This window comes from Thermobia domestica, chromosome 2, assembly GCF_964235325.1.
Source record: "Thermobia domestica chromosome 2, izTheDome1.hap1.1, whole genome shotgun sequence".
Taxonomy (NCBI): domain Eukaryota; kingdom Metazoa; phylum Arthropoda; class Insecta; order Zygentoma; family Lepismatidae; genus Thermobia; species Thermobia domestica.
The window spans coordinates 124,346,797-124,418,885 of NC_137455.1; the positions used below are offsets into that span (position 1 = coordinate 124,346,797).

Sequence of the window (72,089 nt, forward strand, 5' to 3'; positions counted from 1 at the left end):
CAAAAGATATAAAAATTAATTGGTACAACTTGTTCCAACTAATGGGGCGTTTACACTTGGTCGATTTAGTCGCACGGCTAAATCGACTCGCTGCATTTGCGACTAAATCGAAGCAACTAGACCGAATGAGATCGATGGATGTGTTCAATTGTTTTAACCGAAATTGAATGCTGCTTGTCGACTCGCTCTCCTCTGGTCGATTCGAAATCGACTGGCAATTTTAAAGATGTCCAAGCAAAAAGTAATTGGTACAATTTGCGGTGTTATAGCAGAAAAAAATAGAATCGACCACAGAAAATAGAACGTCTTTCAATTCATTTGCTAGTCGATTAGTCGCTTTCGATCAACAAGCGATTAAGTTGAAGTCCTGTTTACACGGTCGATTAAGTTGAAAGTGACGTCAATTCAACTGAATCGAACGCAAATCGACTAAGTGTAAACGCCCTATAAGATCATCTGTACTGCTAGAAACGCATTTCTAAGGGAAACGCAAGCAGCTGAAAACGCTATCATCAATACGAATTCAAATTTCTCCACCGACTGTGTTATTTTATAAACTGACTTTCTTCGTCACAATATACTTTCATACCACTTCAAAACATCAAACGTATTATTGTAAGTTTGTATTATCAACACAATTATGAGTAATGTCATAGGTATTAGAATTCATTTTCGAGTGGCTAGGATTTGTTGCTGATCAAATTTTGAGATCACTTAAAAAAGGAACATTTTAAAAAGAGCAATATTTTTGTCTCTGTACTTTCTTTTTGTCTCAGAGGGAATAAGACAGTTAGTTTTCCTTTCATATCTACTTAACACCTAGGTCTGTCGGAATGAGTCCATCAAACTACATAGCATTCAAATTGTCTTATATTTAATGATGGGGACTGCTTTAATTAATCTTCGTGCCTCCTTTCCTCAAAATCCTCAGTTGGTTCTTCCTCCTTAATGTTAAGTCGGCTTTAAGACGATTGAACTTTGTGGTATTCAATTAGTCACCAAAAATTAGACCAATCTTTCAATATTTCATTCTATGAAGGGGTGGTACACCAGAATGAGAAATATTTGATGTTTCTTTTCTTCATATCTTCCGGACAGCTAAGTGTAGATGGAACATTTATTGTTTTGTAGTACTCAAAGTCTTGGAGATGATAACCTTAGATTTCTACTACCCACTTTTATAGTAAATTCTCAAATTTGAACACACATACATTAGGAATATGAAATGTGAAAACTGAAAACTTGAAATTTAATGATTAGCTTTCACGCTCTAAGTCGAGCCGTTGATCCTGTACCGCGGAAATTGTACACTTCACTATTGAGTCACTCGATCTTGGCTTTGGTGCATCCACTCAGGTAAATTTCTTAACGTAATGAATTGGAATATTTAACTTAGCGTTCAATGTTAATGCCATATAAGCCAAAGAAACGAAGGATTCCAGATAAAAGATAATGGAAGAACTAGAAGAAATGTTAGCTAATGGCAAGAACTCGTGTGGTTTTAATATTATTACAAGAAACAGTTATGGATTACTGTAAATTTTTTAGCAGTATAAGATTACGATATATCGAAAGACTAATATTCTAACTGCTGCTCTTGTCAGCAACATAAATAATTTCACGATGTATTTCTGTATCATACACAAAGGAGTGATTAATTTGAACATCTAGTTACAAAAGCATTAAAATCTTGAGGTCGGAGACTTTAAATCTATTTCAGATACACAAGGACAAGGAGTTGTTAATCTTTCCTTGTATTGTGCTTGCATTTTTCAACATCCGAAAGCAAATTGTTGCCATAACTTACATACAATTAAAACAAAGAAGCATTATGTGAGGAAAAAATACTTATACTATGTGACTAGAACCACGAATCTTAAAATTGATTTAAAATACATTGTTTTATGTTCAAAACATGATTTCTCCATTGTTTAAAAACATGCTTAAAACATTAAAAAGACGTTTTGTTGTGTTTTGAATATTTAAAACCAACTTTTATCCATTTTGAAGCACATTTTTCTACTCAGGTGAGTACGTGGTCATTTCTTTATTATATGAAAAATACTTTTTTCTTTTGCTTTTAGAAAATCAGCCTACAAGTGCTTGTCACTTCAAATAATGTGTCTATAGGCTATTTGTGAATAATCATAAGATACTTGGAAATAATTCTAATAGACACTGATAAAACATCTTTAAAAAATAGAAGCAAATTGGTTTAGATGTAATATTTAGTACATTGTTTATAAAGTGAAGTCGTTGGTATGAGGTAAATGAGGTTCACGTTTTAGTTATATTAATTTACTTAAGTAGGTAAGGGGAACATATCTCAGTTTTTTGGTAATTGAAGTAATGAGTATTTTCAATGAGAGTCTAATTACGCTAATAGCGCAATGAGTATTTTGCAATTGAACTCATGAACGAGTACGATGTATGTAATTGAACTTATAAAAGAGTATGGGATATTAATGATAATATGAATTAATTTTTTATATGACTTACATATGTAATTGTTACTTACGTATGCTATAATGTTTCGCGCAATGAGATGAACCCCTAATTACGATTTTTTTATGATTTACATATACATAATGTTCCGCACAATGAAACTAATTTGTAATTATTAATTTAAGTTGTTGTACCAATTAAAAATTATTGAATAAATAAATAAAATATTTACTTACCGCTGACGTTGTTTGGCGACGCACGCCGATGACACACGAACCGGACAGACCGCCCACAAACGCGTTGAGACCGGAACTGACCATGTGATGCCGGAGTTTTTTTTTTTTCGGAGGAAATGCACGTGTTCGCAATAGCTCACACTATACGTGTCGGAAATTTATTTCTGATGACGAATTGTTTACTTGTGACCACTTTACTTTTTTAATTTTTGTTTGAGCATAATTGACGTGTTATTTAACCACCGAATTTTCCTATGGATTTTAATATTATATAATAAACTAAAAAAATAAAGTATAACGCAAATATATTTTAGCTGACTAAAATATTTTATATAAAAGGAAGAAAAGAACAGTGCTACCATCTATTTGAGAATTGCGAAAGATTTGTTTGGTGAACTAGACGGTTTTATTGTATGTTACGTAAAAGCTTACAGAAAGCAAATATATTTTGCCGACGCGAAGAGGAAGTGAACGATTGAGGGTGACATGCCCTGTTTTGGGATTTTTTTGAATTACAAGGGAACACTTTTTTTGTTTGTGGATGAAAGGGGTGAGGTTAGAGCTGATTTGACATTTCTTGAACCATATTATTGAAAATTTATGAGATTTGTAAGAGTTTGGATTTAGTGCTGGGTGGTTGAAACATGCACACGTGTATTAGCGGAAGACAATATTTTATACCTAGAAGATTATTGTTTGACAGACATTGTATTTTGGCCATGACAGAGAGAGAAAACATGTAGTTAAAATTCCAAGTATTGGAACATCTGTGACATACACCTGGTGAAGGATATATTGTTATTTTTTTGACTTGGAAGCGAGAAATTTTGGACATTGTTAGCGTTTGACATGAAGATGTGATATATGTTTAGGGACTTTTTTTTTTAGATTGCCTAGAGGTTGGTTGTAACAAGACGAGAACGGAAATGAGCGCTATTGTTTGAGAAAACATTTGGAAATTTTAAGAACGCCTGTTTCTTTGAGAAATAATTGAGACTGTTGTTTGACGTGAGTTTGAATGGAAACACACGACGTTGCAAAGCATTGTATTGATTTTCTAGGAGTTTAAGTCATTTTGTTCACCTGAAGAAGAATCTTAGTTAATGTCAGTAGACCAAATTTATGTGATTTTTAAAGAAAAGACCACACGGATTTGAAAAGGCAAGGAGATACAGTTTTTGTGTATCTTTGTTCTTAAGGGAGACATATAGAATGACTTGGGTTTGTAACACCTGCATGTGAGATGGCTGAAATAGTTCAGTTTGAGAGAATGAAACATTTTGTGAAATGAAAGATACTCGTGTTTGAATAGAAGAAGCTATTTGTATTGTAACTTTTAGGTTGTTAAGAATTGAACATAGTAAAGAAAAATATATATCATGTCCGTGTCCTTTTGACTTGAACTGGAGAAAGTTTTTTCCAAAGTACAAAAAAAATTGTTTGTGGTTCATTCGCGTAACCTTTACTATTTAAAAAGAAAGAAAAGAGAAAAGAAACATAATAAGATTTATTTTCCAACTTTTTGTGTATCCTAACAAGCTCCAACTGAGAGTGCAGGTATATCTATTGATACTCGGAAGAGAATGTTTTTAAAAGTATTGAAAAAAAAGTGATTATTTACCGTATTGTACTGTTGAGTTGACTTTTGTTAACAAAAGAATGTTAAAAATGCTTTTGGGTGAAGCGTTTTTGTATTACTGTGGGAACAGAACTTGACCGTGGGTTATTGCAGTAGGGTTTCTTTCTAAGGTAGATTGAATGAACAAAAGACGGCCACACGTGTATTTTTTTTTCTTTTACGTTTCCCTATATAAGATTTGAGCAAAAGGAAGTTAAACTCATACTTGATTTTTCGTGTGTTTGTGGTAGATGCTGTTTCACAACTGAAGTTTGAAGAAGAAAAGGTAAGTTATTATTTTTTTATTAATTTAGTTAAGTTGCGTTGTTAGCGCAATACAGAACGCATTACACTTGAATATACTAGAATTAAGATAACGTATTTACCTTTATATGGAATGACGTTTTGTTCATTATATTATTTGAGGGAGTGGGAAAACAATATGAAACGTAGGTACCATTAGGCATTTGCGTAGTGTAAATATAAGGAGAACTGAAATATTTTGTTTTAGTTTTGGTTAACTTTGGAACTTGTGATTAAAACTGAAATACAGATAATGTTGGAAGACCATTGATGACTAGTAAGAATTAATGTACTACAGTAGTTAACTATTGCTCAATACTGAGGGTATACGAGACGTGGACCTAAAGTGAAACGTAAGCTTTTGCTTAGAACTGGCCCGAAATTTGTTATGCCAAAAACACGTATGTTAACCGCTTAGTAAGAAAGAAGTTCTGTTATTATTATTATTATTATTATTATTATTATTATTATTATTATTATTATTATTATTATTATTATTATTATTATAGCTGTTTTGATTTTCCATATTTTAACAATGAGGAGATGGAATGCGTACTGTATTATATATGAGGGACCAAAAAACGGTAGTTTTACGGAGCACCTATTGTTTGTTTTTTAATTAAATAAAGACAGGATTTTAAAAATGGGGCCTTAAGAGCCGCCACTGTTGGAAAGACTTACTGGTTATTGTACATACACCTAAATTTTTTAGTGCTTACTCTGGAAATTAATTGAAGACAGGAGTAATGCCAGTTTTTTAAGCAACAATATACGATTTATGAGAAGAAGTAGAAGTGAAATTTTTGGATTTATATTTGAATTTGAAACTGTGTGAGAAGATCATCTATTATTGTGGCCTTCTTTCCTTAACTACATTGTGGAAAGTGAGATCATAGTATAGAATGTAGTTAGAGTATGACATTGTTTGGAACTGATTTCGTACTATGCCAGATACTATTTTGGAGAATTACTCTGTAAGAGCATCTTTAAAGCAGATATACGTATTATATTTTACCCGTAACAAGTGTATTAAATGCCGGGAATATAAAATAATTAAGTAATACTGAATTGTCGCTTGGTTTGCATGATAAGAACGCATGGAAAGAACTTATAGTAGATGTAACATTTGAAAAAATGATTCAATGTTTATAATTGTTTAAATGTGATCCTACAATGATGTACAGAGCCAGGCTCTGGACCCCCAGGCTTCAGGCTCCCCCCCCAAAATTTGTGTCTGTATATCATAGACTAATGCTTTTTCCCGCTTGAGGTATTATTATAGTTAAGTATTTTTTCACTACCGATACTTTTTTGTGAGGCGGGGGTGTATTTGACACTTGTGTGTTACACTATAGTATATATATGCATTTAACTGTTCGTTAATAATGAATATGGAACACATTAAAATATTATGGTCGATAAGCCTATGAAATAACAAAGAAAATTTACGCGATATATTGACTACTTAGCTTCAGAACCTCAAAAATATTAATTGAGGCCTACTCTGTAAAAAATAGATAGAATTGCAGAAAGACGTGGAAAAGAGACAGAGAAACTTATTGCTAATATTTAGTACTGTTTTCACTTTAATGTGATTTGGTAGGGCGTGAAAGAATTTCTTTAAGTAATATGGCGTGAAAATATGTTTTAGGCTACGTGTTGTATTAGTTGGATGTACTGCAGACACAAAAGGTAGTTTTAATGTCATAATTTGGGTTCTTTTAAAAATAATATTGCTCTTGACTAAGATGTGGAGCATTTTATATACTTTGGCTATATGAGATAGTGACGGTGGGATGGAAATTTTAAATAATAGTAGCTGGAATTTCTGTTGGGAGCAGGACTTGTTTTTTTGTTTATTGTATGGAGCAGGAAAATGTAGGATTGCCTTACTTGTTTGGTAGGAAGAATATTGTGTTATTTACGCATTACCCTGCCCATCTTGAAAAAAATATATGTGTTTCTTTGAAACAATATTAGATTATAATCTTTGACAACTAATGCAGCTAACTAAAACTGAATTTCTGTACATTTTTTTTTCTTTGGAAGATCAGGAGGAGACCGAATGGAATTTAGATAATAATGTTCATTCTGCTAAGCCGCACTAATTATAATAACTATTATAGTTACGTTGGTATATTGCAAAGAAACTTAGGAAGTCTAACTTGGAAAGTATTTACACCTTTTAAGTATATCAAAAGACAGGAACGGAGGGAAAAAGATGTATGCAAGTTTTTATTGGAAAGTAATATTTGCATATACTACTTTTAGGCGCTAATAAGAAAGGAGGGAATTGAAAATTTGCGAGGGGGGTTGTTAACATTGCATTTGGGAACCATTATTTGTTGCACCCTATGTAAGAAGTTTGGTAATTTTTGATAGATTCGTGATAGTTTGCACTGAACCAATAAGGAATTGTTAGAGCAGGGAATGAACAGAGTTTTACTTATGAGATGCATTGAAACGATGTTAAGGACATTTTGATGGGGACGGAGAAAGATTGTTCATGTTTGGAAACTAATTCATTTATTGTGACTAATAGAACTTGGTTTTTAAAAAATGAAGGAATTGAGAAATTAGGATAAGATGTAATCTAATGATTATTAGATTTATGCGTTGTTTTAGTGGACAATGCATGGCAAACCTTTGAAATGTGGGTGTGGAGAATACCGATAATTAGTGTGGAAATGAAAACGAAGGGACTATAGTTTGAGTGTGTGTACTTTTCAATTTTAGCTGATTATTTGGCGTTGCAAGGGGGAAAATGTGAAGCATACATATTGCAAAATGCGAGCATGGAGAAAAATGTCACCTAAGATTTACTCTTTGTTGACTGCGTCTAGATATTGAATCTTTTGTTTTCCTCTTACTGGGTTACCTTCAACGTTATTTTGTATTAGTGCCGTGGTACATAGTATTTTTTTTGGGGGGGGGGCATGAAACTTTTATTGGCTTATGGCCGACAGGATTATAATTAGCAGCAGTTATACACTTGCCGTGGTTTTCTGAACGTTGTTTGCGCCTGATTTTTTATTAAAGAATTTTTTCATTATATAGAGGGTAAAAAATCCACATATATTTATTTTGATTGCACTTGTTTTGCTAAATTTAGACTATTTTACACTTTTGGTAACTAAACTAAACTCCGGTAATATTATATTATTCTAAGTATCCTTAGTATAAAGTAACAATAGGACAATAAAATTATGGAAGCGGGTAATTATGTATCTATAGAACGCAAATCGATGTAAACAGATGTGTCATTGACACAGTTTGTGTTGCAATGACTTGTACGAAATGTGAGTATGAAGAAAATAGGATTATAAGGAAACGTTACGAAATGTTGGATTAGTATACCAAGTGAACGAGAATTTGCTTACAAGGAAATGTTACTGCACACTAAAGTTAATTGTACTATTATTGCGTGAAACGAAGAAGCAAAATAACGGAAATATTTTTTGTAATACCGATAAAACCATAAAGAGGTGACGGTGACTTACACTAATTTGAATAAGCTTATTGATACTACAAATTTTACGGAACAAATTTCCCTTGACATGATATTTAAGTGTTGTTCTTTAGGAATTTGATTTTTTCTTATCTATTGGCATTACCAACGTGTTTGTCTAGCTTTGGCATTACTATATTTTGACTTTTAACTAAACTTTCCCTAACTTGTGTCCTTCCAACTATGTTTTTTATCTTTTCTTTTAATTAGTACTGTAGGTTTAAATGATTTCTTAATTTAACATAACCTATTACTGCTGATAAAGTAATATAGCTATCACTTATTGTGTCCTTGCTATGAACTGAAATTTTCCTTACGTGATTTCTTACCTACAAGTTTCCACTTTCTGTTAGCCACTACTGTTCCTGATTTTATTTCCTAATGCAAACTAAATTTATTTTATTTACGATTTGCTTTGGTTTCCCAACTGAAACATCACTTCCTAGTCTGAACTAAAACTTAATTTGTTGTATGTCCGTTTTGCTCGACATCCAAAACTGGTTGACAGCAATAATTATGAATTATTTTCAATTTTTTTAAAGATCCTAATGTAAATGACTTAACATACGGCCTACTTTCTTTCTTGTAATGTATATCTTTGCCTATATAGCTTTTTTTTTCTAACCAAAAATTCTTTATTTCTTCAATTATTTAGCTAGTTCTGTATACTTTCTTTTATGTCTCTCTTCAGCTCCTTAGTTAGATGTATGTAGTTACCTATCTTTCATTTCTCTTCAGCTAGTTAGCTAGTTCTGTATACTTATCTTTCTTTTATGTCTTTCTTCAGCTACTTAGTAGATGCATGTAGTTACCTATCTTTCATCTCTCTCTTCAGCTAGTTAGTTAGTTCTACGTAGTTACCTACCTTTTATCTCTCTTCAGCTACTTAGCTAGTTCTATGTAGTTACCTATCTTTCATTTCTCTCTTCAGCTAGTTAGCTAGTTGTATATAGTTACCTATCTTTCATTTTTCAGCTAGTTAGCTAGTTCTATGTAGTTACCTATCTTTCATTTTTTCTCTTTAGCTACTTAGCTATATCTTTGTAGTTATCTATCTTGATTTTTCTGTTTGTCCTTTTTCTTTGCTGTTTGTGTTACGGTATTAAAATTCTATTTCACCTTTTGCTATTTTAAAATATTTGTTTTCAGTTTTCTGCATGCATTTCTTTCTATAGACCACTTACAAAATAATATCCTCTCCTGCTTGAGTTTGGCGATCCTATGGAACCTAATGCTACTACAACTTAATTTACCTTAACTTTGACAGCATGCCTTCTAAGTAAACTTTATATTTTCAGTTAACTTATTCCTGCTTCTCTTTTTTATTACTAGTATGTGTTTTTAAATTGGTTTCAAGATGCTCTAATTTATTTCTATGGTTACTTCATTCGTAGCGCTTGGTAGATCTTTTTTTGCTTGGTTTCTTTAGTGATCTCATGTTGCAACTCATATCTGATGGCTTTTAGTACGATCTAACCTAGATGATCTGAGTATTTTATTTTGAATTAAGTTTTCACTTCTTTGATATTTCTGTCTTTGTACGCTTAATTTTTCTTAATGTAACTTATTATTTTTAGTTCTGCGTATTACCTAATTTTTTCTTGTAAATAATACTAAGTAAAAGTTTCTAGGTTTTGTTAATTAGTCAATATGAAGATATTAATAAGTTCATACATGATTTTCTTTCTTGGAATGCTCCTATTCTGAACTAATCTTAAGCTATTTGAAAAGTTTATGTCCCTTGTTTGCTAATCTGTGTCTGTTTAGTATACTTTTTTGCTTGGGTTCTTCTCCTTAGTATTCTCCTTGCTTGGGTTCTTCTCCTAGTTGGTATTATTAGCAGTACTACCGGAATTTCTCAAGATGATGATCTGATATTTTATTCTGTTTAGTATACTTCTTGCTTGGTTTCTTCTGCTATTTGATATTATTAGCACTACTACTGATATTTCTCAAGATGTTTGGCTGCTATTCTATTGTGTTTAGTATACTTGTTGCTTGGCTTTTGCTGCTATTTGGTATTATTAGCACTACTAGGGATATTTCTCAAGATGTTTGGGTGCTATTCCATTGTGTTTAGTATACTTGTTGCTTGGCTTTTGCTGCTATTTGGTATTATTAGCACTACTAGGGATATTTCTCAAGATGTTTGGGTGCTATTCCATTGTGTTTAGTATACTTGTTGCTTGGCTTTTGCTGCTATTTGGTATTATTAGCACTACTAGTGATATTTCTCAAGATGATTGTCTGCTATTTTATTCTGGTTAGTATTTTCCTTGCTTGGGTTGTTTTCCTATTTGGTATTATTAGCACTACTAGTGGAATTTCTTAACATGCTTGAGTACTATTCTATTGTGTTTAGTATTTTCCTTGCTTGGCTTCTGCTGCTATTTGCTATTATTAGCACTACTACTGGTATTTTTCAAGATGTTTGTCTGCTATTCTATATCTTCTTTAACCTAACCCAAGCTATTTGACATTAGCTATCTTGTCTTTTATCTTTCTGTATATAACAGAGGCTTTTTGTTTGTGTATAATCCAAATTTGTTGTTTTGTCATCTGTCTTTATGCATGTTTTTGTGATGTTTTCTTCTTATGCATGCCTTTGTTTTTTCTTTGTACTGTTTTTTTGTACTCTGTTTTCGTAGACATTTTTTATAAATGTTTCCTTTAGGTCTCTCATTATAATACTCATAACTTATCAAAACTCCATTGACATCTCCTGTATACCTTTCTTGAACAAAATCCACCTCTTCCTAGTATCTTATAGTACTGATATTTGAAAATTTAATTTAATTCTAACAGAACCAAATGATTTATACATATTTCAGAAAATAGATATCTTTAGATACACTCAATATCATGTTCTTATATCTTATATTAGGCATACCATATAGTATACTAGCATATAAGATAAATGTAGATAGATATAGATATAGTTATAGATATAGATAGATATAGATATATCTGTAATGTAAATATAGATATACAGTTATAGATATTGATAGATATAGATATAGTTATAGATATAGATATAGATATAGTTATAGATATACAGATATAGTTATAGATAGATATAGATATAGTTATAGATATAGATATATCTCTAATGTAAATATAGATATATAGTTAGATATAAGGTTTTATATTATATACTACAACATATGCTCTAACACATGTTATGTTATATTTTAGGTAATTCTTTTGTGGCAATACCATTATTACTGGTGTAGTACTAAAAGTATCAGAAGTGACCAGCAAAAGTACCAGAGGAGCAAGATATTTTCTGCTACCAAAGGTATTATTTTTTATTCCTTTGTAATAAATTACTCAAATAGACCAATTATGTTGCTGCAAGAGTATTATTGAAAATAATACGAAATAGTGAAATAAGAAGCGAATTATTTACAAGTTCTCAAATAAAATTTGATCTTTAAAATTAAAAAAAAACGAGTTTGTGTAACAGACGAGAGAATAAATGATTAGTATTTTTGGAACATATCTGGTATGCTCACACGAAGTGTTCGAGTAATTTATTACGAGAGGTTAAATAAATAAGGAGTTTGCACAGCAAACGAACCAATAAATAAACAGTTTCGTAGAAAACGAATCTGTTAATAATACGAGAGGTTAAATAAATAAAAAAGAACATTGAAAGACCAAGTAGAAATAGTCAATCATATAAAAAAAGGAACATTGAAAGATCAATAGAAAGTCAAACATAAAAAAGGAACATTTAAAGAACAAGTAGAAATAGTCAAACATAAAAAAGGAACATTTAAAGAACAAGTAGAAATAGTCAAATATATAAGTAAAAAAAGAACATTTAAAACAAAGTAAAAATAAAAAGAAAGGTTAGCTTAAGTTAGGTTAAGTTAGTTTGATTAAACATTCTAATATTGATAGCATTTTAACAATGAGTGTTATTTAAAATAACACGACTTACTTGTACGTTCGCAGCGTAGCTGCTCTTACGAGTATGCTCTGTCATACGAACCAATAAAAATAAGAAGCAAAACGTAAAAAAGAAATAAGAAACGAATCAAAAATATTAGGAAAATAAATTACAAGTGATATTTCTTTTATTTCAGGACAACAGATTGGAGATTGTAGAAAACTAGTAACGAGAAGTTAGAACGAAATTCCAAAGTATCGAAGTTCACAGAAGTTAAAGTAAGTATCATAAAGTCTGCTCGAGGAATTTTTACATAGTAAACATTAGTTAATAATATCTAAAGAAGTTTATTTTTTCACATGCATTAGTTTCCGTAACACAAAGTTGTAGCAGTTTACACTACTTTTAAAAAAATTAAAGCATGCATTTTGTTATTGCGTAACGTTTTTTTTGTTAACAACAGTTAAATTTCTTCTTGCATTCCACTTTTCTTTTGAATTTATTTTGTTTACATGTAAGTTTTTTTTTCTATGGCATGCAATTAGTCTCGGAATAGTAGCACACATAGTTTTAAGTTACATGCCAGTAGTTATAACCTACATTTAATTCTTAAATGATGAATATTATTGTAAATAATACGAGAGAATAAGAAAATAAGATGGGAAAACAGAATACTTTTATCACTACTTAAAACTTTCTTGCACACATCACTTATTTTTAAAAACATGTATATTTTTTATTTCAAGTTTGTCGTGTTTGTTTTTAGAATACAGTTTTGTTAACATCAGTTAAAATTTTTCTTGCATGCAATTTTTATAAGATCAATTTTTTTGTACTAATTTGTAGTTATGCTTAAATATTTTCAATATGTAGTTTTTGTCAACAAGTTAAATTTTTTCTTGCATGCATTTTTAAGAATTTTCTTGTTTCTAATTTGAAGTTTGTCGTGTTCGTTTTTAGAATGCAGTTTTGTTAGCCACTTAAAAACATTTTCTTGCATGTAGCAGCAGTTTTTTTAAAGCCGTACATTTGTTTTGTGTTGAAGATTGTATTTTCAACATGCATTTTTTAAAGAACACAACATGCAATTTTTTAAGAACAAGGCAGTTTTCTCAACATGCAATGTTTTTTAAGAACACAAGATGCAGTTTTTGTTTTTAATTTTTAGATTTGTCATGTTTAAATATTTTTAGCATACTGTTTTTTTTTGTTGACAGTTAATTTTTTTCGTGCATGCAACAGTTCAATGTTTACAATATATACTTTCATTATGTGTAAATAAATTTTAAATATACAATTACTACTAACAACATATATTTTCATTACATGTTACGTTTGTTAAACGCATACGAAAAGTTTTGACAGCATGCAATTAATGTTTATATGCAAATTAATTTTAAATATACAATTATTAGTAACTACATATATTTTCATTACATGTTACGTTTCTTAAACGCATACCAAAAAGTTTTGACAGCATGCATTTAATGTTTACATGCAAATTATTTTTAAATATACAATTATTAGTAACTACATATATTTTCATTACATGTTACGTTTCTTAAACATATACGAAAATTTTTGATAGCATGAATTTAATATTTTCAACATGTAGTTTAGTAATACACATTTTTCAAACATAATGTTTCATGTAAAGTAATATTGTTTCTTATTATTACAGCATTCAAGTGTTTCATCTCAACTGTGAATTTACCACACTCATATTTTATTCGTCATCTAAGAACATTTAGATAAGGATTTCCTGTCTTCCAGCGGCGGTAAGTGTTCATACACATTTTTTGTTAGTTTTTTAAATTCGTTAGTAAACAGAAATATTTTTACCTACATAAATGAATTAGCAAAGTAACAAACAAAAGATTTTAATCTAGTGAAAAAAAACAAATATAAAGAATAACTAAAATTAATTACACAAAAATAACTTAATTATGAACAATTGAATTTTACAATTAACACAGTTACAAAACGTGTGAAGAATTGTATAGATACAATTTAAATAAAATTTGTTTGCAACCGTTCATATTAAGAATTGCAATGAAAAAAGTTTCATGTAATGAAACGAAAGTGTGAAGAATTGCAAGCTTACAATTTCAAAAATAATGTAGATTGACATTACACAGTTAAAAGCATACGAAGAATTACAATGAAAAAAATTGTTACGAATCGTAAGAATTAAGAACTGAAATTTAGAACTAACGAGTTTCATGTAATGAATTATACGTTCACAGCATAGCTGTTCTATAATTTTGTTTGAAACATTCAAAGTATTGATAATTACAATTTTACATTATAAGTAAATTCCAAATATAAATCTTAATTTTCACGAAATATAAAGTAGTGATAGAAAAAAATATCACTAATTATTACTTAATGAATAAAACTATCGTTAGTACTCACCAACAACATTTTAGAAATAAATTAAGTTACGCTTACATTAAAATATCAAACTGATTTGTTTCTTTGATAATTTTGTTCACTGATAAATTTCTTTTGTTAATGATTGTTTTTAATTCTTTCGTTTTCAATTATGAAAACTTTGCTTTTGTATTGTATCTTTACTTTGGAAACTATAACTTTGTTGGGATCATGTTAATTATTTATTCTTTTCTGTTACTTATAACATTCGTTGTAAAAATGTTTGGAAACTTGTTGTTAAAAGTTGTAAACTTAAATAATTTGCTTCTATGATTTGTGGTTTTGGTTTTAAACTAACGCAGCCTTTTTCCTAACCTATTTCTTTTTTGTATTTCTTTCTTTCATTATTTCGTTTAAACTTCTTTTTTATATATTTCCTTACTATGCTATTTTCTTTTTTTGTTCTATTATTTGTGGTTGCTACTAAATCTTTTCCTTCCTTAAAATGTTTTTTTCTTATTGTGTTCAATTTCTCTATTCTAAGCTAAGCTAAGGTAACCTAACCATTTTATTTATTATTTTGTTTTTAATTTCATATTTTCTTGCTATGATATTTTCTTTCTTTTTTTGTTCTATTATTTGTGTTTGGTACTAAATCTCTTTCGTTTGTCTTATTTCTGTGTTGAATTTTTATTTTAAAGTAACGATACTAACCTAACCTTTATTTATTTATTATGTTGAATTTTTCTAATCTAAAACTAACGAGACTAAACTAACCCTTTTTTGTATTTTGCTTGCTATGCGATTTTAATTAGTACGCTTTATGTAGAAGTTTTACAGACAACAGGGTTGGGAAAACATTAGGAAACTTGTTCTTAAAAGTTGTGAACTGTTACATAATTTGTTCTAAACTTTCTTATATATTTTAGTATATTATTTTTCTTTGATAAATTTTTTCTGTGTTGTATTTGAATCATGTATATTTTTCTTGTTATTTTATTTTGTTGGTTCATGTTGTTATACTTTTGTTGTTATGTGTTGGAAAATTTATTTCGGGAAATTAGTGTGTGATTATCGTTTTTTCTACAAGATTACAAACTAAATCATCTGAGTACACGATTACAAACTAAATGCATTTGGGTACGAGATTACAAAACTAAATGCATTTGGGTACGAGATTACATATTGAAATTTATAAATCGAACGCAGCAAGCTGCGACGCGCACTATACAAGTAATAGTGCTAAACTGAAGACGTTCTTCGTTGTACACTACGTGTTGATATTGCAAACTTACATTACTTAATTAAAAGTTATGTGGCATTCACATTTATAGTTATCGGGAAGTATTGTAGCATTTACCGATAAACTTTAATTCCATTGTCGGTGTCTTGAAAAATGTAGGAAGTTTTGTTATTTTCAATAAGTTTATTTTCGGGAAACTTTGGTAATTTTCGGAAAACTTCGGGAAACTTCGACAAACTTCGGGAATCTTTGTCAATTTTTGAGAACACTCGTTTGGAATTTACAATATTTTCTTGTATATAAGATAGGTAAAATTGCACGGTCAGTCAGTATTGAAGAATTATTGAAAAAGTGAAGACGTTCCTGGTTTACACTGCTTGGTGCAATTAGCCTGAAGAAAATTTTATTACGGCAAATTGTAAATTGTTGTTAACGGAAACTAGTGAAGGATTTACCGATAAACTTAAAAGTATATCTTCGGTAAACTGAAAAAAGTTACGGGAAGTTTTATTATTATAGTTAACGGCAACTAGTGGCACAATTACCGATAAGCTTTTAAATGTATTGTCGGTAAAGTTACGGGAAGTATTATTAAAGTTAACGTCAAGTACTGGTAAAATTGTTAATAAAGTTAGAACTTAATTTTCGGTAAATCTTGTGGATTAAACAAAGTTGTATTACAGTGAAATAGTAAAGTATTAAGCGCATGTTTGGTAAACTGACACGTAACACTGTGATTTATAGTTATCGTCAGCTGTGAAAGGATCCTTAAAACTGAATCTTTGCTGAATTTGTGGTTTACAATTATCGTTGTGCGGTCAGTGAAAAAATACTGTGAATTTAACTTGAACATATATTAATAAAATATACACCAATATAATATTTGATTACAGATGGCTTGTACAAGTGCAAACGACCTAAGTGAACTATTAATCATGGCAGAACGCTTCGGATATGAGGCAGCCGAAGTTGTTTATTACACGTGGAAGATGATAGTACAAAAATTTCATAGCAACGGGGTGCGTGTACGTAGTCCTGAATATGAGCGTTTTTTGCAAGCGCTATTTAGGCATTATGGGGCTGTTCAGGAAATTATTTTGGCAACCTGTGAATCCGCTGCTGATATTTCTGATTTATATCAGTGCGGATTTTTTCGTGAGGATAGTATAAAAAATCAAGCTTGTGAAAAGTTCAAGCAGCTGCTATTAGCAGGTAAAACTGATGGTTTACTTAATGATGCAGCTGCTGAGCTATTAGGTAATCCTGTAAACTTACCAGGGCCAAGCACTGCAAGATCTGGGGAACCTATGAACTTAACTGGATTTGGTTCTGTGAAATTTGAGGAAGTACCTAAGACAATGGATGGTATGGGTGCACAACAATTTGAAGTAGTAAAGAGTACATCCCGCACATATGCTTACTTTGGGCTAAAGGGGACAGAACTAACCATTAAGTGTATGAGTTCAAATGGAATCGAAAATCCAGAAAAATATATACGTGATCTGTTTGATTTTGTAATGACCCATACATTAAAGGATGTTGACAACAACACCTTTGTAGGTATAACTATCGAGAGCAGTGCCTCGAAGTTAAACAAACCAATTTATCTGTCATGGCGCAGAAAATCGGAATTGAACCCTGAGGTCCTCTTTTTCGTAGTGGAAAATACCCTCAACAGTAATGAGGAGTTCCTAATCGGTGGTGACGTCACATTTAAGGTGCATACTGTGCATCTCCGAAAGGGAAGAGGTAGAAAACGTGAACGAACCATTAAGAAATATCTTCCATTGGGTAACTTCTTGGAAGATAAATTACTTCCTATGGAAAAGGATGTATACTGCCTCCCAAATAGTGTAATTCTTGGGATGGCAAGGGCCGAACAACGATATGCTCAAGTGTATGATTTGAAGAACAATCCGAAACGATTGTTGAAACAGGCAAGGAAACTAGCTATAAAACTAGGAATAAACGCTGCAGATCAAAATGGATGTACTTTGAACGACGTGAAAAAAATACAAAACCACCTCGCACCCAAGTACCAGATCGTTGTATACGAAAGAAATCAAATGACACGGGAATTTTATGTAATATATCCGGGGATTAAGGGTGGTAAGCAAATTTACATTTTATATGAAGATAATCACTACCAACTGATAACTAGTGTACGTAAACTTTTTGGAACCGACGGATTTTGTGATCATTGCTTGCAGGGGTACAATAAATCTGGTATTTATCATAAGTGTGAATTTAAGTGCACATATTGTGAAAAGTACCATGAGTTATCGGCCTCTGATATGCAACGAAAATGCGATGATTGCCATAGATTGTTTCCGACAAATGAGTGCTTTGACAATCACAAAAATGCGACCGAACAAGGCAAGAGTGTATGTGATACGGTTAGGGTGTGTGATGAATGTGGTGTTATGTTTGATTTGAGACGTCGGCGTAATTATGTGCATAAATGCGGGGAACGTTTATGTAAATCATGCTATAAGCATGTTGAACGTGACCACGTATGTTATGTGCAAAAACATCAACTTACCCGGGTAGAAAAGTATTTGTACATAGTCTTTGATGTAGAGACTATGCTTCTAGATACGAATACTGAGGACGAACAGGAGCATATAGTAAATCTTGTTTGCGCGCAAATGATTTGCTATAAATGTAAGGGTAGCAGTTTAGACATACCATGCTTTGAATGTGGAAATGAAAATGGAAAACGCGAGATTTCTTTTAAAAACATCGACGAGTTTATTAACTTTGTGTTAATATCTCGTCCGAAGTTTGAACGTACAATTGTACTGAGCCATAATGGATCACGCTATGATATCCATTTCTGTCTTAAAAATCTCATTGAAACCCAACATTTTACACCATCAATGACAATGACGGGGCACAAAATTACCGAGTTGCGCGTCGGTAATCATTTAATCTTTCGCGATACATTTCTTTATATGGGAGTGAAATTATCAAAACTCCCAAAATCATTAGGTCTTTCTGGAAATTTAAAGAAGGGAGATTTCCCATACTTGTTCAATACACCAAGTAATCAAAATTATGTAGGCAAAATTCCGGACATTAAGTATTTTGATCCTGAAAATCGTGCTCCGGAAGAACAACAACAGTTAATCGCCTGGCACCAAGAACGTGCTGCAAGTGGCGAGCAGTATGACCTGCAAAAAGAGATGTTGGAGTATTGCCGCAATGATGTGAGAATTTTAGCAGAAGCGGTTATCAAGTTTTCGGATATGGTAGAGGAGAAAACTGGCGGAATCCAGTGTTTCATTTCATCCGGAACCATAGCCAGTCTTGCTATGCTTACATACTGCACTTTGTATTTACCCAAAGAGTCAATTGCAATTATTCCACCTCTTGGATTTGATTACCGTGACCGGCAAAGTGTAAAAGCTTTGCAATGGTTGCGGTATATGAGCAAAACAAGAGGTACTGAAATTCAACATTCAGGAAATGGTGGCGAAAGACGATTTGGAAAATACAAGGTGGATGGGTATGAGCCATCTAGTAATACTGTTTATGAATTTCATGGGTGTTTTTTCCATGGGTGTTTGACCTGTTACCCTGATATGCGTCACGAACAGCTTGACGCATCCTCACCCCATCGTACAACCATGCAGCAAAGGTACGAAGCGACCGTTATTAAATCCCAATATTTAAAAGAACATAATCTTAATGTTGTTGAGAAATGGGAGTGTGAATGGGATGACCAGGTGAAGTCCGACAAGTCCATTCAAGAGTTTATTAAAACTCGGTGTAATGATCTTGTTGATCATTTGGTTCCCAAGCACGGATTTAATGGTGGGCGAACTGAATGCTTTAATGCCTTGTATGAGTGTACTGATGAGGAGTATATTCAGTATCTAGATGTCACTAGCCTCTACCCCTGGGTAATGGCTCGTAAACCGTTGCCAGTGGGTGCGCCAAAAATTCATAGGGGGCCGGTTTTCCCAGATGTGGGAAAAATTCATGGTATGGTTAAATGTACCGTTTTGCCTCCAAGTGAATTATTCTTTCCGATCCTGCCATATGTTGCACATGGCCGATTACTTTTTGGCTTATGTCGCACATGTATGGAGGAAGAAAGTGTTACCGAATGTTTGCATAGTGAAAATGATCGTGCTATTACTGGCACATTCTGCACCCCAGAATTGCATAGAGCACTTCAAAACGGATATAAGATACTCAAAATAAAGGAAGTTTGGGAATTTAACCTGGTTGGTGGCGAGGAAGAAAATTCGGATAGTCTGTTTAAAGACTATGTGAATTCTTTCCTTCAAATGAAGCAGGAGGCTTCAGGTTTTCCTGCATCATGTCAAAGCGAAGGAGACAAACAAAAATACATTGAAGAGTATCATGCCCACGAAGGCATACAATTAAATTACAATAATATTAGAACGAACCCGGGTCTGAGGTATATTGCAAAAATATTCCTCAATTCACTTTATGGAAAATGGGGACAGAGAACCGATCTTCCACAATCAAAAGTCGTTGACACTCCGGAAAGACTTTTGACGTACCTGCTGTCACCGCAATACGAAGTACAAACAGTAACACCCATTGGTCAACGCCATCTCCTAATCACTTACAAAGACATTGAAAGCGAAAATAAACCATGGAAGTTTTCAAATGTCGTGCTTGCTTCGTTCATCACATCGTGGGCAAGACTTCGTCTTCATGACCTATTGACTGCTGTAGGGCCTGAAGCCATATTATATTGTGACACAGACAGCATTATGTTTATACAACAACGAAATAGAGAATCCAATCTTACAATCGGATCCTACCTGGGAGAACTAACTAATGAAGTACCAGAAGGGTGGGAAATCGATATGTTTATTGGATTAGGGGCTAAAAATTATGCGTATAGAATGAAAGAAATTGGGACGGGAAAATTTGATTATATATATAAAATTAGGGGAATCACTTTAGACAGTAGAACGCGGCAGGAAATTAATTTTGATCATTTTTACAAATTAGTTCAAAACAAAATTGAGAAAAAAGAGTTAACGTTTCCAGGGAGAATTGTACGTAAGGCTGGGTTTTCTATTGTCTCTAAAACACAAGTAAAACACATCGTAAAGTAAATAATAAACGACAAAGACTAAACCCTGACAGTGAAACAGATTACCGTAGTATTCCATATGGTTATCGAAGGCAAAGTCTTGTTCTGTGAGGAGTGTGTGAATGCAAAACAAGAGTAAGTGTGTTGTAAATATGTAAATAGTATTGTAAATATTGTATATATATTAATTGTATGAATGAAAGGAGATGACTATGGCAATTTCGCAAAACATTGCTATACTGCCTCGGATATAGCATATAATTATTCACATCATTGGGTTTCTTTCTTGCATTCACAAGTACTGGATATTATATTATCCTCATACCCCATACTGCATTGCTTTAAATACCATCGTACACGCATCATCATGCAATGTAAATATGTATATATTGTATAAATGTAAATATTTTTTTAAATATTGTAAATATGTAAATATTCCAAGTGTAGTAAATATGTAAATATTGTATATATGAAAATACTCTTTTTTTAATATTGTAAATATGTAAATATTCTTTTTTAATATTTTAAATATGCAAATATATGAATAAAAAACAACAATTATTAAAATATACAATTGAAAATATATAACTATGTGAATAAAAACAACAATTATTCATTTTTTCTATTTAAATAGTGTATTTAAACCAAAAACAAACCAATAAAAAAATAAAAAATTTCGATATTATGTTTTATTCCTATACCTATATACATTTAATATCAAAAAGTATGTATATTCTGTAATATAAAGGAAAAATACATGTACTGCGTCATATCAAGTATCATACAATTAAATTTATTTACATGGTTTAATAATGCTTTATGTGACGCTCTTACTTTTTTAAAAATGTGTGTTATGCATATATATATTCATTAAACATAAAATAAGTATGTGTATTCAATATAAGATAAAGAAAGAATGCATATATTTATTTATGGACAATAATAATTCTTAATACGGTATGCTTATATATTTTTCTACAATAACTATTCCGAAATCGTAAATCCACTTTGTGGGCGGTCTGTCCGGTTCGTGTGTCATCGGCGTGCGTCGCCAAACAACGTCAGCGGTAAGTAAATATTTTATTTATTTATTCAATAATTTTTAATTGGTACAACAACTTAAATTAATAATTACAAATTAGTTTCATTGTGCGGAACATTATGTATATGTAAATCATAAAAAAATCGTAATTAGGGGTTCATCTCATTGCGCGAAACATTATAGCATACGTAAGTAACAATTACATATGTAAGTCATATAAAAAATTAATTCATATTATCATTAATATCCCATACTCTTTTATAAGTTCAATTACATACATCGTACTCGTTCATGAGTTCAATTGCAAAATACTCATTGCGCTATTAGCGTAATTAGACTCTCATTGAAAATACTCATTACTTCAATTACCAAAAAACTGACAAGTAAACCTTACGTTTTGGTGAATCGAGTTGCTGACTGAGACACATATGAGAAAGTAGTACTAAATGTGGTTAGTATTTCAGTGAAGTTATAGGTGCGAAGCTCCAGGGGTTTAGGAGATACAGCTACCAGAACATCACCTGGAAGTACAGAATAGTCTTCATACAGTTGGAGGTAAAAGCCCTTTAAGACCTCTTTTAACGACAAAAGGTGAATAACAAATATATGGGTACATATTAGGACTAGGGGGAAGTCATATAGTAAGGGTATACCTGACGGCGGCCATCTTGAAATCCGCCATTTTGAATTAAGGTTAAGTTTTTAAAATAGGAATAGGGTCATGTGATACATGATTTAAGGCGCAAATTTACTCAGAAGAACAATGGTGACGTTAATTTTGATTTACGCGCAATTGGTAAAAAGTTACAAGGAAATTAAATATTGTTGCAGCATATGTATTAGTCCTTTACCCAACCTTGTAAATTTTGTGTTATTGATAATTATTAAATAAAAAGCAGGTGGATTAATATTGATGTTGTCGTGTGTGCGTGGCACAGACAAGGTGAGCAATAGTACAGTGAGGACAAGAGCGAGCGAGAAATAGATGTGAACAGCATACAAGAAAAACAACGAAATGGCGTGCAAGTATAGCATCAAACAACTAACATTGTAACGCCACCATTGTATTTCTCATTAACTTCTAGCCAGAAGTCATCTATCCTGCATTACTCTATTCCCATTTACCTTTGTGCTCGTTAATGATAAAGCAAAAATGGTTATACCCTTGGATTTATGGTAAAATTTGCTATTAATAAGGTGTCACTGTTATGCGTTTTGTTTAAAACTTTTGTCTGATTCAAAATGGCGGATTTGAACATGGCCGCCATCAAGGCAACTCTTACCATAGACCTAATATTTATCCACCTGCTTTTTATTTAATTATTATCATTAACACAAAATTTACAAAGTGGAGTAAAGGACTAATACATATGCTGCAACAATATTTAATATCCCTGTAACTTTTTACCAAATGCGCGTAAATCAAAATTAACGTTTCCATTGTTCTTCTGAGTAAATTTGCGCCTTAAATCATGTATCACATGACCCTATTCCTATTTTAAAAACTTAACCTTAATTCAAAATGGCGGATTTCAAGATGGCCGCCGTCAGGTATACCCTTACTATATGACTTCCCCCTAGTCCTAATATGTTCCCATATATTTGTTATTCACCTTTTGTCGTTACAAGAGGTCTTAAAGGGCTTTTACCTCCAACTGTATGAAGACTATTCTGTACTTCCATGTGATGTTCTGGTAGCTGTATCTCCTAAACCCCTGGAGCTTCGCACCTATAACTTCACTGAAATACTGACCACATTTAGTACTACTTTCTCATATGTGTCTCAGTCAGCAACTCGATTCACCCAAACGTAAGGTTTACTTGTGAGATATGTTCCCCTTACCTACTACTTACTTATTCTTTGTTTTTCCTTGAAAAAATACAAGACATGTTAAAAAGTATACATACAGAAAATAAAACTATGCCCAGCAAAATTAGTAACATGGAAGTAAGTACCTAATGATGAATTCACCATTGTTATTAAGCAACATAATACATAGCCTGTATTATAGCAATTTTTCCATTATCATTCTCTTGCATTGATCATCAGTATTCTTTGGCCTTAGTGTGTAACCACATGACTTTCTGGGGCCTATTTCTCAGTACTACTGATCTTGTAATACTAGTGCAAAACTTTTCAAAATCAAATACAGTAAAACCTGTCAACTTGGCCACCTCTCTAAGTTGGCCACCTCCTCATCTTGGCCTGGTTCGTTTTGAACCTGCATTTTCTCGTAAGACATTTGTTACTCATTACTCTGTAAGTTGGCCACCTGTCTATCTTGGAAATTGGCCGCATTGATCAATGTTTATCCTATAATGATAATGATAAATTTACCAGCGTATCTTGGCCACGCAAAATACCGTTTTGTTATTTATCTTAATTATTTTGTATTCCCATATGAGAGGCAGATGTTCTGCATTTGTGACTGGAGAGAAAGAAGCATGGATTCTCACGATTTGTTCTTGGAGGTCAATGGCCAGAACACTACCCTGATAAAGGAGTGGTGAAGGAAGATGTGAATAAGAAAAAGCACGTAGGAAATAGATGTACGTATTTGTTTACGCTGTTTTGGTAAAACCATTTGCTATATCGGATTTCTTTCATCAGTTGGGAGCTTTAGTAATTTCGGAAAATTCTCAAGGTTAAAGTTAAGCTTCTCAATTGTCAACTATTGGCACCTGGCGGCTTGTCGAAAGGTAGTGAAGGTTTTAAGATATGAATTTCCTTAAGATTTTCTGAAAACACCTTTTGCTCCTAGGGCAACACTTGTAGCTCATTAACAAGAGATAGTTAACTGCAAAATTAGAATGTGCATATGTGTCAAAAAATAAAAGAATAAATATTCTATATGCAATTTTTAAAGTACCTGTCGTACCATTGCTTATTAAAATTTTATAGTCAAGTAATACTAGAAATCATCTTGTAAAAATACACCAATCACACTTGTTTTATGTAAGTTGGCCATCTGTGTAAGTTGGCAACTTTTCAATGAAATCGGTGGTGGCCAACATTGACAGGTTTCACTGTTGTATACATAATAAAGGCACGATAAATTAGATTTATTAGCATTAGTGTTTAGAAATAACCAGGGCCGTGCTGGGATACTAATGAGGGCGGTGGACAAGTCTACTAAAAGGGCGCCCATACAAACGGGAATATATATATATATATATATATATATATATATATATATATATATATATATATATATATATAGAGAGAGAGAGAGAGAGAGAGAGAGAGAGAGAGAGAGGGAGACTTTGAAAGAGTATGGGTGCCATTTTATATCAAAATCACCACCAATTTGTTTTAATATTAAGGTAAATAGCTAACCTTGAATCGAAATCCTCTTTACTACAGAAAAACTTTTAGTTCCTGTAATAACATTTCTGTCAAATAAAAAGAAGCTAAATGTATCAACAACTTAATATAGCACGCCTATGGACGCAGGAGGTTCATTGCCGCGTTTATAAAAGCTCTCCATTGATTTCTGACCTTAGAAAACTGAAACCAGTTTCTACTTTATATTTCAATCTCTGCGAGAACCATTTTATATTGTCCTCCCATATGCACCTTGGTCTTCCTTACGGTCATTTTCCTATTTGGATTTCCAGTCAAAACTTCGAAAGCGTTTCTAATTTCTTCCATTCTGGCTACATAACCTGACCATTTGAGCCTCCTAGACTTGATGACCCTAACAATGTTTGGTAAACGGTATAAAATTATGCAGTTCCTCCTTATGAAGTTTCCGCCTTTCCCCATTCCCGTTTCTTTTGGAGTTCGAATATTGGTTTAAGAATCTTGTTTTCAAATACTTTTAGTCTGCGATTTTCCCTCAGAGTCAGTGATCATGTTTCGCAACCATACAGCACAACAGGCATGATTATCGTTTTATATTTTGAGCTACAAATTCCTCAACAGAATTAGCGACAACAGAAGATTTTTAACTGAATAATAGCACGAAATCCCTGCTTTCAGTTGACATCAATTTTTTTAGTGATTATGGTTTTGGTCTGTTAATAATGATCCTAGATATTTGAAAGTATCCACTTTGTCGAAAGAAAATATTATTTGGTATTTTAACGCATCCATAAAATGCAGTATTACGATCCCGACAAACTTCCATTTATTTAGTTTCCTCTGCATTTACTTTTAAGCCTATATCCCTGCAAGCGTTAATTAAGTTTTCTGCATTCCTTTCTATTATTCTATCATTACCTATTAAATTTACATCATCAGCATACGCTATAACCTGGCAAATACAATTTAGCTCAAGGACCTGATTGCTGTCTGTGATTTTCCTTATCGTGTTCTCCAGAACAAAGTTAAATAATAATGACGACAACGCATCTTCTTGTTTCAGGTCATTCTCAACGTGAAAGCTCGTGAACAAGAAATTCTCTACTCGAACCTTACTTTGGGATTCATTTAAACATATCTTAATTAATCTACCTTTTTCGGTATTGCAAATTCTGTAAGCATATTGTACAATGTTTCCCTCCTACCAGAGTCTAAAGCCAATAATTGATGTGCCAGGATGTTGTATTATATTATTTCTTTTCAAGTATTAGTCGAATGGTAAATATCTGGTCGATGGTTGATCGATTTTACCCAGGGTGCGAATTACCGGGGGGAATAATGTTGTCTGGAAAACATTTAACGTAGCACATAGTGAATCAACTCATCTGTAACCTAACTGTAAAGTAATTGTAAGTGTTGACTTCTGGAGCTGTCACGGAATCGATATTAAAAAAAAAAAAAAAAAATGAAAAGTGCACCTTTAGCGGGGAGTAGAAGCGCAAACTCGAACTTTGAATTGAGATTTTTCAAATATTTGGCCTTCCATTTGACTTTGATGCCAGAAATCGGGACCAACAACAACCCTTTTCTCGTATGATAGGCTAATACCTAGATTTTTTTAAAAAATAAAGTAAGTCCGGTTTAACTGATAATTTTAGTGGTTTTCATAATACTGAAGTAGTTTTTTTTTTTTTTTCAAGCTGTGTGTAATAACGCGAAATGAATGATTTCAATATGAGTAGAAAAATTAACATAGACTCTATGCTTGTGATCATGGCTATCGCTCGGGCCGAATTATTAAGTAAATGAACCTTAGAGAACTACGGGCACAAGAGTGAGTACATTTAAACACGTTCAGAAAGATTAGGTGTGGTGTGTGGATGTCAGACAATATATACATACATAGTTATTGTAAATAGATTATTGAATAAATAAATCTCTTACTTATTAAAGATGTCATATTTATGTGTGTGTGGGGGAGTAAGACATTATTGTCTCATTTTGAAGTATTGTGTCCTGTTGGCCTAATTTTATCCCCCCCAATATAGATTATCTAATTCGCACATTGATTTTACCTAAATCCGTTCTGATAATCTCCAATAATTTCATCTGCGTATGGAGTCAATCTTGCTAATACAATGTTTAAGAGGATTTATTGAATGTTGACAGAAGAGAAATGCCTCGATAATTATTAAATATGTTTTGTTGCTTTTCTTCTGAACTGGAACAATGATTGATTCTCTTCACTCTTATGGTAATTCCTCCTTGTTCCAGAATGAGAATGAGTTTGTGTATCTTCCTCTACATTTTTTCCCTCCAGCTAAAATTAAGTCAACCAGAATTTCGTCTACACCCGGATACGTACGTTTATTTATTTATTTTTTTTTTTTTTAATAGTGATATCTATTTCTGTCTGGTTAGGTTCTGGAATATACGGTTATGCTACATGCATTTCACTTCCTCCACGCGCATTAGTTTTTGGCTATGTGTTAAGCAAATCGTCAAAGAAATCTTTCCATCTATTTAAGATGCTATCTGTATCAGTGAGAACTGTTCTTTTAGGTTTCTTTAATATATAAGCACGAAGTTGATAGCCTTTCTTAAGTTTGTTGATGCATTTATACATGTCCCGAATGTTTTTGTTTTCACTATTATCTTCAAGTTAATTAATTTTAACTTTCAAAAATCTTTGTTCTAAAAGTTTTAGAAGTTTTCTGCCAGATGACAATGAAATTTTATGTAGTTATTTCGTTCGGATTTTGAAGCCAACGCAGTTTCTTCTGTGCTACTTTAGTACATTCCTGGTTGAACCATGGTTTTCTACGTATTTCTGCGTGCTCCACTATTTCTTTTGCTGAAATTTTAATGTTATCTCTAATTTCAACCAAGTATCTTGAACACTAGTGCACTCCGAACCTTCTAAAACCGAGAATCTATTCGACACTTCAATCTGGCTCCCCTCTCCCCTGACTCTCCTTTATTAAAATAATAATAATAATAATAATAATAATAATAATAATAATAATAAACCGCTCCGTTTTCAGATATTGAATATTTCCTTTATTCCACGATAGCCTCTCTCTTACTATCACAATCAACTCCTCTGAACGACCGAACATCAATTGTGCCAGACTGTGTGTTCTTTTCTGTCTATTAAAACATGATCAGTTTGAATATGTGTTTTTCCATCTGATGAAGTCCAAGTATATTTATGAATGTCGCGATGTTGGAATTTTGTAATCTTCAAGATAAGGTTTCTGGATATTGCACAGTTCACGAGTCTAACGCCGTTGTCACAATCTTCCTTATGCAAACATTTATTCCCTATAACCGGCTTGGTCCTACCTTCGCATTGAAACAGCCTAACAGAATTTTCATATGGTATTGCAGGAGAAGATCAAATACCCATTCTGTTCTTTCGTAAAAACTGTATTCTGTTACTGTCCTTATTTTATTTTCTGTTGGGGCATGTGCATTTAAAACAATAATATTACACCACCGACCCTTAAGAGAAGTAAAAGAAAATCTATCATTAACAAATTCAACCTATGTAATTGCTGATATTACGTATTCGTTTGTGAACGGAAAGCCCTGTTTTTAGTTGGTAATTTTTTAATTTGTTCCCCGTAAAAGAACGTAAAATTTCCCGACTTGACTTCTCCATTTCCTTCTCATCTAACTTCCTGATATCCCACTAGGTCCAACCTCTATTTCTAAACTCATTTTTTACAAATTTTAACGCGCCTGCCCTATAGAGTCTTCTTATATTTCATGTTCCAAATCTCATGTCTATTTTACTTTGCGGAGTTCGTGCCAAGTTATCAGTTCTGATCCGAGGATTCTGCGAACTTATCTGAACATTTTTTTTAAAGGATGGGGTTATTAGCCTCACACCAAATTCTCAAGCTGGATTATCACCCCTTGTCTATCCGCGACTATTTACTCAGTATATTCGCAGCTAACCTCTATATCCCAGAGGCCTTCTCCTCGATCCACAACCTGAGGACGCGCCGTGTCGTGGTGACAGGAAGACCACATTTTACGGAAATTAATACAGCTATATTTCAGAAATACAACAGGTACTGATTATCCTAACACTGCTTTAAAACACACGGGAACAATCAATATGCTCGGATATATGGATGCATATTAAGACTGTGAAAGCTTCGGTGCCGTAAAAATCGTAAATTAGAGACTAGTGTCAGTGTAGTATTACATAAATACATCGTACGTTTGACTATCCGAACTATTCTTGATGGATGACATTGTTTCGTTTTATAGCTATATAACTTTATAATATTTTTGTAAGTGATTCTACTCTTTATCTGTTCTCTGCCAATAGCAACTGTATGAATTTATAATACAAAACTGAAATACAGAAGAATAATTTAAAAAAAAAAAAATAATGTGATATTTCGCAGGGCATCTTATGTAAAGGGCGCCTTGTATTCTTCACAGGTTCTGTACTACCAGTCAGTAACTGAATTTATTAAAGAAAGCTGGTATACAGGATAACTAAAACAACTTATCTACAATGTGATATTTCGTAGGGCGCCTTATGTAAAGGGCGCACTGTACCTTTCACGGGTTTTTCGCCAACAGTAACTGTGTGTATTTATTGTACAGAACTGTGCTATACAGAAGAGTAAATAAAATCTTCGTTCATCTTTGATGTGGTCTCGGAAGGGCGCCTAATGTAAAGGGCGCACTGCACCTTTTACGGGTTCTTTACCAATAAAACTGTAAGAACTTATTACTAAAAACTTGTGTATTTATTTATACTGTGATATTTCGGAGGGCGCACCGGGACACGTCCCGGTGTCCCGGTGGGCCAGCACGGGCCTGGAAATAACTCCTACTATTATTCTAATATTTTACTTCACGATATTTTACATGTAAAAGACACATTACAAGACAAGTAGTTTTGAGAAATAGGCCTCTGAAGATTTCATTTCATTCCTCATGAACGAATTAAGCTTTTCGTTATGACATTAGCAAAACGGCAATATACAGGATGGTTAATAAGAAATAGCTTAAAATTATGATTAAATCTAAGTTTTTGTTTAATATTATTCAAAGATATCAAAATGACACGCTTTGAAGGTAAACGCGCATTTGTAGTTTTCGACAAAATCAAGAAAAACGATATGATCTTGAAGCTTTACTGGCGTCTACTATTAATCTAATGTTCTCGGGATTGCTGCCAGAGTGAGTGTTGCTGTGCTGAGCTTTCGTTACCATACAGCGGCAACATCTTCAGAGCTATGTGTTGGAGTGTCAAGTCAAGTCAAGTCAAGTCAGGTCAGTTTTTCCCCCGAAGCGGGGGGAGGAAGGAACGTCTAGCCAACGGCTACTTTGTCCAAAGTGTTACCACTTTTTTTTCGTGAGTTCTGTCGCGACGTCAGAGTGGGTAGTGGTTTTGGTTTGGTTTGATTTGATTGGGTGGAGTGTGTGTTTGCATGCATCCATGAGAAACTAGCCCCGTGAAAAGAGGCTCTGCCATTTAGTTCAAAAGAGTGTTGCCACAGTCCAATCTCTGGAGTGGGCTGAAAAATAGTACCAAATTGAAACAAAAAGGGCTGAATTCATTATTATATACCAGTGTAATACCAGTGGCTCTATAATAACACGAAACTAAAAGAGGTGAAGTTCTAAAACACTCCAACCCCCCTCTCCCAAGAGTGGAAGTCGAGAAAGTACTCTTTTTTAAATACTTTTTAAAAAACATCAAAATAGGAGGAACCCGAACAACCTTGCAAGTAGAAGAAACTTTTGTTGCGCATAGGAAGTATAACAGAGGCCGCAAATTAAAAGGGAAAACAGTTATCATCTTAGGTATGTATTGTAAGGAAACCAAACGCGCCTCTATTTCAAAGTGACTAATAAACCAAAACGGTATTATGGCCATATATGAAAAAATATAAAACTGGGAACAAGTCAATCATCTTCGAGTTCGAGTGTAAACATTACGTTATAAATAAAATATTAAAATATAAATCATTGCATTTTATTCTCGCCTATTTTACGACCGAAGGAGGGTAATAGACTGTAAGAAGAATATAAGGTAAGTAAAGTGACATTTGTAAAAAGATGTACGGTACAACCGGTCCAGGATCCTAGAAGCTTCCCTGAAAGACATCAAAAGAAAGAGATGTAGAGAATGTCTTACTAACACTTTTGAATATGTGACAAGTATTTGTTAAATAGTGCTGAATTTGGTAGAATTGTACCAATTTTTCACAAAAGGGGCTGAAAATGCCAGCGTGGTACCAACGGGCCGACGAATGACAAAAAGGGCTGAATTTGGTACAATTGTACCAAGTGGCAACAGTGGTTCAAAAACTGTGTAAATGTGCTGGTCGTACAATTTATATTGTAGTCTTTAGGAATTGCTGTGTTTCTATTGGTTGTTTTTGTTGGCCAATGGCGTGCTCTGATTTTGCTGGTGGAAACTGTTCTCTGATTGGCTGATGGTTCTTTTCGTACTGAGAAGCTGGATCCAGATGTCAGGTAGATGAAACCTTCGTCTCTGTTGATGGATGGCTTGTATGTACGAAAATTAAAATCATTCACTTTCATTAATCATCCGTCTCCCTTTGCCTACAGGACATTCGTGGAACATAAAAGTAGAAACTTCATTTTACTTGATTCAGTAATAAGCCACTATAACTAGTTTGTTATCATTACTGTGAGACCACATCTTTCATTTGTTGGTTTAAATGGAAACTCATGTGCTCAAAACACTTCAGCCAATTTGAAAATGTTCACATTGACTAATATAAATAATTTACGAGTATGTTCCATTTCTAAAGAAAACACAATTAGCGCAAAGATATTATGATGAAATAATATTGCTGATGTGTAAAGAAGTTTGATAATAGCACTGGTAAATTATCAGAATGCTCATGAACATAATTATCATCGTAAGTTTGTGCGTCTCTGTGTTGAACTCAATAGAGAATTTAGATTACTTATAGTAGAGAAAGGTTTTTCTTCATGTATTAATTTCCTTGGGCTTCCCCCTGAGCGCATAACTATCGAATCCAGGATGAACTTGCATATAAGAAATTAGCACTCTACTATCAAATAACTATCCTTTTATATTGTTGATTTTTCCCTTAAGAATGAATAAAATTCGCTTCGTAAAGTCGGTCGGTGACCGAAACATGAGGGCGCCGATCTTGGGAGGGGGGGAAAGGGGCCCCGGCCCCCTAAAACTCGTGGGCCCCCTACTGTATTTGTGAATATACAATATTTGGCATAATTTGAGTGAAATTTATACTGGGTGCACCATTTATAATGTCCCACCTATATAACAGAGGAACCAAGAGAGGGAGAGAAGCGAACGTTTGCAAAAAGTAACTATAGGGAGGGGGACATCTATCCATATATTATGTAACCTCACCAGGTGAACAGTGTTGCCAACCCAATATAAAGTTGTTTTTTTTTTAATGGAATGACCTAAATTTAATTTCATAATTCGAACCAGTAATGAAAACAAAGATGAAAGAGATGACACTCGCAGATCAGTGTTGCATACTTTTTGAGAAATAACGTTAAACATGTGTCAAATTTAAACGCCTTTAGCACACACAAGGAATGAAGTAGTAACTATTTGTGCACATTAAATTAAATACTGGGGAGAATTCTTTAAGATGACTTCAAGTTTGGAAGAATCAGTTAAACAGTGTTGCCACAACAGAAGAGAGAAAAGTTGAGTTTGGAAATAGTGCAATAACTTGGTCCCTAGTACAGTATGGTTTAAAATTCATAGAGCAAACTATTATGTCATAAGGATCATTGCCACGTTTATTTGAGATCGATAAGTGAAGTACTTACCGAGATATTCGGTACTTTGTAAAAGCTGAGAATTTTATGCTGTACAAGATGGTAACGATGTCTCAAAATTACCTTTTTTCCCTCAGCGTTGGAGAAATCGTGAAGTAATAACTAAAACGAAATAAAACATTAATGAATGGACATACAATGAAATGAAACCCATTTGAGTTCTTGAAGGGACTAATCAAACGTAATGTTGTGGATATAAACTGTTTTTGAGTTATTAATACGAATTCACATTTCAACAATATGGTACAAATATGTTTACGAGAGTTACCTAATAGCTATTTTCGTGCGGTGAATACACTTATTCTCGTGCCACTGTAGGGGAGTTATATCGAAACAATTCAATATTATCTCTAAATATTACCGACTTGTTACAATTTCTTTTTTAAACACGAATGAATGAAATAAAAAAAAGGTTTGTTGCAATTGAAGCAATGCAAAGGATAGTTTGCAAAGACAATTTATTTGGCTGTGTGGTAGCTGGTAGGTGTTACCAAGATAATTACTCACCTCCTTCGCTTGCTAACACACGTCTAGAGGATCATTCGGAAGCTATGCTCAAAAAATTCTACTTACAAGAAATGCAGGAAGTCATTATAAGTGCTATGGCGATGCTCACTAACAAAATGGTAAATATTGCTTTGCGTTGACGCAATCCATATCGGAATGGTCCCCCAAGTCTCTCGCATTACCCATTAGGTCACGAATCAAATTTCTTCGTAGGGTATACTTAGTATAGGTAAACTCTTACTTAAGAACTTAAAATTTTAAAGTCATTGGCCTTAACTCAGTATTTTTTTTATTTATTATTTTGTTACCATATTATAAATCTCTGCAAAGATTAGATGTATGAGTTGTAGCCTACATGCAATGAAATAGGTCTTATTCTGGAAATAGATAATTATATTCACCATAAAATTCGTGTATTTTTTACATTTCTACTTTGCCGCCAGCTTGTCAAACTGCACGTTATCTTCTGTATTTGTCAGCTCATTCATTTAATGTGTAGTTACAATTCATCGAATTAGTTTGAAACGCGCTACTGTCTTTCATGCGAATCTCGACATAATGTTTTAAGCATATATTTAGGGATATTTCTCGTGCAGGTTTACTTTGCCCCGCCACTCGAAATAATTGTTCAAAAATTACAATTCTTTCACAAATTCCTTCTTATTGTTTACCAAATAATTTGCGCTAGGCAACATGAAAATATCTCAAATAGCATAGTTAAATTTTAATTGGACCATCATAATCAATTGTTGACAAATTAAAATTCGTCAAGGATTTACCTATACATACGGCGCCCGGATGTATGCATAAAAACTGCAATGCAAAACACGGAACAACCTAGGAGGCTACTAAAAACTCCGTACGAAAAAAAGCACGAATGCTATCTAACCGAGTCACGGCAGGGCGAAGATGGAGGGAACTAGTTCTAGCGAGGGGGTGCATCCGAAGGGAGCAGGTGCGTCAGCGAAGTTTGGTATATGCAAAAATGAGGACAGTAAAAACGAGTAGATTATGGCAATGATATTAGTTTTAACAATACTTGTCACGATTTCATACTTCTAGCGTTCCACTTACAAACATAAAATATACCTTCTGTACACTGTGCACAAATACAACATCCGTGGAAAATAGTTTCTAATACAACCATCTTTCATATGCATTCACTTATTTTATCCGTAGTGAAGTACTTGTAAGGATTTTACACTAGTAACCCTACACTTGTAAACATAAAATACAGACGTGTTACTTTGTATTTAATTCCATCGCTTGCAGAAATTTGTTGTTTATAGATATATGTCTTTTCATGCGAAGTATTGAATTTTACCTATAAATCTTTCAAAATTTGGTGTGCCAAAAGTAATTATAAATTATTATAAATTGAAAGGTAAATAAATTGATCAAAATGCAAGTAGTAGCAAGTAGAAAGACTGACTATACACGGGCTCACGCACAATAATTCGTTATATGTTTTAACTTATGTAATATAGTGCTGACGGGGTTCACTAAAATTAGGTGTTTTTTTCTTTCTGTTTGTTCTTAAACATAAAATATGAGTTAGGATAGGTAGGTTGGCTTTGGTTAGCTTAGCAAAGTAGGGGAGAGGGGGTATATTTGAACATCTGTTTTCGAATATTCGTTTTTGCTTAAAAACACTCAGTAAATTTCCTTATAGAAATGTAGCAAAAGCTAAATATAATATACATTATATTTGCCATAAAATAGAGTACTTTGTTTGATCTTGTCATTCTGTGCAAGGGCGCAGGGGGTGTCGTTCAAATGTACCCCCTTGGGGGGTAGATTGAAATAAGCATGGGGTAGATTTGAACATACGTGGGGCAGTTTTGAACAAACCATTATTTTACTACAATAATCGTTATTTTCAGGATGAATTCGTTTACGAACAACAAGGCTAATGTAACAAAGCAGCATTAACGGTTTAAGGCACAAGAATTAACCAATCGCGTATGGCAAGGAAATAATAATAATAGTAATAATTGCTGAAACATATATGCAGGCCCGTATTTGTATATTGTGCGCCTCTTGTTCTAAATAATTTGCCTCCCCTTCGGAAACACATCTGAATTGAGTTGAATTCATAGTTTTTGGGGTCACTGAGATGAATAGTGACAGTTTTAATCCAATTCAACTTCAAGGTCATACTCAACTCCCGAGTGAGGCGGGCGAGAGTTTAAAAGTAATCGAAAACGACAGATATTAGTGTTGAATTCATTGTTTTTGAGGTCGCTGAGTTTAACGGTATCAGTTTTCATGATGTTCAAGTTCATCCTCCCCCCTTGAGATGGGAGTAGGAGAGGATGACTTTTTTAAAAAAAAATAATCAGTTAAGCTACTAATTAATAACTACTGTAATTAGAGCGAATTAAACATTTTCTCGCTCTTGCGCGGGACTCTGAGTGTGATAGTGTTAAATATAACTTTATTGTGAATCTTTTTTTTAAATCCAAAATTTTGCCGCCCTCTAAATTGTGACGTCCTGTGTTCGAGCACAGAATAGTAGTTACCTAAATACGGGCCTGTATATATACTGTACGTTATACGTTACACACACACATACACAAAAGGATATGTGGACAACATATCTATAAGCATAGGTGTGATCTGAAGAATAGGGATGCGCACGAGTCGAGTCGAGACAGAATTTTCCTGAGAAAATTCGAGTCGAGACACAGCTCTTGTAATAGAAAAATATACGTTTTTCGAGTCGAGACATCACTTTTACAGCAAATTTTCGAGACGAGACATCCTCAAATTTTATCTCGTGCGCATTCCTACTGAAGAAAACTTAAAAAGGTCTTACTATAGATCATAACCTGACATGGGAATTTCATATAAAGTCAGTTATCAATAAATTAAATAGAATATGTTATGCACTAAGGATTATTAGAAAGAAGGTAAATTTAAAATTAGCTAAAACCTTGTACCATTCGTGTTTTAACTCTATCTTGAAATATGGTATCATGTTCTGGGGAAATTCAAGTCAGAGATTTAATGTTTTCAAAATTCAGAAGAAAGCCATAAGAATACTTTGTGATAAGAAGCCGAATTTTTCTTGTAGACATTTGTTTAAGGAGGTCAATATACTACCTCTGGATAGTTTATATTTGTATCGTCTCTTTTTGTATTTGAAAGAACACTCATCGGCATTCGTAACAAATAAGGATGTACATAATCATAATACGCGAAATAAGAATGATTTTCATTTGTGTAATCACCGGTCAGCAATGTATCAAAAAAGTGTAAGTTATGGTGGTGTTAAGTTGTACAACATGTTGCCTATTGATATAAAGTATGAAGCAAATATGAAAAGGTTCAGACAAAAGTTAAAATTATTTCTATTAGAAAATTCTTGTTATACGATTGAGGAGTACGTAAATATCATGACAAGGTAATATTACTTTATTTTACTCATGTAAATTTTTTGTACATATGACGCATGTTACACTTACTTGAGGACATTCCTCGTACTTGTAAGTTCATACAAAAGAAATAAATACAATATGATCATTGTAGCATATCTGTGAAAATATGATTATGATTCATTTTTTAATTTTGCTCGTCATACTGATAGGCTGAATGGAAAACCTATTACTACTAGCAATCTAAGAGATCTAAGAAATTACATTTTTTTCGCTACTAACCGGGTACTGGACACGAAATTTATTCTACCCTAAAATTCTACAAATCAACATGAAATGTCAGAATTTTTGCAGTACGCTTTGTCTCTCCAGAAGTTGTGGGGTTAGAAAGTCTACACACAATATTAGCAGTTGACACTGAACATTTGTCTTCCCTGTCTGAGAACACAAACATGCTGCTGGTACTTATAAGTTTCAGAAAAGTATAGGCAGAACAATGTTCAAATGTGCCCCCTAATTTTTGTTCAAAACTGCCCCAACCGGCATGACCAAGGAGAATTTGGTAATACCCAGATAGTACAAACTATTGTGAAATACAAAGGGCAACATTAGATAAGTAAATTAATATACTTGCTTCTGCAATGAATGGCAGATAATATCAAAACACAGGCTTCTGTCAAAAATCTTACAAAAATTCCAACTTTCCACCCCACAAATGTAACAAAGTACTGCTGTTCATCGACAGTTACACTAAAATGGCAGATAACAGTTGACCGTCACGCAACGCAGTTTTGCCAAACTAAAATTTTTGAAACCACCCGATATGCTATTATTTCTAGCCTGTTATCTTAAATGTTCAAAGGTACCCCCTGTTCAAATGTACCCCCTCTCCCCTATATATTTGGTAAACTATATATGATACTTCACCAAACGCTAAAATATGTGAATTGTGCATTAATATCACAAAAATCAAAGGTTCAAGTTTTCTTTTAGCCTACATACGCTGCAGCTGGGTAGTAATTAATGAATGTCTTAAAATGTTTCATACGGCTTTATTGTGCAGTGGATGTGTTAGCGAAATGTAAAGTTTGGCTTTTTTATTTTGCGATACGTGGTATGCAATTATAATTATTTATTTCATTATTTGCGTTCGTTTGCGAACCGCAAATTTTACGAACATTATCACGAAATTAGACTCAGATACTGTTATTTAGCGTGGCACATAAGACCGTTATTTGTTATGGTACCAATAGTTTCTAATGTTTGCATTTAGTGTTTATATGTACCCTTAAGTACAATGTAATGTCCTAGCAACTTGTGGTGTGCTGCAGTGAACGCGTTGTACAAAGCCAGATTCGTATGTATTTGAACAAATGAAATACTTAAATATATATAAGTTATGTAAATGAATTATATTAATTACTTGTGATTAATTACAATTTTAGAAACATAAAAGAAATATTCGGTAGAGCTTTTTTTTTTTTAGGATTATGTGATTTGTAAATACACAAGATACTCTTTACTCAAGTAATCAGTGGATTTACTTCAACATAGATGCTCCATTGAAATGGTCAGATTACAACCATACACTCTTGTCTGTTCATGTTCTTGCCATTCTGTAAAAAAAAAAAAAAAAAACATTTGCGAAATTTTCCACATACCTTAATTCATGTCTGGAATCCGTACAACAAAGACTTCCATGCGATTTTGTTGATTTTTTAAATGGTGATAGAGTAGACACTCCACTCCCATACATATATTACACAGATTTTACACACTGATATACACACATAATAAAAAAATATTTTATATTCACACGAATATTAAATTGAAGTGACCGGTCGATAAAAAAATAAATAATGAATTATTAATATCTTTCTATGAAAATTTGGTTTTTATATATTGTCGTTCATAGTTCGTGCACGTGTCGTTTTGATGTGTTCTTCATTGTCTTCTTTCTTCAGTCCTCTCTCTTCTCACTGAAGTTCGCTCGGAATCCTGGAATCTCCTAGATTATATCAATTGCTGCTACTGGCTGCCGTTCTGGTTGTTTCTTCGCTGCACTGACCTCTCTTTCTTAGCATCTCTGGATCTAGTTGAAGACATCTGGTTTATGCAGTGTTACTGGATGAATCTAATCTGGATTGCCTCAAAGTCTCTGGAAATAGGCTGTTTCTACGGTTCAGTTCCAAAGTTCACACTACACTGGTCACACATATATTACACGGCGAACTACATATGAGAGCTATATGCTAGTAGTCATTGTCCTAGCTGCAAATTCAAAACTCAGTCTCTGCATTATTACGAAAATATTCTAACTCTCCTCTTTTTAACATCTCGTCTCGCAACATGTGTTGCCCGTAAAGCATACACCGAGATGACGTTAAGTTCAGAGACAGACTTACGACAATTTATATTTCAGATCGAGACGAAGAAAATACACTTAATCTCGAGTAACCTCGCGATTCTGCTATTTAAATGTGCCTATCCCACAAAACAGACCATCTGATGACGGCAGAGAAGAAGTTCAGTGCAGTGAGAATGAAGATTTACGCCGAGAGAAGAGAAGGCGCCGTGACACACCAGTAAACCTTGCAGTGTTAACTGAGGTGTGCTCACCAACAGAGTGATCTGTGTGCTGAGATACATAACGACTCTACATAGAGTCTATTAGAGAAGAGAAACTATGTTTCACTGTCTTTTAATAAAGGCATAAATTCACAACACATTCAACACACACCGCTTCCTGTGGAAATAGGCATTGTCTTCCGTCGGCTCGACCCCCTATTGTGAGTCAAGCTTTGCGCTGGCCATATAGGTTGTACAGCCTTTGGCGACAGTCGGCTGACGGGAACGCAATACTACCTCCCCGGGATAGTATAGAGAGGCACAAGACGTTGAAAATTAGAGACTAACATGCCCTTTTCAGGATCAAAGTGCAAAATGCAACCAATCATGCCGCGTCCAAGAAAGATGACTCCTACCCGGAAAGTGCTGACCGTGCAAGACGTGACGGAGCAAGAGGAAGCTTCCTTAGAGATCACCGACCCAGACGCCCCAAAAGAATTTGACCTGCCAGTAACGCTAGCTAACTTTAGCGGCGGGTTCAAAAAATTGAGTTGAGTCGATTTTAGTTTAGCGTCCCTTTCAGCAGCGAGGCTATATGAGACGTGGACCTACTGATTAACGTGGAATCCGAACCACATGAGCTCCCGGAATCGAACCCGGGTCTCCCACGCCAAAGGCGCGTATGGTAACCGCTTAGCCACGGAGGAGCTCAAAGGGTTCAAAAAAGAAGGGACATTAAGAACCTTGTAGCAAAGAAGATGGACCTAACAAAAGTGAGGTTTCAAAAAACTGGACACAGGGAAATTACTTTCCTTTTTACTTATCTCGTTACAAGAAATATGTTCCTTCGTCTATTCAGAGCATGTGAGTTCGGCTCACAAGCATACTTCATGGAAGATGAAGAAGCTAACAACACAGAAGAAGAAGCCCACCATGAGAAATATGGCGAACAAGAACACGATAGGAAGAAATCCACAACCCACAAGGATGATCTCCCCGTAGGAGAAACCACACACACCAATAAACCAAAGAAGAAAGAGCTCCAGAAAATCGAATGACTTCACTCTGGTGAAGTCAAGAAAACAGAAGAAAGAAGCCACCCAAGAAGAAAAGCAAAAGCACACCGGCCCTCTTCAGGACCAAACACCCAGAGAAAAACAGATGACAGAGCACCGACCACCCATAACAGCAAGCAATCAAATCCACTCTTCACCCCTGCCAAATAATAGAGAAAACGACGATTTACGTATCGCTGAACCAGAAACCAGGAGTGCGAGGAAGCAAACCAGAAGAAACGACTCCACCTATACATGCGTTGTAAAAAGTGTACCAACCAACTTAGATGTACAGGAAATAAAAATGGAACTTAACCCACTTTTTCCCATTGGGTCGTTTTCAACCCCAATTGTTTGTCCGGAAATAGTTAATTTAAATTACCTTGATATTAATGATATTAAGGTAATCATTTTATAAACATGTTTTGGATGCTTTATTTTTCATACATGGCTTTTAAGATCCCCGATAGTTCAATTCTTCAGCAGCTAGGTGCCACTTTGTCTAAAAGTTCAGCAGAGGAGGCGCGAATCAAAATGCCGTTGCCAGATTCAAGGTGAGTATTCCTTGTATTACTATTGATATGTGATATTTCTACATTTGTAATATCACAAGCGAATCCTTTATCAAAGTCTTGCAAACTCAATGAGCCGTAATAGATTTGATGAAATAATGAACGCGTTACATGTAGCTGACAACAACAAACTTGATGTGAATGACAGACTGTCTAAAGTGCGTCCTCTAATGTGCCTCCTTACCAAAAAATTCATCGAGCATTTTAACCCAGAAGAAAGCATTTGTATCGATGAATCGATGATTCCCTATTATGGTAGGCATGGGGCAAAACAGTATCTAAAAGGTAAACCAATAAGATGGGGATACAAAGCTTGGGTAATGGCTACTCGTCTTGGTTACGCAATACAGTTTGATGTATATCAAAGTAAAGACAGAGATCAGCATAGTTATGTTAAAGAATTTGGAGTTGGTGGATCTGTGGTGCTGAAATTTTCTGATATTTTGAAAGAACCCGTTTTCTTTTTGTTTTGACAATTTCTTCACTTCCACGAAATTAGTGCAAGAACTTCAAGAAAGAGACATTGAAGCTACAGGGACGGTGCGAGTAGCATGAACAGGAAATTGTCCACTCAAAGACGTAAAGCATATTCAGAAACTGAAAAGAGGTACATACGACTATCGGAGAGAGAAAAGTACGGGTATTATGGCAGTAAGAGTAAATTATAACAGCGTTGTAACACTTTTGTCGACAGCTAGCGGTGTCCAACCATTGAAGATAACATCAAGGCGTTCCTCTGCGTCTGGCAAGAGGATACAAGTAGAAATGCCAGCAGAGGTTTTGAACTACAATGCAAACATGGGTGGCGTGGACAGACTGGATGAAAATCTTTAGGTCTATCGTGCTTCCATTCGTGGAAAGAAATGGTATTTCCCGCTCTAGTATGGATGTTAGAAGTTGTTACCGTAAACTGCTGGCTACTGGCAAGGAAGGCTGGATGCACTGGGGACCTTCTGCAAATTCGTAGAAGCATTTGCAAAGTACTTTTAAGGAAGTATGGGAATTCAAAGCTTGGACCAGGCAGACCAATTATTTCAATTGCTACTTCCAAATCTCAATTGTAAGATACGATAACATAGGTCATAAGGTATTGGTTTCAAGTTTACGCAGGAGATGTGGTTTGTGCAGGAATAAGACAAACAGGTACTGCAAAAAATGCAAAACATTTCTGTATGATAAATGCTCCGATGCGTTTCATACTCAGGCATAAATATACGTCATTGCTGTGATAAAGTAGGTACATACTACATGCAAAATGTTGTACAATTTATTGTGCAGTATATATACAACACATGCCTTTGATACTAGACTGCCAAACCTTTCATACTAGAAATTAGAGGAAATTAGACTTTAAAAAGATTAAAAATACTTCATAAACTGTTAAAACTTTGCGCTATTACGGTTCAAACATTGCACATACACCAAAGCAAGCTGTCTCTGAAATGTAATAATTTGAAATATCTGTAAACAATTACTCTAGTTTGTAGTAGCAGATATATTTTGAAAGACAACCTATTGAAAAAATTTAACTCATTTTCCCAATGGGTCGAAAACAACCCCTGTGCCTAGCTAATGGAATTCCCGATGGGTCATTTTCGACCCACCCCCTAAAACAGTACACTTAGGATACAGCTCATATATTTCAGAAAAATTGTGATTATAACCCTTCACTGAGTATTTCGTGTAAATATGAAGAAAATTCGTGACAAAAAATAATTCGGGAAAAGTGGGTTAAGAAACAAAAACTCAATATCCGGAATATCATAAGAATCAAAACGGACAGAGGCCCAACGCCACTACTAAGAATTTTCTCTGATGACCCACAGCAAGTGAACCAACTACTAGCAACCGGAGTGAGTATACAACAAAAACACTACAAAGTAGAAACGTCGAAGACGCTTCCTAGGCCGATGCCATGCCATAACTGATACCAGTACAGACATCTGAGGTACTGGTGCAAAGTGGAGAGAGTCTGCAACCGTTGTGGCAAGCAACACAAAGAAGAGTGCAACAAACCAAGGAACAACAACTTTTGTGCCACGTGCATCAGCGACTCCTACCGTACTGGTAGCAGTAGTTGCCCAAGAAAACCGAAAGCGCAACAACCAAGAAGACCACCACCACTAATGACAACAGAAGACAAATCAAAACCAACTACTGGCTCTTATCAGGACCACCAGTCACCACAAACACATCCAGCAAAGCGGAAGAATTCAACAGTGAAATGAAGAAATGGATACAAGAAGCAATTGAAATAGGAACAAACAAAATAGTAACTTGGACGATATGCATACTTACAACAACCACAAGCCACCAACAACGCAGAAATCTAACCATAGCCATGCAAGCAGCATCTAGAAAAATCTTCGGAAATACAGTCAATGCAATCACAACCACTGCAGGACAAATCTACATCAGCAGCACTTACGCAGATACTGTGAAGAGAAATTCAACCACAGACAGAACACCATTAAAGCAGAAGAAACAGTGCGGAGGTAACAGTATAGAGCAGGGGTAATCAACGCAACTGTGGCTGATGCAAACCGATGATGACCTGGCGAGGCCATGGAGAATGAATACAGATTTGCACGCTTAAAAAATAACAGATGCCCCACTAACAAAACACTCCCCCATTTCAGACAATACAGATTTGTATTAAAATTAACAAATTTCATAATTTAATTTATTACTACCGACTTATTTACATGGATTTTCACCACCCCTTCCCAGAGTGGTTTTGCCATGTAAATTGCCTATTGCATGCAGCATGACCGACAAAGGTTTTTCTCCTGGTTTCCAGGTTTTTTATCCATCAAAACAAAATAATCTTCTCTCGCGCTTTCCTATCTTCTGACCAGGGTGCGAAATCATTTGAAAATGGTGGGGGGGAAGAAGTTCAGCGATCCACACTAATGCTTCGTGGAGCCTCCAAAAAATTGAAATATTAATGGATTAATAATAATAATAATAATAATAATAATAATAATAATAATAAAAATAAATGTTCAAACTAGTCGTAATTGTTATTTAAAAATACTTTAATGTTATTTATTCATTTAACCAAAATTGGTAACTTATCTACTGCATTTAATATACACTTCGGTGCGTATGGTCCAGGGTTAGACTCTAGTGGGAGCACAGTACCCTTGTGTTTACCATTATATTGAAGATTTCATTCGCGAAAATAGCAGTAGAGATATATAAGTCTGAAATAATAGTCCCTGAGAACCGATGTCCTAACCAAGCATTAGAACTACTAACTTGAAGCGCTCCACCTGGCAAGCCATAGATCCTCATGAGCTGTAGAGTCAGAGTATAGTTTTTATTATTATTTATGAAATTCTCGTTTCTTCGCTATGTACGTAGTGTTTCAGCTTGGTCGTTCAGATATACGGTCACCTTTGTAAGTCTAAATAATACTATGTATCTATATTGTATTATTAGCAAGAATATATTATTATAAATAATGATTTCAATACAAATACTTGATAGACAACAAAAAGCCGTGTTGCCTCAGTGGTAGAGCGCCCACCTCAGGTGCGTGGAATCATCGGTTGGATCCTAGCTCGCGCCAAATTCTGCTTGTGGTATACAAACAATTGTGTGGGGGTTTTCTCGGGGTCCTCTCGCTTCCTTCCACTATCCTAATCAACCATTATAATTCATCTCATCATGACCGTCTTCCTTAGCCGTGGTGAATATTCATAGGACGTTAAACTTTAGAGAATAAAAGCACAAACACTATAATACGATTGATTTGCTGATTTAAGTTTAATGAACCTTTTCAGCAGCGAGGCTATGAAATGTGGACTTACATTTTAAGGTGAAATCCGAACCACTGTAATCGTTCAAATTTTTGTCCTGCGGCATCTGTGACTGTCGCGATACTTTTAAGTGTTGCAGCTGTAGATGACTTACTGAACACCTGGTAAAGTTCGCCTAACAAACATGCAAAGTTGTGAACAGCATTCACAATACCAAAAACTCTTTCAGAAACAAGATCAATTCATTGTGCCATGCAGTGTACGCTAATTAGGCATGGGTTGACATTTCTTCTAATTTGAGCAGCAACACCTTCGTTTCTCCCAGTAAACACTGCATCCCCGTCCGAACTAAACCTAACCAGTTTTTCTTTAAGATTAAAAATATCTATGCCATCTTCGGAAAATGCTTGAATAATTTTCTCTTTAAGGGATTTTGCATCGGCATTTTCTACAGGCACTAATTTATAAAAACGACAACAAGGTTTATTTTCTTCGTCCACATATGTTCATATAACAGCAAGTGCTTATCCGCAAACCTGTTTGTAGGTTCGTTCACTGAAATTGAAAAACAATCTGTTTGAGAAATTTTACGAATTTTACATGCAACTGTACGCTAGAGAATAAAGGTCTTCATCTCGTCAACAATCGAACAACCGAAAAAGTTAAACACCTGATCCTTTTACAAATAAACTACGTTTTTTAAAACAGCATGCATTTAAAATTATTGTTTGTCTGAAAATTTTCTTTATAGACCTACTTATATTTTCCTATTAAGGTGTCCCCCCTTACAGATTTTGGTGAGGGGGAAAAGCAAGTGTAAAATTTTTGGTGGGGGGAAATCCCTCCCGTCCCCCCGGGATTTCGCACCCTGCTTCTGACTTACCCTTCTTTCTTTCTTTCTATCTACACAACAACAGACTCTCTTGTAAATGTCTTACGTAAAAGATAGAAACCGCGGAATACACCCGACAATTGCTTTAGTGTACTAATTGAATGTGACGAGAGACATGTAGACAGATGGTTGATGCCTTACTCTTTGTTAGGACGCGGGCTTTCCTGAGAGGCGTCCTTTTTTTAAAGTTTCTGTTTCAAAACACATCATTGTCACGATGAGTCTTGCTCTAACTTTTACAGAGGATGACCTCTGTGTATCCCGTCTTAACACCAACTAACTGACTCCTGCCCTGTCAAACCGTTTTCTTTCAGAGGAAAGAACCTGGTTTTTCAATGGCTCGCTCCTGACCTACCCAAAATTCAATGTATAGCCCCTTTTCGCGGACCTAATGGTTTTGTCGCTAAAATGTCTGGGTAGTACACTTTCACGTAATCTTTAATTTATTCTTAGATTATTGTTGCTTGTCAACTGTATTGAGTTTGACCACCGAATAGAGGAAATACTAAGCTTTAAAACGGTGTATCATACTCTTTGTTATCCAATTGTTAAATACTTGTCTTCGTATTGTTTTTCCCGGCGTCACTATCCATTTTCTTTGTAAACAACCTTCCTTGCCGAACCCAGTCCATGTGCTTTTGTTTACCTCGCCAGAGTACTCTAGTGGTGATCTCTTGCAACCTCCACACACACGCTTACTCTCGGTTTTTCAATTTTTTATACAATAATTATCATGAATCAACATTATTCTATATTACATTATGCCAAATATTCCACTGATATTTACATCAGATTCCAGCAGTGACATTCAATTCAGAATTAATAATCAGTAAATATACATATGTCGACTGCTATGACATTCACGGTACTGCGTATCGCTGTTATCTCAATTACACCAATGTCAACAACAAGCACAGTAAAGCTATAAGCTTTTGTTTTAAAGTAAAGGTAACAACGAAAACTTCTTCTCTGACCAAAATTACATCTTATCTTACATTCCTACAATTCTAAATATGTAATAATGCTAGGATATGACTGCATTCATTATTTTCAATGGGGAGGAAACCCACTCGCAGGAAGAGCAGCAGCTTTTCACTGTCGAAACCGCGCTTTGAAGAGAAAAAATATAGACTGGATTTGCTGGCGGGATCTAATCCAAGCTATCGAAGTTTCTGGTGTGATAACTGGTCACTTGAAGAAAATCTAACACCTTATTGTTCTTGAGCATTCTAACCCTTTTGCTAAAATATCTGAGCAGAAATACACAAAGGTATTGGAATAGGATATGTGTCGCCAGAGCTCTATTTGCAGCAACGTTAGCAACTCTGCTCAGTCCTACCTAACTATGTTAAAGTATGATTTAAATATATGGCCTAGATAAAAAAATCTCTCATACCACGATGCTTCTTTAGCTGTAGATAGCAATCCTGTGTGCACGTACCCAGTTTTTAACTGCTACAGAACATTTTCTTTTTCTTTTTTTTAATTCTCAGTGGTGCCTTTCCAAGTTCAGTTTTCTTCCCCACATATATTATTATATTCCAAATGAAAATGTTTATTTAAATACCTTATATACTAATTACTTATATATACTAATACCTTTTATATATATATATATATATATATATATATATATATATATATATATATATATATTTATAAATATATGTCCAGTCATCTTCACGTTATCAAGCTAATCCTATGCATGATTTCAGAAATAAGTGAAAAGAAAATATTTCTATCCTAAACTAACATTTATATTCTTAATTCACATATAGATATGTAAATTATTCTAATATTATGCCAAAATTTCGGGTGGAATTACCATAAATTTTTAAATAAAACATAGCTATATGTGTGCCTCCTATAACATCCCCCTTTGGAATTTTCAATGTATTCCTAAGTACATTTAAAATTTCAACACCTCTAAATGTTAAACAACCTGTTATATCTATCTATCTATCTATCTATCTATCTATCTATCTATATATATATATATATATATATATATATATATATATATATATATATATATATAAGTAATTATCGCTACAAACAAATCAAACCTCTATATAGTTAAATGTATACTAACAAAGCTATCGATGAGTCTGCACGTGAATAGATTTTCTTCTTTTTTTTCTCGATGGTAGCTCAACTTTCTATTGTTAACCGCACTACCTTTCTCAGACTTCGTGCGGTGTCCTTACCTTGCATCGTTTTGATCAGGTAGGCGTTTCCCCTACATTTCTCTTCTTTTGTCACAGGGTCATCCAAAACATACACATTGTGTTCTGTCTTCTTCAGAATAGTGAATGGCCCTGAATACAATAATAACATTTTCCTTGTAATTCCTTAAAATGCATGAGATTGTGGGAATACCCTACCTAAAACATGTTCTCCTACCTCGTATTGCACTGTTGCATGCCGTTTATTAAATTCCCTCTTTCTCTTTTCTGCACTACTCTTTAGATTTTGGGATGCTATCTCTACATAATACTCTACGTCCTTTATATCTTTTATCTCTGGAATTTGAAATAATCGTGCGATGTCTTTTGACATTGTTTGTCCAAAATGTACCTCATATGGACTAAGGTTTGTTGGCAAGTGTTTGGCCGAATTCAAACACTTCTCCACCTTCGTTAAATATTTTGGCCATTGAGTCTGTCTGTCGTGACAGTACTTTCTCAACATTCGCACTGTGGATTTGACACTCACTTCTGCCATATTTCCCTGAGAATAATAAGGCATACTAGTTATTTGCTTTAGCCCTAATTCTTTCATCTCGTTTTTCCATCCGAGATTTAAATTGAGTACCATTATCGGCTAACACAAAATCCACATTTGGACATAGTTTCAGGAACTCTATAAGCTTTCTGATGGCCGAACATGACGTAGCTGCCTTGCATGCATATAGGCCGATCAATTTCGAAAAAGCATCCATGCAGACTAATACATATTTTACATTACCATCCCCTCTCGGTAGAGGCCCTAGCCAATCTAAACAAATTAAGTGGTTTAGTCTCTCTACTAGCACTGGATTCAGTGGTCCAGGTTGGTAACACTGAGGCGGTGATGCCTTTTGACATATGCCACATAATGTATATTTTCTGATGCTGTTCCTCTCTTAGACCAAACGAAATATTCTGAAAGAAGCGGAAAAAGCTTCCTAAGTAACATGTCGTCATGGTAGTACTGCAGCAAAGGTTCAACCAGCACTTCGGGAATACAAATGCGCAGACCGTTACAACCGCGTTTGCACAATCTCCCGTTACTTATTTCGTAAGTGTGCTTATCACCTCTTATCTTCTTACTAAGGTCTCCGTCTTGTAAGGTTATTTACACCAAAATGCAGAACGAAATTCATTTATTCGACGACCTACATACAAATTAGTGCTCACTAATAAGCGAAATAACGTACAATCCAGGAAAAATTACAGAAATAATAACATATTATGCAGAAATTTTGCTGTGGAAGTTCAAAGGTAAGCTAATAATAATAATAATAATAATAATAATAATAATAATAGTAATAATAATAATAATAATAATAATAATAATAATATACAACTAAACTGTTAAGGTGAGCCATTATTATTATTATTACTATTATTATTATTATTATTATTCGCGTACTTTTGAACTTGCAAGGCGAAATTACTGCATATTATGTTATTATTTCTGTAATTTTTCCTGGATTGTGTTATTTCATTTATTACTGGGTACTAATTTTTCTCCAGTTCGTCGAATAAATAAATTTCATTGTATCGTGCCGGACATAAGTCCTTGACCACTTAATGACGACTACTTATGTACCAATTACAGAGTATAAGAAGTAAATCTGTCATATCTGTAGTTTTGTGTGGATAAGAAACCAAATTGTGAACGAAAGATTTAAGAACAATTTATATTGTTAATACAGAGGGTTGATTAATTCGTGTGTCAATTTCATTTGTTCACTGTGCAAAAGTGGTAGGAGGTAAAGCCGTGCAATTTCGTGTAATTTTAGACGAAGGACATAAGATTTGTTTCGCCATAGAAGCGTGTCACTTGTACTAAAGATGGAAGAGATATAGGGTCAAACGTCAAATTTCGACTTTTTCCTTATGGGATTGCAATGGTAAATTCTGAAAGAGCCTGAAAAAATCGTAAATCGAAGTGATAACCAAGAAAAAGCGGTATAGTATGATTCTACGTCGCAAGCCGACAAAATATGCGTCAATCAAGTGTCAAGGTCAGATCAAGGTCACAGGTCACCTTGAGAACCCATTTGAATACACTGAAAACAACGCAATGTCCGTATGAAATCATGTTGAACATCAAAATGAAGCAGCGGAACAAGCAAGGAACACTCAATACTAGTATGAGGTTAAATGTCACAGGCAAATACAAGGTCAAAAGTGAACCACAAAAATCAAATAGTTGCTCGGAAAACAGCAATTGTTATAATAAAAGGACATGTTGAAAAACGAAAGAACGGACACTCCATACACTCCGATTTTAAAAAATCTTCACTTTAGATTGAAAACATGACATTTGGAGACGGTTTTCCCTCTTACATCTTGTTGTAACTCTATAATAACAGAGTTACCCTATGTCAGGGACTTTTGAGACACCCTGCATATAAATATATTGAACAAAAATAATTGTTCGTTACGTTTTGATTAGTTTTTTTCAACATAATCGTTTGTTCTGTAGCGTGACGGCGTGCTACTGGCGATATATGACTTCCCGGATTTCTTGGTGTAGTTGGTCCAGGTACTGTACATTTGGACTAATTCCATACTTTTGCAGTAGAGCCCGCACTACGTCTCTTCGAAATACTAAACTTTCACTGGTTAGGCCTTTTGTTCTTGCCAAAAGTCAAGAATTATTCAATACAACATCGAGCATCCAAAACGCAAATTGTAAGTGCCACCTTTTGCCTCTGATACCAATACGGTAAGCTTCCATATTTTGGTCCATTCTATCCACCGTGCCCATATTTTTACTGTATTGGACTCCATTGATATTTTTACTTTTATCTTCTCTGGGGAGGAATAACGTTCGGCACTTTGCACAGGATGAACGTCAAATTCAGTTGAGAGAACAGTCACAATATTAAACCCTTCCACCTAACTGCGATTAACGTTGTTTGTAAAATCAACTGTCGCAACATACGTTCAACGTCTTTCTTTCTTGAAGGTGTTTGTGCCAGTAAAGGGCATTTTCTAAGGCGATATTCTTTTACGGTTCCTGTTCCACAGAAAGCTCTTTTTGAAAGTTCCACTAATTACATTGATGACGTAAAGATATTGTCAAAAAATAAGGAGAAACAAAGGTCCTTATACATTGCTTGAATTTTTTTCAACCAATATAAGAACTATGCGTAACACCTAAATTCACCTAAATTATGCGTAGTTCGTTCAGCGACGCTTCTTCCTTGATACGAATCAAACTGCAGGGAATAATCTAATCTACTAGAAGCTGCGCACGTTTTGAATCCAAAACTAACAGTCTTGCCTTGTATAAATTGCTTGCAACCATGGCGATAAACTTACGATAAAATTATTTCTGTGTAAAAACATGTATTCTTTGTTGCTAAATGATGTGAAAACCAAGTTCCTGTACAAACAATTGACTTCAATACAGTAGACCCACTGGGTCGAAAACGACCCATCTGCTCACTGGGTCGTTAACAACCCACCTGAAATTGTATAACTTCTAAAATACATAATACTCAAAGTTATGCAGTATGGCTCATAACATAATTATAGTGCTATCTTGTCTTTCTAATAGCACTATGCAAAGTTTCGGAAAAGGAAGCGCGTATGGTGTACAATGTGTTTTGTAGAGGAAGGTGGGTGAGTAGAACTAGCTATTACAGGTTCCCGAAGAAAAATAAGTATATAATTAACTAGTTGTGTCAGATGCAAATAACTATAAAGGCAAATAAAAAGGGCATCAGAGAATGGAAGTCAAGCATAAAATGAGCAATTGTTCTTGACCACATTAAACTACCTCGAAACGAAAAAGTGAGTCGTTAACGACCCAGTAGGCATATATGGGCTAAATGTCCCCGATGTATCTATGTTCGTATCCTTGTCGTTCAAGTTTACTGAATATAACTGTAAAACGAGTATAACTGAGTATAATAGATACAAGTTACGGAGATACTTTTGGTGAATAAAAAAAGCGGTTTGAGGCACCAGTTCCAGTTAAGAGTTCAAATTAATAAGCCCACTTTCTCCTTCATGTCTTCTGTTCGTATGTTTTTCTTTGATTTAAATTTGAATTCTCCACAAGATAGTATTTAACATGACCGAAATCAGAATGTTTAATCGTTAATAAAATATTAGAATCGGAATAGGACGTAATATTGAGGACGTAATTTGGATTTTAGCTTCATGTGGCATGGTAGTGTATTGGTAACTTAGCAGACTTACAAGCAGTACACTTATACAACCAAGGTTCGAGTCCTGTTCACGCCCAAGTTGTTTTTTATAACAAAGTGATCGTGAGGAATCGACTTCTAATACTGGACTAGCAATCCCTAAGAATGTGAAAGCAAACATCTATATTATGATAGAGAGATTTAAGAATGTTGATTGTCAAAAGGGCAAGGAAATTACCAGCACTTCATTGAACATTCGAAACACTTCATTGATCTGCAGTACTTTTCGTGTTATCGTTCTCAGAAAGAAACACCACACCACTTGTTAAGCAAAGTTTGAGTAGAGCAATCGTTGGAGTAGTGGTTATCGTACAAGACTTCCACACAGAAAATTCCTGTTCGATTCCCTGCTAGGTAATATAGTTTTTTCGCATAAAATAATGGCTCCAACTGTGCGAATTACAACGTTATATCCGCAATATATGAGATCGTTCGGAACAGATAAATCTTTGGAGATGACTAGAAAATGGCCATCCTCTTTCGTTATTTGAAAACAAGATTTTATTTCTATTAGTTCGACACAAAATTTGTTTCCACCCTATAATTCAATGTGCTTTATTCATATTTGAAATTTGAAACATGCGAGGTCTGCTGCAAGTATAAGGAACATCCAATTTTCCTCTTGAACATTTGTAACTTTTTATTATGATAGAGTTTAGAATTATAATAGAGGGTGTTTCTGATAGAAATTTAGCAGTAATGTAGCATTCATTCATATTCTCTTTCTTTCTTTTTCATTTCTTTTCTTCCTTTCTTTCTTTCTTTTTGTTCAGTTCGCATTACTAGTCTGGGATTGAAGATGTGACCAACGCTATCTATTGGGTTTATTAGAATGTATTCGCGGAAACAAAGTATGTGTTAAACGTTTGACATTATGCTAGATGTGTCTCGGAGATCTAGAATTCTAATGGAAGATGAATATTTTATTTGACCCTAAGTTTCGCATTCATTTTGAAAGTGACTTGAACGTTTCAAGCATCCTCTATATATTCACATTCATATTCATATTCATATTATTATTATTATTATTATTATTATTATTATTATTATTATTATTGTTGTTGTTGTTATTTCATCATTTCTCGGATCTAGGCCTTTGAGATATGTCGATATATCAATATCATTGATATTGATATTGACATATATCGACATTCGATATCGCGAATATATCGACATCGATATATCAACATAATAAATTTTCGATAACGATATTCGAGGGGAAAGGTATAGGAGGTCCCTAAGACTTGTTATAGATGAAGAAATAAAACTTAATTTTTACAATTATGTCTTCTAATGACAATTTCTTTATGATCACAAATTGGAATATAAACAAATCCACTTGCAAATTTACAATATTATATACTGTAACTTCTTAGCCGTCAGAATTTTTCTGTTCCAGAAAAGAAAATAAGCATCTGTCAAAAGCAAGTGCTTCGAACTTTGATCTAGAATTTATTTTAAGAAATGTTTTTGTTCCTCTCCCATCCCTTTTGGCCTTTGGTAGCGTTCATTGACAAAAAGTGCACTCATGCTCTTAGCCAGAAGCAGAGCTTTTGGAAATGAAACGAGTTTTTACTACTACTACTACTAATATTACCACCATCACTACTACTACTAATAATAATAATAATATTATTATTAATAATAATAATAATAATAATAATTATTATTATTATTATTATAACAATTGGGTTTACAACTAGGGTCCCATCTGTTTATCTTGCATGTGAGCGTCGCAAGTCTGCTATGCCTCTGGTGTCCCTCATTCTGTGTATGTCGCTCTTTCCGTTTACTGTGAATGTTTATTTTTATGCTGTTAGGCTTTTATATTTAGCTTTTACATTAAGTAACATTTTTCTTTTTTTTACGAAATTTTTTGGGAAAAATGAGAGAAACTTCTTTTCTCTTATATCCATTTCTTACCATTCGTCTTTTTTGAACTTCTTAAGTAAGAACATTTTGTAACTTTTTATGTCATCCATTGCCCTCACTATAAAAAGGGCGTCAGTGTTAACAATTGATTTCATTCTTATTTGCAGTTTGCCACACTGCTATATTTGTAACAAAATTGAGGTTGGATCCAACGCCTTTCTAATTCTCAACCACCCCAGCGGCAGTGTTTTCGGGTTGCCTGCTATTGCAGGAAAGGGAGAATTGCAGGTGGTGACTAATTTTTGGAGTTGTTCATACATTTGTACATATAAATAAGGCAGAAATAAGTGTATCACATCCCAAAATAACGTAAAAATATATTAAATGAAACAAAAATGTAATCTGGACCTATTTCAATAAAACAACTACTACACAATTAGGCCCCCAGAAATAACATGTGTTTCTTAAACCTTCAAGTTATGTTAAATATTCTATTGTCCCCTCAATTTAACCTGTAGAGAATGGAATAGGTCCACCATGCATTTCCAAAAGAACTGAAAGTAATTTAATTTGCTGCTGCTGCTCTTTTTTCTGAGAAAAATATATTTACTTAAGGTAAATCATACGTGTAATAATGGTCCTACTTATAAGTAAAACGACTACTGGAGTCCTTAGAAGTAAATAATAAAAGTGTTTACTAAGATTTAAATTTTAGGGAGGTCCAAAATTCATATTTATCTAGGGAAAACCAATTTATATCTTTCTAGGGAGCCCAAATATTAATTTTTGCTGCCCTTCAAGAATACTTTCAAGTTATAGTAGTTTCAGTGCTTATAGCAGTATTCACAAAGAATAGACAATATTTGAACACAATGTCTTATTTTTTTCATCGTAATGAGTGTCCTCCCTGTTCTGAATTATAGTCCAGCAATATTCTGCTAACAATTTGGGCATCAGTTTCTCTTCATACCGTTTCTCCATGATATCTATTTTCAGTGGCGGGTAGTACTGTATGTTGCACAGCTGTGCAACCGTAAATGATTTTTACCTCCAAAGATTTTTTTTTAATTTTAAAATAATGTTTTCGTAAAAATAATCCTTTGCTCTTTAGCACAAAACAGTATTGATGAATCTCTTAAAAAATCATGTCAAGAAACTGAAAGAAAGAGAGCAAATTACACAATACTGTCTCGGAGATCCGAGCCACTGGATCCAATAGCATTGAGCATATGGCAGAGAGCTTCTATTTCTTAACATTGGAAAGCACATTTATTCTTGCATCGCTCCTATCCTGTTGTATTGTCTCCATCTAGTTGCAGACACCTTGGCAACTGCCACTCAGCTTCTGTAATAGTTATGAATTCCTTCACTCACCAGCGATGAAGGCGTGGGTGTTGCGTGCATCGAGGCAGTTTGAAAGAACAAACCAGAAACTCGCAATAGTAATAATAATAGAATAGAGGGAGTGATAAGCAGAGTGTGTCCGAGGTTTTGCTGATAACATTGTTACAATCGAAAATCCCATTGTGCTGTTTTATTGTGTGTGTTTGAAGAATTTGATAGTGTTTCTGTTCTTGGCCTCTGAGTGATATTTTAAATATTAAAATATACCTCAGTAACAGAAAACTGAAAATGAATTCAGTTTGCAGTCTTCTCAGGACCTCGTTTTCTCGTAGCCCGATGGTGGAGAAGGTGGAAATGAAAAGGTTAGGGCGTCTAACACCAATTTTAACATTCAATCAAACAGTCAAAACAGGTAAGAGACAGTTTCAGCGCTCTTTTAAAATCGAGTATTATAACAACACAGACCGATTTTGTGGTTGTGAGGGGAAAAATGCTTTCTTTTGTTTTCCTTGTTTACTTTTTGGGGGTGAACGTGCTTGGACTGAAATAGGCATGAAAGATATTAATCATTTGAGTGAACGAATTACAGGACACCAGGCTGCAAATACCCATATGAAAAATGTATTACAGTTAGCTTTATTTGGTACTGCCAATATAGCTCAGCAGTTAGACAGTGAGTATAGGCGAAATATAGTTTTGCATAATTAAAGAGTGAGACATAATCGTTATATTTTATATATTATAATTAATTGTGTACGTTTTGTGGTGCATTTGAATTAGCGATGCGAGGTCATGACGAGACAGAAGGATCTTCAAACCCAGGTGCTTTTCGTGGCCTCATTGATTTCAGTGCAGAACTTGACACAGCCATGAAAACTCATTTGGAGAAAGCTACTGTCTTTAAGGAAACATCTAAAACAATTCAAAATGAACTTTTAAGTATTATGTTAGAAGTTGCCAGAACCAAATCAGTAGAGAGGGGTCACCTGGCGCTGTTGTTTTCCTACTGCGCATGCGCAAACAAGCCACACCCCCTTCCGCTGATTGGCTGGTGCCGGTCACGTGAACCCGCCCCCGACCACGCCCACTAGGCACCGCTCACGTATGCCCACGCCCACTAGGCACCGCTCACGTATGCCCACTATCCCTATGCCCGCACATTTTGGACCCGCCTCCGGCCACGCTCACTTGGCCCTTTGGACATAGCAGATAATACATAAGAGTACGTAACATAGCAGGGATGTATTCGTTCCATAACTTAGCAGAAATTACATAAGACTACGAACACCCTGAACCGTCCAGCCATGGTCTTTTACGACCTCCATTTTAGGAGTGTACTTGTTCTCTTTTATGATCACTTTTTCAACCCCTATTTGAACATAGCAGATAATACATAAGACTACGTAACATAGCAGGGATGTATTCGTTCAACCCCTATCTTAACATAGCAGAAATCACACAGAGAGTACAAACATAGCAGATCGATAACATTTTCCAACCGCCTATTTAACATAGCACATACTACATAACACTATGTAACATAGCAGAGCTAATAAAAGAGTATGGTCTATTTTAACATACCAGAAATTACATAAGACTATGTAACATAGCAGAGTTAATAAAAGAGCATGGCTTATTTTTCAATTCCTATGTTAACATAGCAGAGCTCATATAAGAGTATGGCATATTTTACATCCCTATTTTAATAGAGCAAAAATTACATAACAGTATGTAACATAGCAAAGGCTACTAAGATAACTGACAATAATGGGGGTGTATTCGCTGTCTTTTATGAACACATAATCCAATCAGATATTGCACAAAGACTACGAACATAACAGAGCATGGGCTACTTTTTAACCACTATTTAACATAGCACAGGGGTGTTTTTCCACTGCTATTTTCACATAGCAAATATGACATAAGACTATGAGCACAGAGACTACGAACGCATATTTTAGCAGCACTTCTATGTAACAAGCAAAGACTACTTGGGGTCTATTCATTCCATTTTATCAGGCCATACGTAACATTGTATAGAATACATAACACTGTGAACTCAGAGACTACGAACAGCACTCCTATGTAACATAGAAAAAGACTATAAACACACCTCCGACATACCGCGACCCTTATATAACACAGAAGATATTACACAAGCATTAGACTATGAGTAGACTTCGGATTTTAAGGCAAATGCCTATTTTGTTCCCTTTATAGGAAGTAAAAAATACTTCGGATCTTTACGAATCATGAGGAATTAAGCCTATTAAAACACTTTATATGTGCCCTAAAAATGCCTAAAATGGAGTTTAGCGCCTATTTTGGCCGTTTTGGCCTAAAAATGCCTAAAACTGCAAAAAATACAAAATTCCTGTATTTTTTAAATAAACTTTTTTTTTAGTGTTGAGTGAAATTTAATTGACAAATCTGAAGGCAGAGTGAGTGTGTTTGTCGAGGCTAATTTTAGTCTAACTCGTATGAAGAAGTGAAACGCAGAGGGTGGTTGTATGTAAAAAATTGTTTCTAAAAGTTGAGCTATTTCTGCTCAAGGTCAAGCCCATTTGTGAAAGACAAAGACAAACCATCCCTTTGCATCCTGCAGACACTGTACTGAAAGATCTCTATCTCTTTCTATCTGTCTCTCTTTCCCCAGGGGCAAAACCAAAGCTATTGCTAAGTGCATATCGCAGTAACCAATATTCCCCTCCCTGCCGTTCTGCATTCTTGGAACTATTCCACCTTTTCTCTTCTGTAGCGGCTCACTTCAGCTCTTCTGTGATCCGTTCAGCTCTCTGGAATTTGGACAATAGTTTACACACACACATTCACAAATCAACACACAGCTCTATTGAAGCAAGAATCTCTTCGGGTCTTCGCTTTCAATATTTGGGAAAAACCAAAGTCCACGAACAGAAACGATTCATGAAGTGACGCGGTTCAGTTGACTGGAGTATCCATCCATGTATCATTTTCGGGTCAGTGCAGTGATTTATCTTAAACACGTAGTTCAAGAACGATACATCGTCTCTACAACGCATGAACAATTGGACTCAACGGCTTACAGCCCAGTCACAGATCTTGAGGATTCTTAAAAAGAAGTTTTGTATCATACGCAACAATGCCAAAGGAGAAGTCTTCAAAAAGTACCTTGATTCGCCAGTGGTTGCAAGAATTTCCAGATCTAACATACGATGGAAGAATAATCTTTTGTCCATTGTGCAGCAAGCAGGTAAGAAAAGCTATTTTTATTTACAGAATTTATAAATTTAATTAAATCAATTGTACACCCCCCCTCCTTGTTTCTGTATAGCTAGCTAAAGTAAAAGCTTTATCAATGGGAGGTTAACTATTTTAAGAGACAACGTTACTGAGCTGCTGAACTCGTGAAAATCTAATTTACATGGAATTTAGATCAGTTAAGAAAAAACATAAAAATAATCCTGTAACACAGGAAAATCTTTAAAATGTAAAGACTTCTAGCAGCCTGCTTAAATGAAATATATGAACGATGGTTTTGAAAGTGCTAATGGAAGAAAGTGTCTAGACTTACACATTCAACAGTTTTAGGGATTCTCGGGGATCTTGAGAAAAGCGGACATGGCATTCTCGGTTCTTTCCGAAGGACTCCCCCCCCGAAAAAAAGCGGTAAAGGTTAAAAACAATGTAAGTTAAAGTTGACATATTGTGTCAGTAACTCCAAAAGGGGTCCTCTTTTCGGAGAAAAATGTTTAATGCCAGCAATTACTCGACAGTTTCAGGAGCTTAAGAAAACATATTTTTGCTATCTCGTTTTTCAAAAGAAAAAAAAAATACGAAAGAAGTTAAGAAAGGCGGGATTCAATTTTTTTTAAATGCCAACAGTTCCAAAAGTTTGAAAGAAGAAATGTGCAATGCCAATATTGATTATCTTTAAAAAGTTAAGGAAACTGGATATATCCTTTCATCCCGAAAATATCTAAAAACGAGGATTTCAGTTTGAAAGAAAAACTAGAAATGTCAATATCTTGAAAAGCATAAAAGATAGGAAAAATGTTTAAAGGCCATTTTTTTTTGTTATTTTTCTCGAAAAAGAAAGAAAAGATCTGTTAATAGTTAAATAACGGCGTTTGAGGTTCATAGATTGTCTCAGAACTTGTTTTACGAAGCAGAAACTTGTTTGTCTCTTTGTTTTTTTATTTATCAATTTTGCTCGAGGTGCTACTGTCTATTGTCTTAAGATGCTATTGATTTCCATCCATAGTTACAGACAAATAAATTCCACACAGGGGCAAGAAAAGAACAGTCTAACACTCGTCTAACAAGAATTACAATTGCGGATAATTTTATTTTAGGACAGATCTTAAGAAAGGAAGAATTTGTCTCTGATGTTCTCTCCCCAAAGCCAAAAAAAAAAAAAAGGAATTCTAATCGATTGCTCTCTCTCTCTCTCTCTCCTGATGAAGAATATCCATACACCTTTTGTCGCAGGGCCGCAAGAGACAACTAATTTCCAAAAAAAAAATTAAAAAACGCCAATTTTATTTATTGTATCATGCTGATGTTCACGCTCAACTAAGGCATTGCTAATACTTTATTTTCGTTCTAACTTTGGTTTCTGTCAGTTGATAGTTGCAAAAATTTTGAATTTTTGAAATTTTAAAACGGCCCTTATTTTAAATTTTTGACAGGTCACTGATTTTCACACTGAAACATTTTAATCATATTTTGGGGAAAATTTGGTTCAAATCAGTTAAAAATTTTGTAAATTACAGTTTTAAAGAAAATTTTAAAGGGACGATATTTTGAAATTTTTCATGCAATTATTTTGGCATCCAAATCTCAAACAAAATATTGCCAAATTATGTTTTAATTTTTGCCAAGTTGGAGTGTGTCAGCATTCGAAATTAAATAAAATATAGTGCTTAAAATTAAATTAGTTAAAGTGCTTAAAATTAAATATTATTTCTCAGATATTGATATACAATTTTATTGCTTCTGTCTGTAAATTGGGGATTATTCTGAAGTAAAATGCTCATCGATTAGTCTTTTATTTGATCTGTTCTGATTCGAAATGGGACTGGGGTATATTGGTCTTTAACGAGGTAGACCAACAAGTTTGCCTTTTTGTCAACTTTAAATCAATAATGTAACGTTCACCGATTAAAAAAAAAAAAAGCACATTACGACCAGAAAGGCAAGCAAACAGTGATGGTAGTTGTCGCAATTAGTGCTCTCAATCGGGTCAGTTCGGGTCGACTTTTGGTTGGACACCCTCGAGTAACGGGTCGGGTCAGGTCAGCCTAACTCGGGTCACGGGTCGGGTAGCGTTAGACCAACTCAGTTCACCGGTCGAGTCGGGTCACCCGAGATAGTTTGACCCGACCCGACTGGTGAACTGAGTTGGTCTAACGATACCAGACTCGTGACCCGAGTTAGGCTGACCTGACCCGACCCGTTACTGAGGGTGTCCAACAATAAGCTGACCCGAACTGACCCGTTTGAAAATACTAGTCGCAATGTACACGAAGAAAATTAGAGAATTTGAAACCGAAATTAAAGTTAAAACGCCACCATCTTCACTAGTTTTGTAAGAAGCATTTGAAAATATATTTCTAAGCGTTTTTTTTTTTTTTAAGGTTTCTCAGGAAAAGAAGTGCCACTTAAAGCAACACATTGATGGTGCTGGACATCTTGCCAAATCTAAAGCGAAGAAACAACAGAAACAGACACAGTTAACTCAGCCTTCTGGATCTGGATCTGAATCTGGAACTGCGAACACATTTAATGCGGATCTTGCTAGAGCCCTTGTCGCTGCCAACATCCCATGGAACACACTTCAAAATGAAACATTCCGACAGTTTTTACAGAAGTGGTGCCAGCAATCGATACCGTGTGAGTCAACACTCAGGAAAACGTGTTTGGATTCTGAATACAACAATACACTTGATACAATCAGAAAGGATATTGGCGATTCCAGCATTTGGGTAGGCGTCGATGAGACTACTGATGCATGCAATAGATACATAGTGAATGTTGTTGTAGGAAAACTTGATGAAGATGGACCTTCAACTCCTCACTTGTTAAGTAGCAAGGAAATTAAGAAAGTGAGTGCCCAGACAATTGCTTACACCGTGAACAAAAGTTTGCAACTTCTGTATCCTAGTGGTGTGGATGATTCTAAAATTCTTCTTCTTTGCACAGATGCAGCTTCTTACATGATTGCTGCGTTTAAGAACCTAAAACCTTTCTACCCCAACCTCATCCATGTTACCTGTGTAGCACATGCTTTACATAGAATTTCTGAAACAATCAGGAACGAATTTCCTCAAGTCAATGCCCTCATTTCTAACATGAAAAAAACTTTTTGCAAAGCCCCATCGAGAATCGCTGTCTTTAAAGAAAAACTGCCTGGCATTTCTCTTCCTCCACAACCTGTCCTAACGCGCTGGGGAACATGGCTTGAAGCAGCTTTGTATTACGCAGAGAACTTGGACGCTATTGCTGGTGTTGTTGGCGAACTTCCTGGTGTGGAAAACATTGCAAGTGTTTCAGTTTTGAAGGAACTTTTCAAAGATCCCATTCTCAAAAGAGATCTTGTATATATCAAGTCAAATTTTTCATTCTTACCTACGACGATCACTAAGTTGGAAGCTACGGGAAAGCCACTTAGTGAACAGGTGTCAGTAGTTAACGAAGCCGAAAAGAAAATCCAAAGTGCTACGGGGAAAGTTGGGGAAAAAGTGCAGTGTAAGTGGGAAAGTGTAGTGAAGAAGAATGAGGGATTTCTTGTGTTGGCTCGTATAGGGAAAGTTTTGATGGGAGAGGATGAAACCATCCCCGACGAAGTGGAAATGAAAAATGTATCGAAATTTAAGTATGCTCCTGTAACATCTGTCTCAGTGGAAAGATCGTTTTCGGCAGCAAAGATGATCCCTACAGACAAAAGAGAGAGATTGACAGTCGAAAACTTTGAGAAACTGTTGGTAATTTACTGTTTCCAAAATTACGAATGAGCAAGTTGTGTACTGAATGAATCACCTGATTCACTGAAAACAAAAGATGTTAATAAAAAGGGGTATGTAATAATTTATACTATTATTTTTAGAGCCTATTTTTAATTTTTAGCGCCTATTTTCCTATTTTTAGTACCTATTTTAGGCGCCTAAAATTAAACTTTTTGGTGCCTAAAATTCCGAAGTCTAACTATGAGTACATTTTCCAACCCTATTTAACATAGCAGAGATTTGACCAGGTATAGTAAACTGATTTTATGACACATTTTTAGGGGTGTACTCGTTCTCTTTTATGGCCACTTTTTAAATAGGAGAAATTACACAGATACTCGTACTAACCCCTATTTTTTCAACCCTATTTTTAACCACTATTTAATGTAGAACAGATTACAACCCTTATTTAATACAGCAGAGAATATGTGTACTAGTTCCCTTCAATTAGCACCTATGCAACAAGCAAAAATCACACAAGCGCTACTCCGATACTCCATGGCCCAAAAGTATAGACCATCGAGGCCAAAGTCAAAAATTTAAATCCGAATAAATCATAACATTTTGAGGTGCTATTTCTACACTTAGTAACAGGCCATCAACTACAACATGTCCCAAGAGTACTGAATATCAGGGTGAAAGGTCGTGTTTATACTCTAATAACTTGTAAACGAAACAACATATTCAGGTGCGGTTTCCACATTTAGTGACTGGTCATCAACTAATACATATTTCAATAGTACTGAACATCGAGGTCAAAGGTCAAATATTTAAACCTAAATAACTCGTAACCGGAGCAACGTATTGAAGCACTGTTTCCACATTTAGTAATAAGTCATCAACTACTGCATGTCCCAAAAGTACTGACTATCGAGGTCAAAGGTCAAATGTTTAAACCCTAATAACTCTTAAACGAAGCAACATATTGAGGTGCTCTTTCTACATTTAGTAACAGGTCATCAGTTACTACATGTCTCAAAAGTACTGACTATCGAGGCCAAAGTTCAAGTGTTTAAACCTTAATAACTCGTAAACGAAACAACATATTGAGGTGGTGTTTCCATAGTTAGCAATAGGTCATCAACTGCAACATGTACCAAAAGTACTGATCATACAGGTCAAAGGTCAAATATTTGAACCCGAATAACTCGTAAACGGAGCCAGCAAGAAAAAAGTGAAGAAGAAATAAATTTGAGCGGCTTATTTATTTTCGTATAAACGAGAAAAAATCAAAGAAACGCCATTTTAACTAGCTCAGAATTTCTGTACCTTTTTGGGTTATTGAAACAAATGAAAACATGAATTTGGATGGGGTATTTATTTTTGTACTTACGAGATATAACATAGCAAAGGGGTTGTACATAAGATTACGAACACACAACTATTTAACATAGTAGGGCTGTATTCGTTCCACTAGTAAGAGTACGGCTTATTTTCCAACCCCTATTTTAACATAACAGAAATTACACTGAGATTACGAGCATAGCGGAGAATACATAAGACTACGAAACATAGCAGGGGTGTATTCATCCCCCTTTTATGAACATTTTTCAACCCCTACAAACATAGCAGACAATGAATACCTATGTAACATAGCAAAGGAGGGTGTACATAAGATTACGAAGACACAACTATTTAACATGGTAGGGCTGCATTCGTTCCACCCCTACCCTTTTATGACAGCACTCCTATGTAATACAAGGGGTGTACTCGTTCCCTTTTATCAACCCCTGTGTAACATAACATTCGTCAATTACTGCATGTCCCAAAATTATTAAGCATCGTGGTCAGAACCAGAATAACTCGTAAACAGTCTCATATTGAGGTGGTGTTTTGGTCATCAACTACTACAAGTTCCAAAAGCACTGACCAACAAGGACAAAGGTCACGCATAACTCGTAAACAAGGCAACATTTGAGATGCTGAGGAACAAGAACCATTTTCTAACTAACTCAGAATTTCATATCATTTTGTAATACTCAAATAAATTTGGATGGAGTATTTAGCTTTGTACGAACCAGGAAAAAGTGAAGAAGGTCCATTTTAACTAGTTCAATATTTCTGCACAATTTTGTACTACCCAAATAAACGAAAAAATAAATTTGGATAATCTATTTGCTATGATAATCTATAAATTTGGATAACCTATTTGTGTGATATTTGCTATGTGAAAATAGCAGTGGAAAAACACCCCTGTGCTATGTTAAATAGTGGTTAAAAAGTAGCCCATGCTCTGTTATGTTCGTAGTCTTTGCGCAATATCTAATTGGATTATGTGTTCATAAAAGACAACGAATACACTCCCATTATTGTCAGTTATCTTAGTAGCCTTTGCTATGTTACATACTGTTATGTAATTTTTGCTCTATTAAAATAGGGATGTAAAATATGCTATACTCTTATATGAGCTCTGCTATGTTAACATAGGAATTGAAAAATAAGCCATGCTCTTTTATTAACTCTGCTATGTTACATAGTCTTATGTAATTTCTGGTATGTTAAAATAGACCATACTCTTATTAGCTCTGCTATGTTACATAGTGTTATGTAGTATGTGCTATGTTAAATAGGCGGTTGGAAAATGTTATCGATCTGCTATGTTTGTACTCTCTGTGTGATTTCTGCTATGTTAAGATAGGGGTTGAACGAATACATCCCTGCTATGTTACGTAGTCTTATGTATTATCTGCTATGTTCAAATAGGGGTTGAAAAAGTGATCATAAAAGAGAACAAGTACACTCCTAAAATGGAGGTCATAAAAGACCATGGCTGGACGGTTCAGGGTGTTCGTAGTATTATGTAATTTCTGCTAAGTTATGGAACGAATACATCCCTGCTATGTTACGTACTCTTATGTATTATCTGCTATGTTCAAAGGGCCAAGTGGGCGTGGGCGGGGCCCAGTGGGCGTGGACGGGGCCAAGTGAGCGTGGCCTGAGGCGGGGCCAGTGTGCGTGGCCAAGTGTGCGTGGCCGGGGCGGAGTCATGTGACCGGCGCCAGCCAATCAGCGTGAAGGGGGCGTGGCTTTTTTGCGCATGCACAGTAGGATAAAAACAGCGCCAGGTGACACCTCTTTACTAAATCTCACAAGAAATAAAAGAATCAGAATTTTTTGTTGTGATTGCAGACGAAACTAGTGATGTGGCTAATATTTTTCAAATGGCCGTCTTTTATCGACATTTAGTGAATGGAAAACCAGTAGGAAGATTTTGAACTTTCCTCGAACCTCCTAAACACGATGCAAAAACTTTGGCGTCATGCCTGTTAACAGAACTTGATGAACATAGGTTAGAAGAGACCCCACAGAAATTAATTGCGCAGACGTACGATGGTGCATCAGTAATGTCCGGAATGTCTGGAGGAGTACAGTACAAGCAATTATTAAACATCAGTTTCCAAAAGCCGAGCATGTTCATTGTTATGCCCACCAGCTGAACCTAATTATGCTAGTAGTGATGATTTAGTATCATCACCATGAAAGGATACCGCGCCTTGATAAGAGATAGTTTATCAATTGTTTAATTAAGGATAAGGGCAGATAGTGAGTATAGAAGGTGATGAAATTGGGTTAGGAAAGGGGAAAGGTCAATTGATTGATAAAGAACACGTGATGTGTTTTACAATGATAGATGACGAAATAATGTTAGGAAAGGGTGAATGACCACTACGAAGGTCACAGTGGATGACCCCCAGCCCATGGTCCCTGGAAATGGCCCCCAGGACCCAAGATTGACCCCTGTATAGGGACATCCTCCCCCTGTTTAATGAATTTTAAAAAAATATGAAATTATGTTCATGTGGACACAGGAATTGAACTCGGGAAACCCTTTAATAGGAAATAACTTTATTTTTTTATTGCATTATTTAGCCATACTTGGTGTTCGTACTAAAGACGGAGTCTTGTTCTTGCACATCCATCACCGAAGAACTTAAGACATGAACTGAGGTTTTGCGGGCTTTGAAAACCCGGATGAATTGACCTTTGTACGATTAGATAAACTTGTTGAACGACGAAACATCATGTGACGATGTGTAATTTTGAACATTGATACATGACTAAACAAAATGTGACGATGAGTAATTTTGACCCTTGATACATGATTAAACATCATGTGATAAGTAATCGGGGTCATTGACGTATGACTAAACATTATGTGACAAGTAACTGGAGCTATAACCGTATGATTAAGTAACATGTGATTGATAACTAACCACGTCTGATTATGCATAAAATGAACACGTGATCGGATGTTCACCAACAGATGAATAAGCATCATATGACATTGCCACAAGTAATGTTGATTTTACATATTGTGAACATGTGATGGGAACGCTATGATAAGATATTATAAAAGGAACTGTTAACTTACTACGAAATAAGATAGATAGGGTATTGAACTTATATGATTAAAGAACCTTGTCACTAATTAAGATTGGCAGAGCGTTAAATACACAAGCGAGAGATTACCAATGATAAATAAAACTGAATTTAACATTATAGATGTCTTGAACTTTGAAAACTTTTTGTTTTCGAAATAATATTTGTTTTAATAGGTCGGTTTAAAATATCATGTGGTTTGACTACAACATGATAACATATTGTTTACATGTTTTCCGTATATCATGTGCTTATGATTACGGGTTGTTTTCGAAAATAGATTTGAAAAAATATAATGATCATGTGATATGACGTTGGTGATAAAATGTTTCTTTATATACTGGGGTTTGAAGAGTTGTTCATAGAGTCATCAACGCTGTAGAGTTGTTTAAGAATTAAGTAGAGAGGCAAATTTGAGATGGATTCTAATATTGAACCGGCAAAGAAGAAGTTTAAGTCTTCAGACTATTTTTCTGAAATTTCCATAGACGCTCCGCAATCTCCAGAAATAATTATTGAGGAGGAGATTATTGATCTTAGGGATGAACCGGTTTTAATTCCAACATCTCCAGTGGGATCACCTTCAATATTGGCAGCATCAAATACTGGACCATTGTTTGGTACAACATTAAAAGTACCAGCAATGAAATGGACCTTAACACCGGATGCTGAGGAAGAAGATGAAGCAAGACCACCACCATCGATATATGTGGAGGAGGAGGAGACAAGACCCCCATCGTAAGATTTATTTATTGAAGAGGAGGAAGAGGGAAGAACACCAGCACAACCACCATTGATATATGTGGAGGAGGAGGAAGAAGGAAGAACACCACCACAACTACCATTGATATATGTGAAGGAGGGAGAAGCAACACCACCAGCACAACCACCATTAATATATCTGGAGGAGGAAGAAGGAACACAACCACAACAACCACCATTGATATATGTGGAGGAGGAGGAAGAAGGAAGAACACCACCACAACTACCATTGATATATGTGAAGGAGGGAGAAGCAACACCACCAGCACAAACACCATTGATATATCTGGAGGAGGGAGAAGGAACACCACCACAATTCAACCATTGATGTATGTGGAGGAGGGAGAAGAAGTAAGGCCCCCATCGCCAGACTTATTTAGTGAAGTGGAGGAAGAAGAAATTCTTCGTTTATTTCAGCAGTTGGACGATTTTAAACCTGATATACCAAATGCAAGTGTTACACCATCACCACAAAAGGAGCCACTGGATTTATCAGTGCGACGAAAAGAAAAGTGTGAGTGCAGTTTTGATATTGTGGACAAAAACTGTGTACATAAAAGTATTTTAAATTGGAAACCGGAAAGTGTATTATTGTGTCAAGGCTGCGCCTATAATTATTACAATCAGCTTGGACATCATTGTTTGCTGGCTAAACAACTGTCATTGGAAGCGGAAGCATGGCTTATTAAGTCAAGTGAAAATGTAAGAAATGATGTTTATCTTATTTATTTGATTTCACATGCTAATATGTATGTTAATGAACAATCGTTTAACAAACATTATAATGAATTATTACAAAATCCGAAATATATTGAGGATTTACCAATTATACTTTTGGAGAAAGACAGAAATGTAACATTTAAACCATGATTTTTGTATATATTTTGTTTTGTACATATATTATTTCTTTGTATTATTATTTTGCTTGTATATATTTTTCTATTAGTGAAATAAATATTTAACCAAAATTTTATTTTTGATTTTTATTTATTATTAAAAACTTTCCTGAATAATAAAAATAGGTAATATACTATTATTGGGTGTAAGAATTGGTATTTACAATGAGCTTTAATCCGAAGAAACTTATTTTTTCAAATACACAAATTGTAAATTATAAAAAGTTATACGTTAATTAGAAATGCTGAATTTTATTCACGCAATATGAAAACTAAAAACTTTTTCATATACATATGGTATAAAAATTTCAAAACAAGTTTAAAACAAAATGAAAATGAAAATACAAGTTTAAAAACAAAATGAAAAATGAAAATAAAAATACAAGTTTAAAAACAAAATGCAAAAACGCAAACTAAAAAAGTTTTCTTACATGCATGCATTATAAAATGCATAAGTAAATTTTATGACATGTGAATTTTGTCTTGTTATATGCACATCTTAAAGTTTTTTTACTTGCATGAATTAATTTTCACAGAATACTTTAAATATAATAATATTGTAAACCGCATTTACACAAAACAAAAACACATTTAAGGAAATAATAATAAAAAATGAAAACAAGTAATATACACTGATAAAATTTTATTCACAATAAGATATACACACAGATACATTTGTATTTTTAATAATGTTAACATTCTTTGATATATTGTTTATTACATTCAAGATTTATATTAGTATATGCACAATTACATATTGGACAGTTTTCTGCTAATTTATACACATTGTTTTTTATTATTTGTAATTGATTAACAAAAGAGTTTCCATTACAGCGTTTTAAAATGTGGATTATATAGTAAATCTTTTTGTAAAAATAATTTGGTATTTAATTCAATGTTGTCTTTGTTTAATAACATGTTATATAATGTCCATGTAAATTCCCAATCATCAATTTCAGTATCACAATGCACTGTTGCAAATTCTTTATATAAATCATCAAAAGTTTGTGGGCTTACCATTGTACGCCATGTATTATAGCATAACATATTATAGTCCGAAGTAATACAATCGTGTTCTTCTATTTTGTTCCTGTTTTTAAAACATCCGTAACACAAAAGTTCTCGATGTGGTTTCCAACGGGCAATACACATTAACACACAGTGTTCTTTTATAGAAAAAGAACAATGATATTCGCATTCCTCGTATCTAATTAGGAAAATACACCGATGTTTACAATAACGATTTCTGAAACACATTTTTGTCCTTTTCCAGATATGCTTCTCTTAAATCAAAAATATGATAATCATTAAATGTAATTTCCTGATATGTATAGTTAAATTTGTTTATAAGATTTAGAATATTGTTGGTATTTATATATTTTACATGAATTTTCAAATATTGTTTTAATATTTGATCACGTGTTGATTTTTTAATTAGGAAATTCACACAACAGTATTTAATTCCTCATCGGTTTCAGTTAAACATTTATGCACAGTTTTATTTTCACTACGATTTGCACAACCTTCACAAAGTAAAGGTTCAGAAAGTTTATAATTTTCTAGTAATTGTTTTACACAAATTTAACTTACGTTATTAGGAGTACAATTACACTTTACTTCGTTGAATATAAGATTATCATTAGAAATTGTATCTTGACTTGTTACTTCCTCTTGAAATGGTTTTTCAGTTGATTCTCTGAAACTTCTTCTATACACTTGTTCGGGTATTGGCTCCTGTGTTGGAAATATTATGCGACATGTATCATCTTCTTCAGGAATTTCAGAATCATTTGGATTGACAAGTATAATTTTCTTTTGTTTTTCAAGTTGAAACTGTTTTTCACGTGGTGAAATATACTTAGAGCCTACAGTATTACTTTTGGATAAAAGATTAGTTTGAATTTCACCTTTTTGTTTTTTATTATGAGAAGTTGAAAATGGTTTTATATGTAGTGATGTATTTCTTTTTCGTTTTGCACTAGCGGAAACAGACGGCCTTTGACTGTACATCTTATCACGGTAGAATCCGCTTTATATCAGTATGAACCATGACCTGATTTATAATCACAAACCTGCGCAGAAGATTGCGCATTAACATATTTAATTTTTACATACATTGGATTTTGTTTTAAGTGTGAAAATAGACATTTTATAATAAATTACATGATATATAAATATTGTACTTATAAAACATTAAACCATATATTATTGAACTTTTAAAGACAAGGTAAAGGATACAATGTATAGGAATATGTTCATACATTTAAAGGTTAAAACTAATATTGAGCGTTTTGCAGTGCATAAAGCTATACATTATATATAATTAAAATAAAAGAAATGTAAAAGGATTACATAGTTTATTGCAGATTTGTTTAAATGAAACATTTTTATTTTATGTGCAAGCAAAGGAGATGAAAATAAATATATTGCAGAATGTTATGTCCACGAAGGCATACAGTTAGATGAGAAAATTATTGGATTAAACCCTGGCTTAAGGTACATAGCCAAGCTATTCCTCAATTTGCTCTACGGCAAATGGGGACAAAGAACGGTTTTGTCACAATCAGTGGTTGTTGGCACGCCACAAAAGCTTTACGGCTACCTATGGCCATCGCAGTACGAAGTACAAAGCGTACTATTCATTGCGGAAAAACATGCTGTTATTACATATAAAAACGTTGAAAATGAAAATAAGCCGTTAAAGTTTTCAAACGTTGTACTTGCTGTGTTCATTACATTACGGGCGCGGCTAAAGCTTAACGATTTGTTGACAACTGTGGGACCAAAAGACACATTATACTTTGAGACCGATAGTATTATGTTTATTTAGCGGCGCAATGAATAACCTAAGCTTACGATGGGTTCCTACCTGGGAGAGCTAACCAATAAAGTTTTGGAAGGATGAAAGAAATTGGTACTGGAAAACTAGATTATGTATACAAAATCAAGGGGAACTTGAGAAAAATTAATTTTGAACATTTTTTTATAATATAGTACATGCAAAGGAGTGAGACAAAAGAAAAAACATTTCATAAAGTAAAAGAATAGACATATAGTTGTAAAAAAGTATAAGTATGACAAAACAATTGAACAATATGATAAAAGTTTTAGCGAAAGTATTATTTAAATTATAAAATTTATATAAGTATGTTTTTGTAGGACACTAGTGCATAAATATCATGTACAAGTTTAAATATGTACATGGTGACTACTACTACTACTACTATTAAAAGCATAAACACAGCAATATTTAAAGATACAATTCTTATTTAAGAATTAAACTCAAAGGTATTTGTCACGAAATTATTTTATTAGTATTGATTATACAAATGATGTAATACTAAAACTGGGTAACAACGTCGTGGAACACTATTTTTGGGATGTCAAAAATAATAATAATTATTATTATTATAAACAAGTCTATCTATTAACGCTTACTGCTTAGTATAATTATACTATTTATTCATACATAGTTTAAGTAACACATGACAATGATTACTATTTTTATATATTTCTTATACAAAGTTAATGTCATGTAAAACAGTTGGAAGAATATACTTTTCCCATTATATTGTATTTTACGAAAACTTTTAACATTTGCAGAGAATTACTTGTTATTATTAGCACTATACAAAAAGTCACTTCTTCGAAACGTATGCATACTGAAAAAAATTGTTTAATAATAGTTCACAGCAGTGCACATTACATTTTTTGTGATTCATAGATAACAGTTTCACATTATTTCAAGTTTTAATTACACACATACAACATTTTCAAGTATATGCCTTT

At 34.3% G+C, this 72,089-nt stretch overlaps 1 protein-coding gene across 1 annotated transcript; it reads left to right on the top strand.

Moving 5' to 3' along the window:
• Nucleotides 1–16,556: 16,556 nt before the first annotated feature.
• On the top strand, nt 16,557–40,405 carry LOC145679161 (uncharacterized). The gene is made up of 2 exons (XM_081749752.1): nt 16,557–20,455; nt 40,207–40,405. The coding sequence occupies exons 1-2, from the start codon at nt 16,557–16,559 to the stop codon at nt 40,403–40,405; spliced, it is 4,098 nt and encodes a 1,365-aa protein (XP_081605878.1).
• Nucleotides 40,406–72,089: the final 31,684 nt, after the last annotated feature.

What these genes read in the sequence shown, in the direction of transcription:
- LOC145679161 (XM_081749752.1), top strand. Translation starts at nt 16,557, where the DNA reads ATGGCAGAACGCTTCGGATATGAGGCAGCCGAAGTTGTTTATTACACG. An exon ending in ACTAATGAAGTACCAGAAGG is followed by an intron (nt 20,456 to 40,206) that starts GTGGGAAATCGA and finishes TCGTCTATTCAG; the next exon opens with AGCATGTGAGTTCGGCTCAC.